At 43.4% G+C, this 72,089-nt stretch overlaps 1 protein-coding gene across 1 annotated transcript; it reads right to left on the reverse strand.

Moving 5' to 3' along the window:
* Window positions 1–1,923: 1,923 nt before the first annotated feature.
* Window positions 1,924–58,032, reverse strand: ELOVL6 (ELOVL fatty acid elongase 6). The gene is made up of 4 exons (XM_069976814.1): window positions 57,838–58,032; window positions 11,022–11,153; window positions 7,559–7,710; window positions 1,924–2,944 (listed from the first exon to the last, which is right to left on the reverse strand). The coding sequence occupies exons 1-4, from the start codon at window positions 57,924–57,926 to the stop codon at window positions 2,520–2,522; spliced, it is 798 nt and encodes a 265-aa protein (XP_069832915.1). The 5' UTR covers window positions 57,927–58,032; the 3' UTR covers window positions 1,924–2,519.
* Window positions 58,033–72,089: the final 14,057 nt, after the last annotated feature.

Genomic DNA, 72,089 nt, shown 5'->3' on the forward strand with positions numbered 1-72,089 from the left:
GGGGAACCGCAAGAAACTGAAATGTCAATGTAGTTTTCTGCGGCTGAATAGCGGCCACAGAAAACCCTGTCAGTTGACACAATGGAGCGTGCGGCTCCGGAAGCGCGCTCCATTGTGTGCAGTGGGGAATTCTGATGCGGGCGCGCACAGATGCAAAGATCACCCGGCCAGTACTGCAGCACCAACCGGGATGATGTTTTCTGACAACGGCCATTCTGTGACCCTGCCCGGGTCACGGAACGGCCGGTGTCATACAACGTGTGAACATAGATTAAAAGGAATCATGTCTTTAGAAAAAACACTACCAAAATCCTTTTAACATAAATGTAAACTTTATTGTTTGTTACAATAGTGAACTGCAAGTTCTCCTCTTCATTCTGAACGAGCATTCTGACAAAATGCATCATAACATTACGCCTTTTATTTTATTTTTTTTCCATTTCTTTCCCCTAAATGAGACACTATATCGCCTCTGCCATTTCTACCAGGAAACTAAAAAAAAAAAAAATAATAATAATAATAATTATAATAATAAAATAAAAAAATAAAATAAAATAAGCAGCATGGATGGCAGCACCATTAAAGCTAAATTAAAAAAAAAAAAATCCCTTGTGTTGCACTTCTGGAAATTAAAGACGCCGTTGAAGTAGCTAGGAAATGTGCTTCTATATACCACAGGGTAGTACTATGATGACTGCATGTTTCCTACAGGTTTGCACTTCCAGTATAGCTTACTCTACTGTGATGCATGACCGCAGCCTCTAATCCCCTCTTGACTAATTGGCTAATATATTAAACTATCTAATACAATTAAGACTACATTAAAACATTTAACATCAAGTTACATTAAGTGCTTCTTTGAAATACTAGGAAATCGTACACATATTTGGCTTCTCTGGACTTTGTTATAACAGACAGAACACTTTATGATCTGAATATTATGGCTTTACAACAACATGAGCCCTCGCTTCCATACCCGGGTATACTGGTACCCCTATGCATGTTGGCCTGCTTTCAATACAAGTGGACATAGAAAAATACAGGAGACTGAAGGTAAGACGAGTCCCTTGGATTACGGTGTGAGACTGTTAAAGGATTGTTAATCCCTTTATGGGTTGAGTTTTTTAAAAAAAAAAAACATTAGGTTGTAGCAAAGATCTTGTGTGTTGTATTCTCGATGTGTACCAGTAGAGGGCACTTTAATCGTTTCTGTACTGCTTGAGAAGCAAATACAAAAAGCACAGTGTTACCGAACTCACACACTCACACAGCCCTGCAGTAGTAATCTGACAGTTCAGAAAAAATAGAAAACACGACTGGATTTCGTCTTTTTTAGATAGACCTGCGTATAAACCAGGCATTTCTAAGCAGATTTTTCTCTCTACCCCTTCTAAGCAAACACTTGTGATGTAGTCCACACGTAGTTCCACAGAGACTGATGATGAGGCTTTGATATGTGTACTCTCCATGTCAGCCGTCCGTACCAAGCAGCTGTACGAGTCCGATGTCAGATCGGCGCCAGACCCCCAAGATCTGTGCGGCGGATATGTCCAACAATTGAAGTCTAGTATTAATCCTGTAGCAACCATCTTGGGCAAGTGGTTTGTTTGCATATTAATAAGAACTGCAGCTGCACACGATACACAACATTGGGCAGGCGTCCCAAAGGTTCAGTTTAGTTTGCTTTTTTAACTCGTCCACCAATATATTAAAAAGGATACTCTGGCAAAAATCAGAAAGTTGTATAGATTTGTAATTTACTTCTATTTAAAAATCTCAAATCGTCCTATACTAATCAGCTGCTGTATGTCCTGCAGGAAGTGGTATATTCTTACCAGTCTGACACAGAGCTCTCTGCTGACACCTATGTCTGAGACAGGAACTGTCCAGAGCTAGATTTTGTGAATTTGCTACTGGCTCTGGACAGTCCCTGACATGGACAGTGGTGGCAGCAGAGAGCACTGTGTCAGACTGCAAAGAAATCACCACTTCCTGCAGGACATACAGCAGCTGATAAGTATGGGAAGACATGAGATTTTACAAATCTCTATAACTTCCTGAAACCAGTTGATTTGAAAGAAAAAGATTTTCACTGGAGTACCCCTTTAATTCTAAAGCAAAAAATCATCTTCTATTCTACGTTACATAGGCTCTTTCTCACTCTCACATGGCGGTGCAAGAAATAACCACTCTATGCAGATAACTTGTTTAGGGCAGTAGTAAAAACAGAGGCTATAATGGAATAATCCATCCTATTTCTCCCATGTGACCTGTACTTCTGGGTTGATTTCCCATGGTTCCTTGGATTACCTGTAGTGCAGAATGCACAAATCAGCTTCATTATTAAATATATTCGAATAGATTTGTTTTTTGTCTCTAGGATCTAAGTGCTTGAGATATGGTTTTCTTTGTGCCTTTGAATTATTTGCTTACTCCCAATTCAGTTTTCTTTGTGTGTTGTTTTTTTTTCTAGAATTTTTTGATGACCCTGAGGTATGACTTGGCATTAGGTTCCACGGTTATTCAGCCTTGGCAGTTTTCCTGGTTTTGGTGATATAGGCTTCGAAGAAGAAGTGACAGAAGAGCACAAAGTAGCTGAGGTACATGATGGAGGACCACACAATGTTGTGTACGTGGGATGGACACTGTCCTTGCTGCATCCATGAGAAGACCAGATAATTCACCACACAGCCAATGACCATTTGGGTGATCTGCGATAACGTGATCAGCATGGCGAACTTACGCGATACCCTAAAGCCCGCTGCACGCAAGGCATAGTATGAATACATTACGGCGTGTACTCCGTAGTTCATGGTCATAAACCAACCTCCACCGGCCACCATGTCCTTGTACGAGTACCATGAATAAAGTAATACTGTTATATGGTGATACCAATGAAGAAAGATGAGCTTCTGTTTTCTAAGGATAATGAAAATTGTATCTCCTGGGAAGAAATAAAGCAGAAATACAAGAAATAGGGTGTTAGCATACGAACGTGAAGGTATGTAAACCTATTACAACCAAATTATTTATGTATATATATATATATATATATATATATATATATGAGTATGTCTAGTAGATAGGATTCTTTGGAATTCATAAAAATAGGCAAGAGCATATATATGGGGGAGATTTATCAAGTTGTGGTAAAGTGAAACTGGCTCAGTTGCCCCTAGCAACCAATCAGATTCCACTTTGCTTTCCTCACAGACTCTTTGGAAAATGAAAGGTGGAATCTGATTGGTTGCTAGGGGCAACTGAGCCAGTTTCACTTTACACCATGTTTGATAAATCTCCCCCTGTGTGTTTTGCGATTGATACCCAAACTTGTCAATACGTTTTCTGGAAGATGGTCTACAGCAGGGGTAGGAAACCTTGGCTCTCTGGCTGTTGGAAAACTACATCTCCCATCCACTCCTGTCCAGGCCTGATGGGAGTTGTAGTTTTGCAACAGCTGGAGAGCCAAGGTTCCCTACCCCTGGCCTAAGGTGTATCCTGGAGTCACAGTACTACAATCATTTACAGCTATTTCTATGAAATATTAAGCATTATTGACATATACACTAATGGTCAACGTCCAGGGAGTATTACGTTGCAGTATATAGATATCCTACATGTAGCTTCTATTTCTCTAATTGAACTTTCCAAAGGATGCCTTCAAATCTGGACGGACTATTATCTTATAGTGAAGTCCATCAGGTTTTCACCATGGTTTTGTTATTTTTTTGGACGTGAAGTATAAGGCTATGTTCACATTACGTAAGAGACCGGCCGTTCCGTGACCCGGCCGGGACACGGAACGGCCGGTCTCTGCAAAGATCATCATGGCCGGTAATGCAGTACCGGCTGAATGATCTTTTCGGCCGCAGGGTTCTGATGCGTTCATCAGAACTCTCATAGCACACAATGAAGCAAGCGGCTGGAGCCGCTCACTTCATTGTGTGAACTGACAGGGTTTCTACGGCTGCTATTCACTGAGTTGCGGCCGCAGAAAACTGACATGTCAGTTCTTTGCGGCACCGCATTGGATCCCGGCTGGAGAGTATACTATGAGTATACGCTCCGGCCGGGATCCCATAGAAGAATAGGCAGTGTTCGACACCGTACACAGTATGGCCGTTGTTGTCGATGGCAACAACGGCCGTACTTTTACGCTGTGTGAACATAGTCTAAAACTGCAGACTATCAAAGATATTGGAAGCTCCTGATGGAGAGAAGACAATGCACAATGGCATTTCTGGGATTCATAATGTTACACAGAAACCTTTTTTTTTAACCACCACCCGGTTCCCCCACACGGAGCTAGTCTATCCCCGAGCACTGGCCCGGCCTGAAGCACTGGATGTTGGCCTGCCGCCCACTAGCCCCCCCCGACAAAACCTCCTCCCCTCTCTGATACCGATCCATTGATTCTAATGGAGCCGCGTCACAAAGGGAAGGGGAGATCATCACACCAGGGGCCGGCGGGCCAACCTCCAGTGCTTCAGGCTGGGTTGGTGCTCGGGAATAGACCATCGCCGTGCACGGGAATTGGGCTGTGGTTTAAAAAGAAGGGTCACGCCATCGGCATCCCTGTGCCAGCGCCGATCTGTTAACATAAAAAAAACCAAAATCCCAGAAATCAATAGTACAGGCGATTTTAAGAAACTTTGTTATTGTGTTTATTAGCTGAAAAATGCATTTTTATGAAAAAGCAGTTTGAAGCTCTCCCCCCTGTCTTTATGGTCTTCTATGGATAGGGGAGGGGTGGAGGGAGATGAGGCACCAAAGCAGGACAACAAAGAGTTAATTTACAGCTATATCACCGAGCTATCTCCTCTGACAACAGCACTGACCTCTCTGACCTCTGAATACCGGCTTTCACACAGCTCCCACTGTGTAATCCTTTGTTCTCTGCTGGCAACTAATCTCCCTCCTCCCCTCTCCATAGATTACACAGGGCCCGACTGATGTAAAAGAGTTAAGATTTCCTGATAATGAGCAGTGGATGAGAGTGGGGGGAGGGGGGACCTGAGGAAAGTCTTTTTTGAATGCAGATATTGACATATTTGCCTAATAAACCCTATTACAAAGTTTTTTTTAAAAATTACCTCTACTACTGATTTCTGCCAAAAAACTACAGTGACACTTTAAAGTTGTGAAACTACTAAGATCATCAACATACTAATATCTGTATCTGGGACAGTAAAAGTATACAGGTATGGTAAAAGTATACAGGTATTATACAGGACCCCTATGAAGACTTATAACTGAAGCTAATAATGACATACACACTCAGTACATGAAGCCTTGTTTACATAGAACACTGTTCGCTATGAAGTGCTCCAAGGTAGATTCAAGTCAGCGGAAGGTTTAAGCGGAGATTAAGTCATTTACAGCTTATAAAAGAACAGAGAATGATTTGTCAGCATTATGACTGACATAATACAACCTCTAAGTGTTCTTGTGACAGTCTATGTACTTGTATACTACTCACTTCACTCACTATTACATATGCACAGGGTGAATAAGGAAAAACCTTACTGCTGTACTGATTTAAAGGCAGAAGATCAGGAGGACTTTTCATGTCAGGTCATATTATACACCTAATAGCCCGGTTACTGGAAGATGTGCAAGCTCTACCGGACATGCATGTCCTGCTTATTACATTTCCTGTCTATTAGAATGGTCTTTCTAAATATATAGAGTTTACTCATAGCCACAGACCTAGTGAATGTAATTATACAGCAATACAGTCTGCGGATTAAAGGGGTAGTTAACAAAAAAAAAAAAAAATCTTTCAAATCAACTGGTGACAGAAAGTGCCAGAGATGTATAACTTATGTATATTAAAAAATCCTAAGTCTTCCAGTACTTATTGGCTGCTGTATGTCCTGCAGGAAGTGTTATTCTTTACAGTCTGGAGAGAAAGAGAGGTTTTCTATGGAGATATGCTACTGCTCTGGACAGTTCCTGACACGGACAAAAGGTGGCAGCAGAGAGCGCTGTGTCAGATTGGAAACAATATACCACTTTCTGCAGGACATACAGCAGCTGATAAGTACTAAAACACTTGAATTTTTCTTTTATAGTAAATTACAAATCTCTGACACTTTCTGGCACTAGTCGATTTGAAAGATTTTTATTTATTTTTATTTTTTTGTGAACTACCCCTTTTAAGCATTTCATTACTGAAGGCCTTACATATTGCAATTTACTCACAATACATATAGAACAAACAACACTTTATACATTCCACCAACATGGTCAGTTGCTAAAGAAATCTGCTGTAAAGCAGTAGATAGGTCACACACAAATACTTCAGGGTATTTCTAAAAAAAAAAAAAATTACCACCTGGTGGTCGAGCTCCATATAATTTTGTTCTCCCAGTAGTCTGACCCCACTAAGGAGGATCCTAATTTTAGTGCTACCTTTCCTGATCCTGATAACATGCTGTTTGTCTAGATTTTGTTTAAACCATTTTCAAAGAGACATGAAAATGCTTGTTTTATTAATATGACTACCCTGTTTCCCCGAAAATAAGACATCCCCTGACAATAAGACCTAGTAGAGGTTTTGCTGAATTGCTAAATATAAGGCCTCCCCTGAAAGTAAAACCTAGCAAAGTTTTTATTTGGAAGCATGCCCGGCGAACAGAACACCAGGGCATGCAGCTGTGATTCTTTTTAGCCTGCCACCGTCTGTAGCAGAGCAGCTGCATGCAGGACATGAAGACTGCCACCTACTGCCAACCCCTGATGTTCCCTTCCGCAGATGTCACTTGTAAATATGCATGCAACGCATTAAGAGGCCTGTCGCCTGCCAACATCCCCGTTGTCCCCTACTGCCAAATGTAGAGCTGCACACAGTCTGCTGAATACTGTCGCCTGTTGCCTTACTGTACGCTGTCCCTGCTGTGCTGTACAAGTGTACTAGGGTGAGCATCCCCTGGTGGCTGAAAGCTGCCATACTGTAAGCTCTGTCCCTGCTGTGCTGTACGAGTGTGCAGTGGTGAGCCCGCCCCCCCCTTCTTTGTGGAAAAATAAGACATCCCTGAAAAAAAGACCTAGCGCATCTTTGGGAGCAAAAACTGATATAAGACACTGTCTTATTTTCGGGGAAACACGATAGTTGCATGGAGAAATAACACACCCACTTAAAGCGGGAACAGCTGTGCATTCTGGGAGAGACCTGCAAACACACAAAGCAAGCAGATTTCAGAGTTTTTAGACTTAGGACAGACAGTAAACAACGTTACATCCATCTGCAGTATTTTTTTAATTTTTTTGTTACCTGACATCAGCATACCTCTTAAATCTAATTTACCCATCAAACCTGATGGATCTTATGTATATCAGATCCATACCCAGAGACCAGCGGACTCCACCGACTTTTGCCAGCAAAAACGTTGCACTATTCCAGGTGTGAAGTGTGGCAGAAACGCAAATGCGGACAATGCTTTGGCCTCATTTGTTTTCCCAGAAAGCAGGCGATGATAGACAAAGGGAAATTTTTTAAAAAATTCCACAGAAAATTAGGCAAATTCCAAAGATAAAAATTCTGCCAGTTTCTTACCCAACTCAGGAGCTTTGCTGAGTACAAATGCGTAGGCCCAGAATTTGCTGACTGGTCCATAATAGAAACTCTGGTCACAAACTGACTGTTTAAGTCCTTTGGTCATCAAAATGTACAACATGTAAGCCCCTGTGCGGACAGCACCAAAAATACTGAAGAAAAAAAAAAAAGGATTAGCATCTATAGATTGAGTATACCTGTGATTATCAACAACCTTTACTCCTTAACTATCAGGGGAGAAATATCCTACTTGGCTATGTTCACACAACATTTTTTTGGGCCGTTTCATTGCTGTTTTTTTTGGACGGACGTCATTTTGTCACCAGAAAGACAGTCGTCCAAAAAACAGCAACGAAACAAAGAGGTTGTGTGAACATAGGGGGAGATTTATCAAACATGGTGTACAGTGAAACTGTCTGAGTTTCCCCTAGCAACCAATCAGATTCCACCTTTCATTTTCCAAAGAGTCTGTGGGGAATGAAAGGTGGAATCTGATTGGTTGCTAGGGGCAACTGAGCCTGTATCACTTTACAACATGTTTGATAAATCTCCCCCATAGCCCATGAGTGGAACAGAAATTCCTTGCCATATTTTAGAAAGTTAGAACCTAGTGCGCGAATACATGACATAAGGAGATCAAATGAACATGAAGCAAAAGATAAGACCGACATCTAACATGTCAGTCTTAAAGGGGTTTGCTACTTTATGGTAAAATTCTTTGAGTAAGTGTACACACTGCACTTACGGACAGCAGAGCCTCATAGAGCTAAAATCAGACTCCCCTCCTCCAGGCTGGGCTGTCCTGCTCTGTGGTGATTCTGTCCATAAGATGGCCGATATGGAGGAGCATGTGACTCTGCCCCGCCCCATGTGTCCTCCATAGGCATATACAGGCTCAGTGTTGGACACTTAGGGGCAGGGCAGAGTCACAAGCTCCTTCATGTCAGCCATCTTATGGACAGAATCAACACAAAGCAGGACAGCACAGCATGGAGGAGGGGGGTCTGATATTAGCTCTATGAGGTACACAGGGAGCTGCTGTCAGTATATACAGTGAGTACACTTACTAATACCGTACACTGACCTATTTTACTATAAAGTGGCCAACCCCTTTAAAAAATCCTCCAACAGCACAAGGGCACACTGCATTTATGTAGAGGTCAATGCCTTATTGCCTCTACATAAATGCCAGCACAACTGAGCTGCCCATGTGTCCTCAATGAAATCTATCACTCACTGTGATAAATGTGGCACATGCACACTGCTCGTACTACTACTTTGGGCTGCATGCAGCGTACCCTAATAATTTCAACAAGACAATTACATGTACTATTACACCTATTTTTATAGCTCAGTGTTATGCCGCTCCTCTGTTATTCTTTCTAGAAATGTATGACTCAATAACCAACTGGGTGTTACCAATTGGGGGGGCGTGTCTCTACACTGACTGACCTTATCCAATCAGACAGTGCCAGACACTCCCCCAACTGGTACCGCCCAGTTGGTTAATGAGTCATTTATTTCTAGAAAGAATAATAGGAACGGCGCATCATGGAACGGAGTAGTGACAGGTTCCTTTTAAAAGCCCCTACATAGGAGAGGCCAAGCACAAAGAAGTTGGCCAAATTGTAGTAGAACAAGCTAAGGCTGTGTTCACACACCGTCAAAATGACAGTTGTTTCTATTCAATGATTGTCATTCACCAACAAGTATTGTATTTTTTGTATACTAACAGTTGTTGTTATATAGCAGGGGGAATGGGGAACCTTGGCCCTCCAGCTGTAGCAAAACTACAACTCCCATCAAGCCTGGACAGCCAAAGCTTTAGTATGATAATAGTTGTAGTTTTGAAACAGCTGAGCTAAGTTTTCCTACAAAGTAAGATATTAGCGATATTTGTTGGTAAATGATGGCTGTCCAATAAAAATGGCCGACATTTTGACAGTGTGAATATAGCCTGAAAGTGCAAAAAATTTTAAGAAATTTAACTTACTAAATAACTTTTACTATCCACCTGCTGTTATCAGCTAGATAATAAAGTACTGTACTGTGTTATTAAAGCAGCCATGATCTATTCAGCACATCTCCTGTATGGGTGTATACATAGGATTTGCTGACCGATAGCACTGAAATGTCAGATGGATGAAGATACATGTTAAAGGGGTAGTTCACAATTTTTTTTCTTTTAAATCAACTGGTGTCATAGATTTGTAATTTACTTCTATTATACAAATCTCCAGTCTTCCAGTACTTATCAGTTACTGTATGTCCTGCAGGAAGTGGTGTATTCCCTCCAGTCTGCAGGGCAGTAGAGGTTTTCTATGGGGATTTGCTACTACTCTGGACAGTTCCTGACATGGACAGAGGTGGCAGCAGAGAGCACTGTGTCAGACTGATGACTGATATGTACTGGAAGACTTGAACATTTTTTATAGAAGTAAATTACAAATCTCTTGCACTTCCTGGTACCAGCTGATTTGAAAGAATTTTTTTTCGTGAACTACCCCTTTAATTGTTTACACATGGGGAGGCATGTTTGGTAGCTTCACACATACCGTATCGCAGCAGATTTAATCTAAATAACTGAACACAGCATCAAATCTGCTGCAGATCGTTTGAACACACCCTGAGGCTCTGTTCACACGGAGTAAAACTAGCAGAATGCTCCGCCGCGGAATCCCGCCAGCCTCGGTGTCATAATGACAGTCTATGGGAGGCGTGTGCGCCTCCTATCTCTGCGCCGAAGAATGAACAAGTCCATTCTTCAGCGCGGTGAGACGCGGAGAGAGGAGGCGCACAAGACTCCCATAGACTGTCATTATGACACCGAGGCTGGCGGGATTCCGCTGAGGAATACCACCACATTTACTCTGTGTGAACGGAGCCTTAGGGTGCTCCACATGTAAAGGATCCGCAGTAGATTTGATGCTGTGTTTATTTATTTAGATCAAATGCGGATCCGCACCATGAAATCCGCTGTGATACGGTATGTGTGAAGCTACCCTAAGGGTGTGTTCACACGTACAGGATCTGCAGCAGATTTGATGGCGCCGATTTGAAGCTCCAGATTCAAAGCAAATCAATTCTGGGCCATCAAATCTGCTGCGGATCTGCTGCATATTGTAATCTGCACCATCAAATCTGCTGCAGATCTGCTGCAGATCCTGTAGGTGTGAACGCACCATTAAAAAGTGTTTTCCAACCATATAACATTCTTCACCTATGTGATAGATGATAAATACTGCTGCTGGGTGCAGGGACTCAGATTTTGGATGGACTGGTCTGCTCCACCTCACTCGGTTTGTGCTCTGAGGAGGAAGGCAACAGATGGATAACACAGGCGACTTAAGTTACACTTCACTATACATTATGCACCTTCAGCACATTTTACTACAGCGCAGCCAAACGCTTTAATATTTAGAAAACTGAGCCAAATCTACAGTAGTTTATGTAAAAGTCCTACCTAAAAACTGCAAGGCTGAGAGACCACAAGACAAGGGGCTTCCGTAGCTCAAACTTTTCTCGTTGTTTCATCAGGTGCCGTCCACCAAATATAAAGGCAGCATACATAGCTGAAAATAGAAAGGACTTCTTCCTGAAATAGAAAATAAATAAAAAAATGTATAAAATTTTACCTGTCAGTTAGATAAAAAAAGAAGAAATACAAATATATATTTATATTGTATGGATAGTGACGCGCTAACAAGGGATCACACAGGACAATACTGCACACGACTGTCCCTTAGGATCCTATTAGACAAAGCGATTTTTAATGATTAGCGATTAAGGATAAATGATCGAGATTGCTTATCGTTAACCTGAAGTCGTTCAACATATTACACAGAACGATGGTTGTTAGTTACTACTATTGTTTACTCCATCTGATCACAGCAAAAGAAGGAACGATTTGGAATTACACTGAACAATTAGAGAACAAATTGTGGAATTACAGCGAACGACTAGTTAACGATTAACGATGATTTTAGGCTCAGATCTAAATGAACGATCAACGACACACAAACGATTTTTCGATTTTTGCCTGCAATAACATGGGCTGATTACTGTTTAAATTCGAACGATAATCGTCACGTGTGATAGGGCGCTAAAAGTGTCCCTGTTGTTGCAAAAAACTTTTAACATGTCATAGAGGTCTGTCAAAAGTTTGGATCGGTCCTGGTCTGGGTGTTCGGGAGAATGAACTGGGAGTTAGAAAAAACAGTCAGACTTATAATGGAGCCCTAATCTTTTTTCTAACTCACAGCGGAGAGTGGATGTGCTGCAGTGCGGTCCTCTCCCCGCTTTTTCTCCCGATTGGTAATAACGGAAGTCAATGGAAAATGGATCAAAACAGATGCACACAAATACATCAGTTTTTTTATGCATTTTTGCAAAACAGATGAAAAAAAACATAGTGTGAACTCAGCCTTAAACTCCCCCCAGCCTATAAAAATATATATAGTATATAGTATTTTACCCTAACATATACCAAATATTTGAGAATTCCCTTGCAATTATGAATTTAAATAATTGAATGTAGTCCTATAGAATATACAATTGGATTGTTATCTAGCTGGGTGAACAATGCTAATACAGGAGACTGCCTGACACAATCTCAAATTACAATCTAATCAGTAGGTAAAGGGATAACAAGGATCTGAACTGTAAAGATAAAACAAAGAAAGTACAAAATAATAAATAAAAAAAATTGTAGAATAAAAACTATAGAATACAATGGATAAGAAAAATTCCGAGCTGTAGCATAGGCCACTGGAAGGAAGCCGACATGACCCACATGTCAAGATGTGAAGTTTAAGCCTCTTTACTAAATATTCGCAGTGTCAGTTTCTTGGCAGTTCTCCTTGTGCAGCCGATTAGACACTTGGCAATAAGCGTGAGCCAAGTAGACTGCCAATAATGGCATTTGTAGAACTGATAACAGCTGTCTTCCCGGTTCATTAATAAAAGTGGAAAAGGAGCTACCAAGCCAGACAACACTTCAATGGTCACTGTCATTTCAAACAACTTTCCTTTGTTTCCTTTACCTATGTGATTCCTAACATTTTTTGTAACTCACTTCATTGCCCAAAAATGACTTCTTACACCAGAGAAACAGCTCTAAAGTCTTACGGCCCCTTCACTCGGCCACAGGCTGCTGCAAACAATCGCCAATCAGCGAGATCACCACTATTTGCAATGCCTTTACATGGCATGAGAGATCGAGCAGCCGGGCTGCACGAATGATCCATGTATCATTCGTGCAGTCATGGAAACTGACAGCGTGGATATACATTTATCCGTGGTGTCAGTTCCCAGATTATACAGCAGTACATACTTACCTAGTGTGCTGCTACTGTGATCCGGCATCCTCTTCTCCGGCTTTCATATCAAGCCGCAGTGTCTTCAGGCCCCGCCTCCTCCAGCTGTCAATCATTCTGGAGGAGGGGGCAGCCTGATGATGCAGCGGCTGGATGGGAGAGCTAAAGAAGAGGATGCCAGAGCACCATTTTATTTAGGTAACTTTGAGAAGGTTCATCATTACAGGACATAAGGCTACTCTGTAAATAACATAGTTCATTCTGTGCTGGCATGAGGCGGCATTAAAGCTACCCACACACAGGAGGTACACTGGCTAAACGCAATGATTTTGCAGGACCTTGCATATGGGGTTATCCTGTCAGCAAATTTAGGGACAGAACGGGCCTAATGGGCATAATGTTATTCAGACACTTCCTCCTCTTCTACTCCTGGACCAGTCAATCCTGTAAACGAGATCTGCCAGATTGGCGCTTGTTTATTGGGCCTATTACATGGCCCAATAATCGTTTAGCAAGGGCTGTGGGGACATCGTTAGCGATGTCCGTGCAGCCTTTGCCCAAACAATTTACATTACCTGTCAACATTCCTGGTCTCCTCTTGTCCTCTGCTTCTTCTCTGATCTTGCATACGGGAGCTTCAGAGCATACTTTCTGAGCTGACAGGCCGCTCAGTCAATCACTGGCTAGGACCAACATGGCCGGCGATTGACTGAGGTCACACAGGCTGCCCTGAAGTTGCAGCGCACAGGAACAGGAAGCAGGGGACAGGAGGAGACCGGGAACGTGGAGAGGTGATGTAAACTGTTAATTGAATCAGCAGCGGTCGGCTGTTTTGCTATTTCACGTAGCAATGTGCGGTCGGCGGCCGATGGTTTTAGATCTGGGCCTAAAAAAGATCAACTGCTGACAAACGTTTCATCGGTTGATTGTTGTCCCTATTACACAGAGCCGATCTGGCCGATTATCGCTCTGTGTAATAGGGCCCTTAGGCTCTGCTGGATCAGACTGCAGATCTCCTGTTCTGGGTTCATACTGGTGTAAGGCTGATAGGGCAACTGGTATACAAAAATAACATCAGGCATGGCAGCCCATTACAAAAACGAATCATCCTGCCATGCTTTGCTGGCTTAAACGGTGTATCCAGGATTAGCAAACTAGAACTTTCTTGCAAGAATAGCACCAGCCCTGTCCCCAGGCTGTGCGTGGTATTACAGTTCAGTGCCATTCACTTTAACGGAACTGAGCTGGAAAACAACACCCAAACTGAGGACAAGGGTGGTGCTGTTTCTGGAAGAAAGTGGCCAGGCTTTTGTCAGCCTGGAAAACCTCTTAAAGGGAACCTGTCCACCAGGGGTCAGCTGCAAAACCCACCCTTCCCCTGGATAAAGCGTCGGATACTTCCCTTTTCTGACGGTGATAATAATATATTATATTTTAGCGCTTTTTCAGCCATTTTTTACATCATCTGCAAAGGAGACTCCATACTAAGCCTCCTACACAGATGTCAGTATATCCTTGCTGGGTGAGAAGATACCTAATGTGAGTATCTGATTAATAATGGTGTGTCAGGGCATTTATATCAAAGGTAGTTTTCAAAAACTGGAGAACGGCCAATAGAAAAACCACAGTATTTAAATAATCAATCTTATTTACAAGCTGATCTGAGCGATGGAACAAACTCAAGAACCACAGATAAGGAATTAACCGAAGAAAAAGATTACTTCTCTGTTCTTAGAAAACTAAAAATATCCTACAACACAGGCCCAACTTCATCTTCATGGATGACAATGGTCCAGCTCACCGAGGTCACATCATCAGGCTATGTTCCCACTACGTAAGTTCCGTAGTAATCACGGCCATTATTGCTGATTTGCAACAACGGCCATGATTACTACAGAACTCATGTAGTGCTTCAGTTAAGGGAATCCTGGCACATAGGGGGAGATTTATCGAACATGGTGTAAAGTGAACCTGGCTCAGTTGCCCCTAGCAACCAATCAGATTCCACCTTTCATTTTCCAAAGAGTCTATGAGGAATGAAAGGTGGAATCTGATTGGTTGCTAGGGGCAACTGAGCCAGTTTCACTTTACACCATGTTTGATAAATCTCTCCCATAGTATATACTCCGGCTGGGATCCCTAGCGGCGCAGCAGAAAACTGACTGAAAAAAAAAAACAGTCAGTGCACACAATGGAGTGTGCGGCTCCGGCCGCACACTCCATTGTGTGCAGCGTGAAATTCGGATGCGGGCGCACACATTCAACAGCAGTGAAGATCATCCAGCCAGCACTGCAGTATTGGCCGGGATGATTTACGGATTTACGGAACGGCTGGTGTCAGAGAAGATCAACGGCCGGTGTCTTACTACGTGGAAACATGGCCTTAGGGAGCGGCTGCTGGGAACTGGGGCACCTCAAGTGAAATGGCCTGCACTTTCTCCAGACCAAACCTATGGGATCAGCTGAGTCCCTGTGTAGACCCTCATATCTCTGTACCTCAGAACCTCAATGACCCGAGGGCCACCCTTCAAGAAGTGTGGGATGCCATGCCTCAGCAGACAATAAGTCAACTTGAGAACAGCAGGAGACGTCGTTGTCAAGCTGTAATCGATGCTCAAGGGCACATGACAAGTTACTGGGACACTGACATTTTTGTTGGGGTATAATCAACAATGTTGTTGGCTTTTGTTTTAATAAATAGTTTGAGAGTCGGATACTATAACTTGTTATCTTGTAATTTTTTTTTAATTTTCTGACTTTTACTATTTTATTTCTAATTCCCAATGTTATGGGGGCTGCCATATTGCCTGGACTGTTCTTAACAGCATTTAGTGACATGCTTGACAGCAAGACCCATGGAAATAGACAACAATAGACAGACATTTTCCCCTTGAGATGAATGCAAAACATTACTAAGCGCACTCTGTGACCTTTGAAAAGTTAATTCCACAGTCTTGTATTGATGCTATCTACCTACTGGTGTCACATGATGCTGCAATGCTGTACAGTTTACTTTACAGTAGCCTCCTCTCATCACTACAGATGAAACAGAAAGTCTTAGCTTAGTTTCAGCCCTAGTGGTGAGAATGAAAACTGCAAGATCTCAGGATTATTTTATATTAAAGATAGAGAAACGAAAAATTAGAAAAAAAATGTCACCAAAAATTATTTAAAAATATGTTAAACATAAAAACATAAACTATAAGTTTTTCCGATTTTCTGATGGCACATTGTCTTTAAATGCCCTACTTTCATTTAAAGAGTCACTGTCCTATTTTTTTATTTTTGCAGAAATCAATAGTCCAGGCGATTTTAAGAAACTTTGTAATTGGGTTTATTAGGCAAATATGTCATTTTCTGAATTCAAAAAGACTTTTCCCAGGCCCCCCCCCCCTCTTTTCCATTCACTGAAAATTATTAGGGAGATTAGTCGGCAGCAGAGAGCAGAGAACAAAGGATTACACAGTGGGACCTGTGTGAAAGCCCCTATGAAGACGTCAGAGAGGTCAGTGCTGACTTAAGAGGAGATTTGTTGTCCTGTTTTGGTGTTTCATCTCCCTCCACCCCTCCCCTCTCCATAGAGAACAATGAAGACAGGGGGGAAAGCTTCGAACTGCTTTTTTATGGTAAAAACGCATTTTTCGGCTAATAAACCCAATTACAAAGTTTCTTAAAATCGCCTGTACTATTGATTTCTGAAAAAAAAAAATTAAACAACAGTGATACTTTAAATACTTTTACTTAAATGCCCTACTTTCAGGATATAAGATCACTGTAGCATGAACTTTTGACGTTTTCCATAAATTTCACCCGCAAACCAAACATCCCTAACTTTTTGTGAGTAGTGCATATCTAGATATACATAAATTAAGGTGCTTTTACTGCTCTCATAGCAGTATCTTATGTTTATAACACTTTATGTACGTTAAAGATGTGTAAATGTAATGCAGGAACATATATTCCTATAAAAAATTCAGCTGTGATACCTTGCACAGATAAGGCAGAGAACAAGATATGCCAGAATGTTAATGTATTTGTAGTTTATTTGTAATGTAAATGTGGTTCAGCTGGTGTATACAGGAGCCATGGAAGCTTCCAGTACACCTACTCAAAGGAAAATAAAATACAATTGTAGAAAACAAAGAAAAAAGGAAATGTAGCCTCAACCTCAATGCAATTTCACATAGACGTACACCTGGGATTGCTTCACCCTAGCGCTTTGACTTTTATTGTATTGTCCTTTCACATGGGAAGATTAGTGCTAGTTAGGGCCCTATTACACGGAGCGACAGTCTGCCAAATCAGGCCGATCTGGCCGTTTATCGTTTCGTGTAATAATGACAGCGATCAGCTGGTGACAACGATCAATAGCGAAGCACGGCTGGTAGATGCATAAAAAAAATTTAAACTTACCTGTCTACGTTCCTCGATGCTTCTACTTGCTTCCTGGTGTCTTCCTGGCTTCTCCTGCTCCACACACCTGCCGTGAGACCTGCAGACCCACTCTTTGAAGTGACAGGCTGCACAGTGATTGGCTGAGCGGCCTGTCACTTCACATACCAGCTCTGCAGTTCTCGCGGCAACAGCGAGGAGCGGGAGAAGCCAGGAAGACACCGGGGAGCGGGCAGAAGCAATGGGAAGCGTGGACAGGAAACATATTATTTTACACTAAAAGTAAGGGCTGCACGGACATCCCTTACGATGTCCGTGCAGCCCTTGCTGTTTGATAGTCGAGCTGTGCAGTAGGCTCAGTAATCGAACGCTGATCTAGCAGATCGGTGCTCATTTACTTCGATGATTGGGTCGTGTAATATGGCCGTTACACTCTTACTTAATACCTACAAGACAATTGACCATTCATGAAAGGACCATTTACACAGCCCAATGGTGGAGAAAGAAAAAGTCCTAAGGCCCAGTTCAAAATGAGCACAAAAAGGCAGAATTAAGCATGCTCAGTGTCCTTCAGTGAGTGAATCGGAGGGCGCGCACGTCCGCTTCCTCCCCTCTTCGCTCAAAGAAGTGACATGTCAATTCTTTGAGCGGAGAGTGGCGGGAGCGGACACACGTGCCTGCCCATTCACTCACTGCAGGATCCTGAGCGCGGCGGGATTCCGCGTCAGAGAGCTCCGCCGCGGAATTCCGCTGTTTTTGCTCAGTGTGAACTGGGCCTTAGGGCCCTATTCCACAGGACGATTATCGTTCAGATTATCGTTAAGTCGTTCGAATCTTAACAATAATCGTTCGGTTGAATAGCAGTTTACGATTTACGACCGAACGAGAAATCGTTGATCGTTTAATAAGACCTGGACCTATTTTTATCGTTGCTCGTTCGCAAATTGTTCGCATTGAATAAGACATCGTTCGGTCGTTTACAGCAGTGACGAACGCAATAGCGACGTCAAGACGACCGCAAGAACGATCATAAGTAACGATTATCGTTCCATGTAAATGCGTAAACGATTTCAGGTCGTTCGCAATAGCGGTCGTTTGGATCATTTATTGTTACGATTATGCGAACGATAATCGTCCCGCGGAATAAGGCCCTTAGCCTCATCCATCTAGTGTGTCTCAGTTGTGGTCCAAGGCGCTTTCATCAGTCTCTATCGATACCCTTTTTTATTTTTTCTCCCCACTCGTATTGTTAAGGGGAAAACACATTGGGAGAGTGACGAGGACTGCGGGCCCATTGTCACAAGCTTTTTTTTTTTTTTTTTTAATCGACTGGCCTTGTGTTACGGGATAAGGAGAGCCTAGGGCAAGATTAGTGTACAAAAAAACTAAAATTAGAAAGCCAAGAAAAGGAGAGGAACACAAAAAAAGCAGAAGTAAGAATTTCAGCTTTGACCTTTAACACTAGTAGCCTGAAGCTTCATCTCATGCAGCACAATATGGTAAACTATTATTATAGGTACTATATAATAGTATATAGGTCGATCGGTCAATGTAGGACAGGGGTGTCAAACTCAAATACACAGTGGGCCAAAATTAAAAAATTCGACAACCATGATATTTAATGAAGATTGCATGCAGCGTTCCTGGCACTGCCTATCCTAAAGTAATTTTCCCGATATGAAAGTTACCCATTATATCCCTCAAGCAGTAGGTAATCCCATAATTGTGTCCCATGTAGTAGCCACCCCAAATAGTGCCCCACTAGCCAGGCCTACTAATAGAGACCTACATAGTAGCCAGCCCTCCCAATAGTGTCTTATATAGTAACCAGCCCCCAATAGTGTCTTATATAGTAGCCAGCCCTCCTAAGTGCCCAATATAGTCGCCAGCCCTCCTAATAGTGTCTTATATAGTAGCCAGCCCTCCCAATAGTGTCTTATATAGTAGCCAGCCTCCCCCAATAGTCTCTTATGTAGAAGCCAGCCCTCCCCAATAGTCTCTCATATAGAAGCAAGCCCTCCCTTAGTCTCTTATATAGTAGCCAGCCCACCCCAATAGTGTCTTATATAGTAGCCAGCCCACCCCAATTGTGTCTTATATAGAAGTCAGCCCTCTCCAATTGTCTTATATAGTAGTCAGCCTTCCCCAATAGTCTCTTATATAGTAGCCAGCCCTGCCCATTTGTCTTATATATAAGCCAGTCCCTAAAATAGTCTCTTATATAGTAGCCAGCCCACTCGATAGTTTTTTTTATAGTAGTCAGCCCTCTCCAATAGTCTTATATAGTAGCCAGCTCTCTCCAATAGTCTCTAATGTAGAAGCCATTCTTCAAGAATAGTCTCTAAAATGGAAGCCAGCCCCCACTGTAGTTGTTCATGACTGCCCCCTTAGCTTGGACTCTTCCTGCGGCTCCAGAGGCTGCAGGAGACGCCCGTCGGAGGATGCGAACCTCACCACATTGCCAGTGTTGGGACACTACTGAGATACTTCTAGGCCACGGGCTAAAAACTGCCTGCGGCCTACGAGATTGTAATATGGGTGGTCCAAGCAGCTCTACGGACCACCCATATTATAATCTGCTGTAACGTCAGGTGGGCCAAATTTAACACAGCAATGGAAAACCATGGCGGGCCAAAAATAATGGCACTACAAGCCAGATTTGGCCCACGGGCCAGAGTTTGACATGACTGATGTAAGTTGTAAGAAAAATATAAGGTTGGCAGCGAGAGCGTTAAATGTCATGAAATCGGCTTCAGTCTATAAGATTATCTATAGGGGAGGCCGCTTATCAAGCCGTCAGGAATTGTTAGGTGTGTACTGTATGTTGGCATTACTTCACAACTTTCATCACTTTATTCACCGATAATAAGTTATAAACATGTTTTCTGACATTATTAAACTTAACATTCAAACTCTGACTCCGACTCCGGCCCATGAATTTTAATGCTGTGAGCTAATGGCTTTTCTACATGACAATCTTGATATTATTAAAGCTTGGTACTTTGTTTCCCATCTAGTATTCCATAATTCATGAGTTTCTTATCTCTTATATTACAGCTGCATGCTCCTAGGCCTTGGGATATCATAGCCCAGATCAGACATCCTTTTTAATTCACTGATTTGATCTTGTGTTGGGTGTCTCCCATCCTACACTCCAGCTACCTGTACGGCATTTTGTCGGGAGTATTTTCACACATTTGTTATCAGTGGGAAATAGGATTTCTATTTTGTTATGTCTACAGGACTTACCAAGATGGGCCTCCTTTTTTTTTTGTTTGCCCATTGTTGGAAAGTAGTTTTGTATTTCTTTTACTAAAGGACTGAACGAGTGGCAAAAGTATCTCTAGACTTTATAGCTCTATGTCTATGTTATAAAAAAAAAAAAAAGTCTATTATTAAAAAAAAAAAAAAATTAAAAAAATCACTTTTTAAGGATATGTTCATTCAGTCAGACTGATGGACGTTCTTATTGGATGTTATTATATTGTCCGTTATTATAGGAATAGAAATCATTTTGATAGTGTGTGAACCATGGCTGTGGAGTCGGAGCCTGGAGCTAGTTTTGGCTGCAGTCGGAAAAAAAAATGTTTTGACTCCGACTCCAGCTTTAAAATAATTTTTCTAAATTTTATAATTGAGTTTTTATATGAATTTTATGAATGTTCCTCAAAATAGTTTAGGCTCTATTAATCTAAGGAGCTTAGTTACTAAAACCAGAAAAACTCACATACATATAGTTAGAAAAGGTGAAGCATTTCCTCCATATATCAGTAATAAAGCATTTGCCCTATTACATAAGGGGGGTCGGGGAAAAGTTGTCGGTCACTATTTGGCAGTTTGTTTCTGAGCTGGAAGAGTCCATTGTGTGGGGGGAGATCTGTGCTGTTCTCTTCCTGGATGCTGGATGACTGTATATGAGCAGCAGTGTAATATGAAGATATCCTGTGTAATACAGAGGAGGAGGAGAAGACATAAGTAGTGTAGCAGTAACCTCTGCCCTCAATGTGGTGTTTTTCTTCAGTGTTCTATGGCTGCAGCTGTGTGTGTGTGTGTGTGTGTGTGTGCGCGCGCACACACAATGGCTGCAGCAGGCTGTGTGTGTATGTTATGGCTGCAGCAGGCTGTGTGTATGCTATAGCTGCAGAAGGTTGTGTGTGTGTGTGTGTTATGGCTGCAGCAGGCTGTGTGTGTGTGTGTGTGTGTACTATAGCTGCAGCAGGCTGTGTGTGTGTGCTATGGCTGCAGCTGTGTGTGTGTCCTATGGCTGCAGCAGGCTGTGTGTGTGTGCTATGGCTGCAGCAGGCTGTGTGTGTGCTATGGCTGCAGCAGGCTGTGTGTGTGCTATGGCTGCAGCAGGCTGTGTGTATGCTATGGCTGCAGCAGGCTGTGTGTGTGCTATGGCTGCAGCAGGCTGTGTGTGTGTGTGTGTGTGTGTGCTTTGGCTGCAGCAGGCTGTGTGTGTGTGTGTGTGTGCGCTATAGCTGCAGCAGGCTGTGTGTGTATACTATGGCTGCAGAAGACTGTGTGTCCTATGGCTGCAGCAGGCTGTGTGTGTATGCTATGGCTGCAGCAGGCTGTGTGTGTATGCTATGGCTGCAGAAGGCTGTGTGTGTGTGCTATGGCTGCAGCAGGCTGTGTGTGTGTGCTATGGCTGCAGCAGGCTATGTGAGTGTGAGAGAGCTATGGCTGCAGAATGCTGTGTGTGTGTGTGTGTGTGTGCTATGGCTGCAACAGGCTGTGTGTGTGTGCTATGGCTGCAGCAGGCTATGTGAGTGTGAGAGAGAGCTATGGCTGCAGAATGCTGTGTGTGTGTGTGTGTGAGAGAGAGAGAGAGAGAGAGAGAGAGAGAGAGAGAGCGCTATGGCTGCAGCATGCTGTTTGTGTTTGAGAAAGAGGCAGACATTAAAGCGACTCTGCACCCACAATCTGACCCCCCATAACCACTTGTACCTTCAGATAGCTGCTTTTAATCCGAGCTCTGTCCTGGGGTCCATTCGGCAGGTAATGTAGTTTGGGGGGGGGGGGGGGGTGGAATTGTGGGTACAGAGTCGCTTCTAGGCAATAGTGAAAAATCCAGTGGGGGCAGGGGTGGTGGGATCATAAAAAAGAAGTGCTATTTACCCCTCCCTGTGCCTCTGCAGTGCAGCATCACAGCTCAAGGACCCCCACCAGGCTTCCTGGTGATGTCACGGCCCCACTCAGTGAGTGAGATGGGGCACAGGTGTAGTCACTGACTGGCTGAGTGGGTAGTTCCTGTGGGGCCATGATAATTCAGGAACGTGGACGCTAACAGAAAGCTAATAAATCTGAGCCTATGTCTGCCCTCTATATCACAGGTAGATGGCATTGTCAGCATTTTATCTTTGTGTATAGTGAATATTTAGTTAGTAGTGAGTTGTTCAGGACATGGTGGCTAGACAGTTTCTTGGCATAAGTTTCTGTATTCTATGGAAAAACAACACAAAACCCCCACACCAGCACATCTTATACACATGAGAGGTTTGCAGCAGTGATGTTCCTGTTCTGTAATTCCGGGGTTCTCCTTTACTTCTGCTTTCTTGACTTATTTATCACCACTGCAGACCACAATTGATTGCCCCAATCTCTTCCACATGATTGAGGTGTCATCACCATTTAACTACATGCAAAAAGATGTTTATAGTGAAGCTAAAATAGATTATAGTCAGCTACAATGTACTGATGTAAATAAAAGAATGACGTCAAGACGAGGCACTGTAACTAACCAGCAATACTCAATGAACATCTCCAATAGATATCCTTTCCAGTCATTAGTAATCGATTTTAAGGTAGAACATTTCCTAAAACATTTAGTTCCAGTAAAATCCAATAAATCGACAGCAGCGGCTTTTTTACATTGTTAGCTAAAGGGCATATCAAATTTTTTATATGTTGCTCGAGTTGTTATATAAATGGGAAAAAAAAGCATACTTACCTATCCTGGTCCGGTGTGACATCATCAAAACCCTTGGTTGTCACTCTGCTTCCTACTATTCCAATAGACTTGTTGCAGCAGTGACAGCCTGCTCAGCCAACCAACAGGGCCCAGTATTTTAGAGTGATGAGAGGGGGAATGGTTGATGTCACATCAAAAGCTGTGGGGGAATGAGATAGGCGAGTATGTTTTTTTTTTATTTAAAGAAGCCTTTGCAAACTATAACAAAATGTATATGCCTGGAAGGCCACTCTGAAAAGTTAGCAATAAGCGACTTAAAAAGAATTTGTCATGTTGAAAAACGCAGTCCGATCTGCAGGTATTATGGTAAAGAATAGGAGGAGCTAAGTAGATTGATGAAGAGTTTTTCAGTGTTCCAGGATAACTTATTATCCTTATTTATTCATGTAAATCTCTGCTCACTGTAGGCTAAAGGCCGTGTTACACAACATGATTTTCCAGGGGAAGCAAGCACCATCTTGTCAGTTCGGCGCTCGCTTCCCCCTTGTTACATGCACAGACAGCGAGCGGGGAGGATCCTGAGATATTCGGGTGACCCACTTAAATCGGTGGCGGTCTGCTGCCGCCACTCCAATTGGTCAAAGCAACGAGCAGCAGACCATCACTGACCTGATCGGTATATTTCACCATGTTGAAGACCGCGATAGGCCAGCATTGTGCATGTAGGCTGATCCCCTATTACACAAAACGATTATCAGCCTGAACCGTGTAATAGGGCCTTAAGTAGTCAAGTGGGCGTTCCTTGATAGCTCTTTACATGCACACATACACAGATTTTATATATTTAATGGCAGCAATGGTATCACAAGACATGATATGAATACTTTAGTCTCTGGATACCATTAGAAAATACTATTGAAACAATACTAATGTAAGGTTTAGTCACGGTAGTTAGGTTTCTCAGATCAGAGTGTGCTATATAACGCATAAAGGGCCTCATACTAAAAAATTTGTATCGGTTGATGTCCCACATCTTAGACCCCTACTTACGGACGGGTGAATTGCACGATAACACCCTTCACACCCTGGCAACCAGCCTAACCCAAATAACCAGATTGGGTAATCACCCAGGGAGGGAAGCGTGCTCCCGACTGCTTCACCTGATTATAACTAACAATTGGTGGGGGTCAGCACTCATCCCTGATACCCCAACCAATCTTAAAGGGGTACTTTTCCGCTATCCACAGGATAGGGAAAAAGTAGGAGATCGCAGGGGTCTGACCTCTGTACCACCTGGCAATCTCCCTATCGGGCCCCGATGGCTTATGTGTAATGAATAGAGCCGTATGTGTGCATAGTTGCCAATATTTGAAATTTTTTTCCAGGGACACTTTAGCGTTACAGTCAGAACAACACAAAAGGAGCATTACACACTCCGGTATCAGGTCCCCAGTATGTTACACACCCCAGTATTAGGTCCCCAGTATATTACACACCCCAGTATTAGGTCCCCAGTATCTTACACACCCCACTCAGAGCAGGCTGAGACTCAGAGATAGCATTCTATCTATTCTATCACACTACATACTGGTAGTTTGTACCCATATGATGCAGCTGCACCCCACATCATCATACTACTACCCCCTTCATCCTACTGTTCCTCCATCATACTACTACCTCCTTCATCCTCCTGCCCCTCCATCATCATATTACTACCCCTTCCTCATCCTCCTGCCCCTCCATCATCGTACTACTTCCCCCTTCTTCCTCCTCCTGTCCCTTCATCATCATACCAGTACCCCCTTCAGCATCCTCTTGTCCCTTCATCTGTATTCAAAACAAAAAAAAAGCTATACTTACCTCACCAGCATGGTTCCTCTAGTCCCCCAGGGACTTCTCTCCCTGCTCTGCATGAGTGGCATCACTCGTGCTGGAAGGGGGTGGGGCTTCCCATGGTGGGGGGCGGTGCTTCTCAGGACATGGTTTTGCCGGGACTGTCTCTTCAGAATCGGGGCGGTCCCAGCAAAACCAGGACTGTTGGCAACTATGTGTATGGCACGTGACCCCCAGCTCTATTCATTTCTATGGAGCGACGAAAAGAGCCACGGAAGACGATGTACTCCATAGGAATAAATAGAGCCACAGATCATGTGCCTTACCCATGACTCTATTCATTACAGAAGCCAGGACTAATACGGAGGTCGGCAGGGGATACTTTTCCCCTAGCCTGTCGATAAATGTGGGTCCCACCTCGAGGACCTGCACCTTTCAGATCGAGGGCTCCCTGGCCAACTACGGCCTGTTTGTTGCCATTGAAGGTAATTGGTAAGACGACAACTACAGCTGGTTTATTGCTTTACAGCTGGTCTCAGTGTACTACAAAGATACACCCTGGAAGAGAGCGAGGTGGCAGTGCGATTCACTCCCTGGCCACTCACTAAGGCTGTAATAGGGTAAACTGTTGGAATAAGCAAGCGGCCAGGGAGTCAAGCGCATTGCCGCCACACTCTCTCCCCAGCTGTATCTTCAATTTACAGGCGGGTCTCAGCAGTGAGACCCACTGCGATCAATAACTTTTGACATGTTTGATGATGTGCCAAAAGTTTTTCATAATGACAGGTACTCTCCAGTCTAATACAGTGTTTTCTGCTGCCACCTCTGTCCATGTCAGGAATTGTCCAGAGCAGGCGCAAATCCCTCTAAAAAAAAACTTCTCATTCTCTCTAGACTGAAAAGAATACACCACTTCCTGCAGGACATACAGCAGGTGATAAGTACTGGACGACTTGAGATATTTCAATAGTAAATTACAAATCTCTGGCACTTTCTGGCACCAGTTGATTTGAAAGAAAAAAAAAATTGAACAATCCCTTTAAAGCTTTAACCATGTCTCAACAGACACTCCATTTATGCTGTGACTTTAAATATTGGACAACAGAAAAATCTCTTTCATCTATTTTTTTTTTCTCTTAACAAGATTGTATCCCACATAGCCGATATATACATCTGCAACACAGTCATGCTGGCCGTAATTGTCTATCCTGCAAACCTCTATTCTCAGCAGTGGTTAACAATTATAGGAAACTTGCAAAGTGAAAAACATAAAAAAAAAAAAAAAGGTAATGTGGTTAGGGAAAACAGAGCGCAGGCATATGGACATCGCCTTGCTCCATGTGTTCACAGGGAAAAGTAACATTACTAATGGATGATTTTATCGTCTTGTCTTGTAAACAATGGAATGAATATCAAACGTCCACGGACATGCACAGCAAATGAGCCTTGTCGGTTTACATGTCAGGATGCTGCAATGGTAATAAGACTCCGCAATAAGTGTTATGCATACAGTGTACTCCCAAGCAGACAAAATACAAGGCAGCATGCTGTCATATAGGGAACAAAGGGAATATATTGCCCATACATTCTGCATAATAAAGGGAAATTTATTATATGTAACTTGCCAACAAAGAAATTCACTCCTTACGTCTTATAAATTGTGTAAGTGTCACTGTCAATAGTCCAGGCGATTTTAAGAAACTTTGTAATTGGGTTTATTAGGCAAATATGCCATTATCTGCATTCAAAAAGACTTTTTCCAGGTCCCCCCCCCTCCCTCCTCTCTCTCATTCACTGCTCATTATCAGGAAATCTCGACTCTTTTACATCAGTCATGCCCTGTGTAACCTATGGAGAGGGGAGGGGGAGGAGGGAGGTAAGTCGCCAGCAGAGACCAAAGATTACACATTGAGAGCTGTATGAAAGCCGGTATTCAGAGGTCAGAGAGGTCAGTGCTGACTTCTGAGGAGATAGCCCGGTGATGTAGCTGTAAATTAACTCTTTGTTTTCCTGTTTTGGTGCCTCATCTCCCTCCACCCTTCCCCTTTCCATAAGAGAACCATGAAGACAGGGGGGGGGGGGGGGGACTTCAAACTGCTTTTTCATGATCAAAATTAATTTTTCGGCTAATAAACCCAATTACAAAGTTTCTTAAAATCGCCTGTACTATTGATTTCTGCAAAAAAAAATAAAAAAAAATTAAACGACAGTGTCAATCTGTCAATTCACATTCCAAACTACACTGTAAGGACAAGTACTACAAGTACTTCCATTACATAGTCAAATGTTTTAATTCTCCTGAGCAAAGTAAGAGGCTTTCCCAAGCTCCTGAAGGCTGGAACATCTTTTCCACCCCACCTTTTCCTGCTTGGTTAATTAAAGGAGGAGTCTGGCCAGATTACTTTCAGGAGGCAGCACGGTGTACATGCAGCAGTAGATATTCTGGTATTTACAGGAACAGCTGCTCAGAACTTTATGGGTAATCAGTGATAATTTACCTTTCATTACTAGTGTGGATCCTCCGGAGGAGGCAGATAGACTCACAAATTGCAGGTACACAGCCACAGCTGTCTTTTGCACATAACATTAGCTAAACCCTGTTCCAACTTCCTGTGTTTCTGATTGGTCTGTTTGTTACTACAAACTGTCTGAGATTAAAGTGTTACTCTGGGTATTTCTATAAAAAAAAAATATCAAGCCTTCCAGTACTTATCAGCTGCTGTATGCCCCGAAGGAAATGGTGTATTCTTTTCAGTCACTCTGTCAGTGATAAGAACTGTCCAGAACAGGAGGGAATTTGCTACTGCTCTGAACAGTTCTTGTCAAGGAAGGAGGTGGTAGCAGAAAGTAGTGTCAGATAGGAGAGAATGCTTCACTTCCTGCCGGACATACAGCAGCTGATAATTATGGGAATACTTGAAATTTTTAAGGAGAAGTAATTTACAAATCTATATAACTTTCCTACACCAGTTTTTTTTTTTTCAGTTGTGGCCATTTTCCATAGGAAGTGGAGCAGAAGTTTAATTAAATCAGCGTGTCAGATATTCAGGTGTTAGTTCTGTCAGTGCGTTGAATCAATGATAAAGTGACCGGCTTTGTCATAAACTTCAGGAGACAACACAAATGCGAAAACCAATATGACGGCGCTGCCATTTGTCTCTCCTTGTTACAGCAGTCAATAATTCTGTAAGCCAATTAAATATAATTGCAAAACTGTGACTACTGCTCTAACGTCTGATTTAGGTTGAGTTCACACTGCATTTTCGCAGGCAGTTTAACGTATGTTTTTAAATTGTTACTTTTAATGTACAGAAAAACGCAGCCAACCATGTTTTTGTGTATGCTAAAAAATTTTTTTTTTTAAAACGCATCCGTTTTGACCTGTTCTTTTTTATAATGGAAGTCAATGGAAAAAAAGATCCCAATGGATTTACGCAATTACATCTGTTTTCTTTTTTTTTTCCCTGTAAAGCATATACGTTAAACAGACTTAAAAAACACAGGGGGAGATTTATCAAACATGGTTTTAAGTAAAACTGGCTCAGTTGCCCCTAGCAACCAATCAGATTCCACCTTTCATTTTCCAAAGAGTCTGTGAGGAATGAGAGGTGGAATCTGATTGGTTGCTAGGGGCAACTGAGCCAGTTTCACTTTACACCATGTTTAATAAATCTCCTCCATAGTCCGAACCCAGCCTTGCTAATATATGACCATCCACTTTAAGGACTTATTCAGATAACTCTTACGTGGCACCAGTTTGGGATCTGTATTATAGTTGCAGCCCAACTCCAGGTATAATGACCCAAACTAACTGTAACATAGATGGTTTAATATCCTTGAGCTCCCATCAACTGGCACAGAGTTGAGTACTCTTGTCTAGCACTAATGTATGATCAAACATTTGGACCATGGACCCCAAAATTGTAGGGTGCTCAGTCTAATGACATGAAAGTGGGAGAGGATTCCTTATTACAACTAAGGCTGGGTTCACACTAGGTTTTTTTTTCTTCCAAAAAACGGATGAAAAACTGATGGAAAAAAGGATGCATGTGTGTGCATCCGTTTTGATCTGTTTTACCATTAAATTCCATTTAAAAAAAAAAACAGATCCGTTTTTTTTTAACGTACACAAAAACGTAGTCAACCTCACTTTTGTATGCATTAAAAAAACAATCCGTTTTCATACGTTTTTTAAAATAATGGAATCAATGGAAAAACGGATCAAAATGGATGCACACACATGCATCCGTTTTTCCACCGTTTTTTTGCAAAAAACGAATAAAAAAAAAAAAAAAGATTGCAAAAACGTAGTGTGAACCCAGCCTAATTATGACTTAGTTTGCAATCCCTTCGGCTGTCCAGGCATGATGGGAATTGTAGTTTCGCAATGAAAGTTCCCCATCTCTGGTTTTAAACTTGCTAAGAGTGGGCCTTCCGGGCTCGCTTTTTCCCTCCTGGCACCCTTAAAGGGGTTATCCAGTGAAAATCTTTTTCTTTCAGATCAACTGGTTGCAGAAAGTTTACTTCTATTTAATAATCTCAAGTTTTCCAGTACTTATCAACTGCTGTATGTCCTGCAGGAAATATTGTTTTCTTTTCAGTCTGACACAGTGCTCTCTGCTGCCACCTCTGTCAGAAACAGGAACTGTCCAGAGCAGCAATAAATCCTATGGAAAACCTCTCCTGCTCTGGACAGTTCCTGACATGGACAGAGGTGGCAGCAGAGAGCACTGTGTCAGACTGGAGAGAATACACCACTTCCTGCAGGACATACAAATTAGCATTCTTAAAATTTTTAGATGGTTAAAATGAAAAACATATGTTTGAAAGGCCTCAGTTCCGCACACATAGTGTGAGCCACAGATCAAACTTAATGTCACCTAGGGTCATCGAAATATTAAAAGTTAGAAAAGAAAAAGGAACAGATCAGCAGCACGAGTGAAGCGGACACTTCTGTTCTTTTTTCAGCTGTACTGCAGTTTTTAAATTGCTCAGGCACTGACATCCTCTAACAGCATGTCCGTTCTTATAGCCGTTCCCATCCTCGGCACAGCAGCCTATAACAAGAACACCTATTCATCATACCTGGGCCTGAATTACAGCAATGTCCACAGGGACTAATTAGTGAACCAAAAGGGGTTATAAAAATCCGAGGGAAAAAAAAGTTTTAACTCGTAGGATATTAAAGGGGACAGATATCAAGTATATAAATGTGATATCAGTTTCTAACCATGTTGTTTATGCCTGGATATACTTCCTGTCAAATGCTACATTGCATCTAAGTAGGAAATATTACATTGGTATAGCAATCATGATTTTGTTAAAGGGGTATTCTGGCAAATAAAAATTTCATTTTTTTTTTTACATATAGATTTACATAACTCTGTAATAAAACTAAATTATAAAAACAAAAATATACATACATACAGTGGTGCCTTGGATTATGAGCATAATTCGTTATGGCTGAGTGTGAGTGGAGGCACATTATAGCAGCAGTGTGTATAGCTGAGCGTAAGTGCAGGCACATTATAGCAGCAGTGTGTATAGCTGAGCGTAAGTGCAGGCACATTATAGCAGCAGTGTGTATAGCTGAGTGTGAGTGCAGGCACATTATAGCAGCAGTTTGTATAGCTGAGTGTAAGTGCAGGCAGATTATAGCAGTAATGGAGAGGATGGGAAACACAAGGGCTGACAGAGACTGCAGGGAGCATGAAGGAATGAACAGGACATATGTAAGTACATAAATGCAGCACTCTATGTCCGGGGAGAGAGGGGTTACAGCTATGGAGAGATTACCTCCACAGTCCTGTCCCCTGATGCAAGCCCTAGCCTGAAGTGGATCTGCTATGATTTGAAAAGTGAGGGAGACTTCCTGGGTCAGAGTACAGGGCTGTAGACCCCGCTATGCAGACCATACCGCTCCCATATTCCCCCTCCTACCCTGTACAGGGAGCTCTTACACCAAAGCAATGCTCTTAAACCGAGTTACAATTTTGAAAAACCGTGAGCTCTTCTTGCAAAACGCTCTCAACCCAAGTTACTCTTAAACCAAGGTACCACTGTATATACTCTTTTTTACATTTATACATTGACTGGCAGCAGTAAGGTGCTACACATGTTCAGTGATACTGAGCCTCCCCTAATGTCTGTATTAGTATATTATCATTATTATCAGGACATTGACGACACATTCCCTTTAAGGAAGCAGCCTGTGTCATTAGCGCTGAAGCCACAGCATAGTGAATGGGGTAACTGTCAATAACTGCTCTGTGGCTGCTGTGCTGGTGATGTCTGTGCAGGTCTTGCTAAATGATTATCGAGCCACGTAATAGGCTCAGTAAACGAGCGCCGATCGAGCAGATCAGTGGTCATTTACATTATTGATCGGACCATATACTAAGACCCTTAAGGCCCTATTACGCTAAACAATCATCGGCCGTATTTGGCCGATAATCGTCTGGTGTAATAGAAGACAATGATCAGCCAACATGCTCTATGGGCTGCCCCGACAATCTAGCACATACCATCCGCGGCTGCAGCAGGAGCTGTATACCCGAAAAAAAGGACTTTAATCCCCCGGGCACGTGACAGACAGTGACGGGGAAGTAGTCATATGGGAGGCTCCCAGCCCGTATCTAGTCACCGCTCTCTGCCTGTCAATCATCCCTCCGTGCACACTGACAGGCAAAGAGCGGTGACTAGATACGGCCGGGAAGCCGCCCAGATGACTACTTCCCCACCACTGCCTGTCACGCACCCGGGGGATTAAAGTCCTTTTTTCCGGGTATACAGCTCCTGTTGCAGCCATGACCGGTACGTGCTGCGGCTGCTGCAGGAGCTGTATACAGCGGTTCAGGGAACCATATCAACCCGATTGGGCTGTTGCTGAGGGGGGCTCTCATTAGCCTTCCTTTTACCAAATAACTCTACGTGCCCTTCTGTCCTAGAAATGACAAGAATAAATGCTGACTTTTTCATCTTTTGGAAAGTACATCATGCCCCAGTAATGTCAGAGGCGGCCTCTGGTCACCTACTGGTAGGAAGAGAGATTTCTGCACCGTAATGAGACACGGTTCTCGTGGCTGTATATTCAGCAAGCAGTACAGAAAAGGCTTAAACCAACCCGTCGGAGAATACAATGCTCCTACATTCCCATTCCTGCAAGCACAGCACAAGTTTTTCTTCTGCTGTGTTCATTCTCGTTTTGCTATTGTTGCCATAATTTTCAGGAGGAGAATTTTTTTTCATGCTGTGATGCTCAATTTTCCTGTCCCCCTGGACCCACATGGTGAGCAACTGCACACTCCAAAAGTTTTATTTATATACGTTTTAAGCCCAATAACGAAGATTAGAGAAAACCTCACAGTAAACATTTATATAAAAGGTATCCGCTTATTGCTACATGCCTGGTAACACCCGTCCCTCCCAGCAATAGCAGTAATAGCAATCGATAGCACTGCAATGGCAATCGATAGGAATCCATGTTCCCAGTATGAATTTTCCGGCTGTTATTTTGCAATTGATTATGAAATTACAGTTGTTATTTGAAGTGAAAATGATGGCCATCCTAAAAAAAAAAAACGGCCATTTATGTGGTGGGAACATAGCCTGATAGTCCAATGGATATGAGTAATCCCTTCAGTTATCCCCTTCACATCAGCCATACAGCTATATATGTTCCTATTGTAAATGCCCCATACAGTAGGAATGTATACATACATACCTGGTGTGAAGGGGTTTTAATGGAGAAGTTCGGTGAAAATTTTTATTTAAGTATTGTATTGCCCCCCAAAAGTTCTATAAATCCCCAATATACACTTATTACGGGAAATGCTTCTAAAGTGCTTTTTCCCCTGCACTTACTACTACATCAAGGCTTCACTGCCTGGATAACATGGTGATGTCACTTCCTGGATAACATGGTGATGTCACTTCCTGGATAACATGGTGATGTCACTTCCTGGATAACATGGTAATGTCATGCCCGACTCCCAGAGCTGTGCGGGCTGTGGCTGCTGGAGAGGATGATGGCAGGGGGATGCTCAGTGTCCCTCCAGTGCCCTGTGTCCCCCTGCCATCATCCTCTTCAGCAGTCACAGCTCTGGGAGTCGGCTCATGACATTACCATGTTATCCAGGAAGTGACATCACCATGTTATCCAGGAAGTTACATCACCATGTTATCCAGGAAGTGACATCACCATTTTTATTGAGGAAGTGACATCACCATGTTATCCAGGAAGTGACATCACTATGTTATCCAGGAAGTGACATCACCATGTTATCCAGGAAGTGAAGCCTTGATGCAGTAGTAAGTGCAGGGAGAAAGCACTTTATAAGCATTTCCTGTAATAAGTGTATATTGGGGATTTGTATAACTTTTGGGGGGCAATAAAATACTTTAATAAAACTTTTCACCGGATTTCTCCTTTAACTATATTCATTGAGATGGGACTACCCCTTAAAAATTAAACAGTGTCTATTCAAATTTACGTATTCTTAGTGTAATACAAGACAGGACAGGTCTCCTAGAGCAAGAGATGTTCTTTGTAGTTGCAATCCATTCTGGCTAATGGTTATTGAACAAGGGACTCATTCCTGAATAGGGGGCGTGGAAATGAGTAACGTAAAATGGACCATCCCTTGTGCTATATATTTGCAGCATGGCAAGTTAAGATATTTATGACTATGCTATACAACTGTCAGTAAAAAATTGAATCCAGCAGATTCATCCCTTTCATAAAAGTAAAGCAATTAAAACGGCATTTTGTTAAAAAAAATCTAAAAACAAAAAAATCTAGAATGAATAGCCACTCAATAATAACAACCAGCATCATTTGCAACTTCTGCATACCCAGACTACAAAGATTCCCAAAGCTCTCATTAGAAATTCCTTCGGAAAACGACTAGAACAGAGTAATGAGATACGCAGCCATCCCTGCCAAGTCGCACTCACGTTGTTGTACTTTGTTTTTGCTCGCTTAAAAATGTCCAATCAATAATGTAAACTAGCGTCTTGGTGAGCAAATCTGCCATGTTCACTCTATGTACTGTGTACATCTGCTGAAACCTAATCTACACTGGAACACGCACAGCTCTCACCCATGGTTACGCTACACTTTAGAATTGCCATATTTAAAGGGGTATTCCACTCAAACATAACTTTTCATATGTTACTGGTGAGACTAATAAATCATTCCATTCTTGTTATTATCTATTCCGTCTCCTTCCCCCAGTTCTGAGCTCCTGCTTTCTGCTAAAGACACAAAAATCTGTTTGTGAGCTTTTCTCTGTCTACCCCTCTTCCCCCCTCCCTTCTGAGACAGCTGATGTAAACAAGCCCCTGGCAGGCTTTATCTGCAACATTGTAGCTTCTTTGTGATGCTGGGAGGGTTAATCACAGTGAGTTCATTAGCAACTTGACCACAGAATAACCCTCCCAGCATTACAAAGAATCTACAAAGTTGCAGATACAGCCAGGACTTGTTTACTTCAGCTGTCTCAAAAGGGAGGGGAGAGGAGGGGGAGACTGAGAGAAAGGCTTAGACACAAAAATAAAATCACTACATAAGCAAGCTGTATAGTTAACACATCTGGTGCCCTCTTTTTTATGTTAGTGCTGGTCCATTTGAGATCAAGTGGTGTCTGAGTATTCATCTAACATACCTGGTGAGGGGATTGGAATAAACCATGACAGCAGAATTAAAAAGGACACCAGGGGGGGAGATTTATCAAACATGGTGTAAAGTGAGACTGGCTCAGTTTCCCCTAGCAACCAATCAGATTCCACATTTCATTCCTCACAGGCTCTTTGAAAAATGAAAGTTGGAATCTGATTGGTTGCTAGGGGCAACTGAGCCAGTCTCACTTTACACCATGGTTGATAAATCTCCCCTTGAGAGTTCAGTCGTGTTTTATGACTCCATTAGTAATCTGCCCGAATAATGCAGTGAGGGCCAACATATACAGGTGTCTACAGGTTATTCCACTTGCAAAAAAAAAAATTTCTCAGTTTAGAAAATAAAACAGATGTTAAAGATCCCAGCAATAGCTAGTGATTAGCACTGTGTAGGAATTCTGCTGAGGTGGATAAACTCCGTCCACCGCTGGTAGAATTCCACTGCAGGCCGGATAGTACAACGTGTAGCGTTTCTTCTTGTGATTAATGAATCCTAATCATTCACGTTTAATGCGAAACCTGAGAAAATGGGGGTCTTTATGGGATGAGAGGTGCAAACATAAAAACGCTGCTAAACAACAGGTCATTTTCTGATGACACATTGCCTTTACCATCAAGTACATTCACTTTAAAGTGTCACTGTCGGTTGTTTTTTTGTTGTTGTCTTTTTGCAGAAATCAATAGTACAGGTGATTTTAAGAAACTTTGTAATTGGGTTTATTAGGCAAATATGCATTATCTGTATTCAAAAAGACTTTCCCCAGGCCCCCCCCTCCTCTCTCTCATCCACTGCTCATTATCAGGAAATCTCGACTCTTTTACATCAGTCGAGCCCTGTGTAATCTATGGAGAGAGGAGGGGGGAGAAGGGAGATTAGTCACCAGCAGAGAGCAGAGAACAAAGGATTACACAGCGGGAACTGCATGAAAGCCGGTATTCAGAGTAGTCAGGGTAGTCAGAGAGGTCAGTGCTGACTGTCAGAGGAGATAGCATGGTGATGTAGCTGTAAATGAACTCTTTGTTGTCCTGTTTTGGTGCCTCATCTCCCTCCACCCCACCCCTCTGCATAGAAAACCATGAAGACAGGGGGGAGAGCTTCTAACTGCTTTTTCATGATAAAAATGCATTTTTTGGCTAATAAACCCAATTACAAAGTTTCTTAAAATCGCCTGTACTATTGAATTCAGCAAAAAAAGGAAACAACAGTGACACTTTAAGTGCATATGTATAGAACGGCGCCGGCGTGGGAAGCCGATGACAAGGTCCTTTTTGTGAACTGCAACCCGATTCCTAGCCTGGACTGAAGCGCTTGAGGCGAGCGGCCTGCCCCAAGTGGAAGGAAACCCCTTCCCATCTGTGATGCAGCGAATCAATGGAGCCACGTCATAGAGGGGCGGGCGATTCCCTTTCACTTGGGGCGGGCCAGCCCTCCTTCAGTGCTTAAGCCCGGGGCCGATGCTCAGTAATAGACCGGCGCTGTGCATGAGAATCGGGCCGTGGTTCAAAAAAAAAAAAAAAAAACACGGCAAAGTGGATGGGGCAGATTTATCAAACATGGTGTAAAGCGAAACTGTCTCAGTTGCCCCTAGCAACCAATCAGATTCCACCTTTCATTCCTCACAGACTCTTGAAAATGAAAATGAAAGGTGAAATCTGATTGGTTGCTGGGGGCAACTGAGCCAGTTTCACTTTACACCATGTTTGATAAATCTCCCCCAATGTCCCTGATGGTAAATTCGCTTTAAGGCCTCACAATTGTAATAACGGCGGCAGCGAGCAGGGAACGAGGAGCAAACCCTGTGTAATAGGGACGTAAGTCAAATGCTGAGCGAAAACTTTAATCTTGAAACAAACTTTGCAAACTTTTAATTAGCAAGAATCACATTCTTCTCCGGATAGAAAGCGGCAATTAGAAAATAAAAAGGTGTTAATTCACGCAGGTTCAGTGGTGACGGAAAAGTATCATGTAAGGCGAGAAATTAATTGCTAGGACAATGAACTGTTAGGAATATAACTGGTGGAAGCAGGGGACAAAAATACTTCATGGCTGGGAGCAGAGTAAGAACCAGTCGCATAATAAAGAGCGGCCATGAAGGCAAGCAAGGAGATCCACAGGCCAAGAACCCGGACAAGAGAGGGGCCCACACTCCTAATAGGACAAGGGCCATTTATTCTAATGAACAGATCGGCCTCTTACTTAGAAATACATAAGTTGTATATTCATACATGCTAGATTTCTGTTCTGAATACTTCAGCCACAGAGAACAATACCATACATAAAAATCCCATGCACATAACCCAAAAATAACTGCATATAAAAGTTTAAAAGTACTGCATAGGCACCCTGAACAATCCTTAACCTGTTAAAGGCGAAAATCTTTTCCCTTCAAATCAACTGGTTTCAGAAACTTATATAGATTTGTAATTTACTTCTATTTTAAATTCTCCAGTCTTCTCATACTTATCAGCTGTTGTACGTCCTGCAGGAAATGTTGTTTTCTTTTCAGTCTGACACAGTGCTCTCTGCTGCCACCTCTGTCCGAGACAGGAAATGTTCAGACAGAGCAGCAGCAAATCCCCAAAGAAAACCTCTCCTGTTCTGGACAGTTCCTGTCTCGGCCAGATATGGCAGCAGAGAGCACTGTGTCAGACTGAAAAGAAAATACCACTTTCTATAGGACATACAGCAGCTTATAAGTACTGGAAGACTGGAGATTTTTAAATAGAGGTGAATTACAAATCTATATAACTTTCTGAAACCAGTTTATTTGAAAGAAAAATATTTTTGCTGGACAACCCCTTAAGCTTCTAAGAAACAATGAGTTCTTTGTTCGGTGCAGAGAAAACTGCTCATCGGTTAATACAGTGTATGTGACAGGCATCATTCATCAGAACAGATGGTCAATAGTCCTCACTGGAGCACTATGGCCCCTTCACTGTACTTAGTACCTAGCACAGTGCCATACTGATGAGTGTGATTGTACCTGGTACTACAACTCAACCATACTCAATCATATTCAGGTTAAAGATGCAAGGTGGAATCTAAAACGCAAATAGGTGGCTGATACAGGAACCACAAGAAAGTAAAGCACTATACACAGGAGGGAACTTATAATAAAGGGGGTGCTGTCATGGCAGTAATAATAAAGTATACTTTACTTTTCATTCTAAACACACACAGTGGTGCCTTGGATTAGGAGCATAATTTGTTCCGGGACCGCGCTTGTAATCCAAATCCACTCTTACACCAAAGCAAATTTTCCCATAAGAAATCACTGATATGCAGACAATTGGTTCCACCCCCCCAAAATAATGATTTTTTATTCTGAATAACATGTAAAACAAATAAAACAAACAATGAGAAACAGCAGAATATGTGATATTATAAGTTACTGTACAGTATAGCAATCAGCATGTGGTGTATAATGTATAGTAAGTGCATAACCCTGATAACACAGCAGCAGGTTGTAGATACAGGATGGAACTGCAGATCTCCATAATGCAGTAGCGTAGTACAACAGGCTAGAATAGAGAAGCAGGGCTGCTGTCAGAGGTCTGTGTGGTCACATGACAGCAAAGGGGAAGGGGTGTGTTCAGGATGGACCAATCAGGAAGTGAGAATCACAGAGCTGTGCAGGAGGACAGTGACAGAAACTTCTCTATGCTGCAGTTTGTTTGGCAGGCACATTATAGCGGCAGTGTGTATAACTGAGAGTGCAGGCACATTACAGCAGCAGTGTGTATAACTGAGCGTAAGTGCAGGCACATTATAGCAGCAGTGTGTATAGCTTAGTGTAAGTGTAGAAACATTATAGCAGCAGTGTGTATAGCTGAGTGTTAGTGCAGGCACATTATAGCAGCAGTGTGTATAGCTGAGTGTAAGTGCAGGCACATTATAGCAGGAGTGTGTCTAACACGCATACTCTCCACTATATACAGCTCAGTAGTATACAGCACATATACTCTCCACTATATACAGCTCAGTAGTATAAAGCACATATACTCTCCACTATATACAGCACATATACTCCCCACTATATACAGCTCAGTAGTATACAGCAGCTATACTCTCCACTATATACAGCTCAGTAGTATACAGCAGCTATACTCTCCACTATATACAGCTCAGTAGTATATAGCAGCTATACTTCCCACCCTATACATCTCAGTGGTATACAGCAGTTATACTCTCCACTATATATGGCCCAGTAGTAGAGATGAGTGAGTAGTGAAATATTTGACTTTCCAGAATTCGAATCGAATAGGCACCGATATTCGAGTATTCGATCCCATTATAGTCTATGGGAAAAAGATTTGCGGCACTTGGAAATCAAAATTCCACCACCTGGAGGTCACCAAGTCCCTCATGAAACCTCCCTAAACGATGCAAACACCCCTGGAATGACACTGGGACATTAGGGGGAGCATGCCTGGGTGCACCCAACACCCCAAAATCACAGTATAATGCCACTCTGCAGTTGCGAAAAAAAAATATTTGCGAACGCTTTAAGAACATTTATGGCAATGTTCACACATTTTGTTCGTATTTCTTGCGCAGTGTTACATACATGATTCCAATGTGCGTCCGCAGAGCGTCATTTTATTCACACATATCATGCGTAATGCTGTACGAACGTTACTGGAACAGTATGTATGACGTGCTTTTTACTGGGCTACTGGAACAGTATGTATGACGTGCCTTTTACTGGGCTACTGGAACAGTATATATCAGGTGCCCTTAGTGGTGTTAAACAGGGACACTATAAGTCACTTGTACACACAGGGTACTGGAATGAATACACCAGCTGATGCTGCTGTTATATCATCTATTTCTTAGCACTGAGAAGTGCTTTTGATTCAGAGATGACTTTTTCGCTTGATATTAGCCCTGAAAAGTATACAGCACATATACTCTCCACTATTTACTGCTCAGTAGTATACAGTATATATACTCTCCACTATATACAGCTCAGTAGTATACAGCACATATACTCTCCATTATATACAGCTCAGTAGTATACAGCACATATACTCTCCAATATATACAGCTAAGTAGTATACAGCACATATACTCTCCACTATATACACTATATATACTCTCCATTATATACAGCTCAGTAGTATACAGCACATATACTCTCCACTATATACACTATATATACTCTCCATTATATACAGCTCAGTAGTATACAGCACATATACTCTCCACTATATACAGCACATATACTCTCCATTATATACAGCTCAGTAGTATACAGCACATATACTCTCCACTATATACAGCACATATACTCTCCATTATATACAGCACATATACTCTCCATTATATATAGCACATATACTCTCCATTATATACACCATATATACTCTCCACTATATACACCATATATACTCTCCACTATATACAGCTCAGTAGTATACACCATATATACTCTCCATTATATATAGCACATATACTCTCCATTATATATAGCACATATACTCTCCATTATATACACCATATATACTCTCCATTATATACAGCTCAGTAGTATACACCATATATACTCTCCATTATATACAGCTCAGTAGTATACAGCACATATACTCTCCATTATATACAGCTCAGTAGTATACAGCACATATACTCTCCATTATATACAGCTCAGTAGTATACAGCACATATACTCTCCATTATACAAGCTGTCCATTCAGTACCTTGCACCTACCGCGTGACATTACTAACCAGCCCCGCCCCCGTGACGTCATCGTGCATGGTCTGTATGCCTGCGGTCAGCACAGAGCAGCCGCGTTATGATTGGCGGGCTGCGTGTCAGCAGACATCACAAGATGACGCTGATTGGTCAGTCAGTGAGGGACTCGCTGTCGCTGTCATTCAGCGCTGAGCCGCCACTATGCAGAGAAAACTCCCATTCAAATTCCAGGATTCGCTCCACGCGCGTAACAATGTGTAACAATGCGCCTCTCCAGCATTCCGCCAAGTAATAACGGGTCAAACCTTGTCAGCAGTCACAGTAATGTCACATAGCGGCGTATACGGCTGCACTGCTGACTACCACACCAGTCAGAGGTACCACAGCTACCTGCCTCACAGACAGCAATAGCCATAGAGCTGCCCTCAGAGACAGAGCGTTAGCCATAGAGCTCCCCCCTCACAGACAGCCATAGCCATAGAGCTCCCCCCTCACAGACAGCCATAGCCATAGAGCTCCCCCCTCACAGACAGCCATAGCCATAGAGCTCCACTCACAGACAGCCATAGCCATAGAGCTCCACTCACAGACAGCCATAGCCATAGAGCTCCACTCACAGACAGCCATAGCCATAGAGCTCCACTCACAGACAGCCATAGCCATAGAGCTCCCCCCTCACAGACAGCCATAGCCATAGAGCTCCCCCCTCACAGACAGCCATAGCCATAGAGCTCCACTCACAGACAGCCATAGCCATAGAGCTCCACTCACAGACAGCCATAGCCATAGAGCTCCACTCACAGACAGCCATAGCCATAGAGCTCCACTCACAGACAGCCATAGCCATAGAGCTCCCCCCTCACAGACAGCCATAGCCATAGAGCTCCCCCCTCACAGACAGCCATAGCCATAGAGCTCCCCCCTCACAGACAGCCATAGCCATAGAGCTCCACTCAGAGCAGAGCGTCAGCCATAGAGCTCCCCTCAGAGCAGAGCATCAGCAATAGAGTGCCCCTCAAAGACAGCCATAGCCATAAAGTGCCCCTCAAAGACAGAGAGTATCAGCCATAGAGCTCCCCCTCACAGACAGCCATAAAGTGCCCCTCAAAGACAGAGCTTCAGCCATAGAGCGTCCCTCAAAGACAGAGAACGTCAGCCATAAAGTGCCCCTGAAAGACAGTCATAGCCATGGAGTGCCCCTCAAAGACAGAGAGTATCAGCCATAGAGCTCCCCCCTCAAAGACAGCCATAGCCATAGAGTGCCCCTCAAAGACAGAGCTTCAGCCATAGAGTGCCCCTCAAAGACAGAGCTTCAGCCATAGAGTGCCCCTCAAAAACAGAGAGCCTCAGCCATAGAGCGCCCCTCAAAGACAGAGAATGTCAGCCATAGAGTGCCCCTGAAAGACAGTCATAGCCATGGAGTGCCCCTCAAAGACAGAGAGTATCAGCCATAGAGTGTCCCTCAAAGACAGAGAGCGTTAGCCATAGCGCCCCTCAAAGAGAGACAGCGTCAGCCATAGAGTGTCCCTCAGAGACAGAGAGCGTCAGCCATAGAGTGTCCCTCAGAGACAGAGAGAGCATGAGCCATAGAGTGTCCCTCAGAGACAGAGAGAGCATGAGCCATAGAGTGTCCCTCGAAGACAAAGCATATTAGCCATACAGTGGCCCTCAAAGATAGAGCTTCAGTTACCCAGCTGCTCTGTGTTACAGTTACAAAGCCAGTGTCAGCCATAACCCCAGCCATACAGTGCCCCTCACAGCTTCCCTCAAAGATAGAGCCACAGCCATAGAGCACCCCTCAAAGAGAGAGAGCCTCATTCAGATACAGAAGCTTTATGTCATGCACATACAGAGACCCCTTAGGGTGCGTTCACACAACAGAATGCTCGCAGATAACATCCCGTGGATTCTGCCGCTCGCTCCCGCTTGACTCTCACCCATAGACTCCATTCTATGCTCGGGCAGATTCTGCCGTCTGCCCAAAGAATTGACATGTCAATTCCTTGGGGGGGTGGACGGAATCTGTCCAAGCATAGAATGGAGTCTATGGCACAGACAGAGGGTCAAGCGGGAGTGAGCGGTGGAATCTGCGGGATGTTATCCACGAGAATTCTGTAGCGTGTACGCGCCCATATTTGCAAAACTCATTCCTTTACTGTAAATTGTTTTGGATTTCGAGTGGAAAATCTGCACTAGAAATCTGTAACACTACCGCCATGTCATTTTTAAAGGCTTATTCTTACAGCTAAAAAGGATCATTAAAAAAAAATGACTGTATGTTCAGCCCTTTGCTCGGTATTACTGCATTCTGGGCGCAGTGGCTTTAATGGCTGCCAATTCCCTCAGTTGCAATATTGGGGAAGAGATACTCCTTCACACCTGTGTCAGAGGTTACGCTAAGAACGACCCTTACAGATTATTTAAAAAATGATGGACAAAATAATCTGGCTTGTAGAGATGAGTAATTCTCGAGCATGCTCAGGTTGATCCGAACCCAAATGCCTGCAGAAGTTGGATGCAGCCCTAGGGAGGCCTAGAGAGTAAAACTGGTAAGGCTGGGTTCACACTGCGTTTTTACTGTCCTTTAAAGGATCTGTTTAAAGGGGTTATCCAGCGCTACAAAAACATGGCCACTTTTCCCCCTTTCTTGTCTCCAGTTCAGGTGCGGTTTGCAATTAAGCTCTATTTACTTTAATGGAGCTGAGTTTCAAACCACACCCAATCTAGTGGCCATGTTTTTGTAGCACTGGATAACCCCTTTAAAGAAGACATCCCGCCATGTTTAAAATCTGGCAGCTGGCAATTTGATCAGGAGTGGGCCTTACCTCTGCCATGTCGCGGTGATGGCCAGACCGGCGCTGACACCTCACAACCCGGCTGATGGACTAGCCGTTCAGCCAGTGACTAGTGCGGGACCCTGCTCCAGTCACTGATTGGTTGAGTGGCCAGTCCATCAGCCGGGACAGGCATTGCCCCCACCCGAGTCGATAACAACTCATCGCGGGTACGAGGAGAGGTAAGTTCCTGCTCCTGATCAAATTCCCCACTGCCGGCAGCCGGATGTTAAAAATGGCAGTACTACAGAAAAAAACTAATGCATTTGTGTGTATCTATTTTGTTCCACTCTTCCATTGACTTCCATTATATATATATATATATATATATATAAAAATACACGCCGCATTTACTCACATGTTGTGAACTTATTGTTTTGATGGAATAAACCACTTTTTGCACGTACCATTGGGAGTGCTGCAGACTATTTCACACTATATATATAAAAAAAAAAATATATATATATATATGGATCATTACCCATCTGTTTTTTAGCGTACACAAAAAAAGGTGGTTGACCGTGTTTTTGTGTACGCTGAAAGGATGCATTTTGTTCTGTTTTTTTTTATTTTTTTTTTTATTAGAAGTTGCACACAAATGCATCCGATTTTCCATTAAACAGACAGCAAAAACGCAGTGTGATCCCAGCCTAAGTTCAACCTATTCTAATTTTATTTTTGTCTTTTTTCTCATTACTCGCCAGCCATTAATATAACCCCTCAGACCTGCTTTCTCTGAATGTGGAAACGTAAGAAGGTGGGCAAATTTAGTTTCAGGCGACTAGGATCACCCAGCTTCTTGACATGTGAGAAATGCACACAGAGGTTCTAGGAGTAGAAACTGTAAGAAAAACTTGAAGAATGGAGTGTCAACCTTTTGCTTTTAATGAGTTTCTGGATCGGGTATTTCCATTGAACAGCCTTGTAAGAAGACGGATAAATCTCAACTCTTCTATACTTCTGTATCCCTTACAAGTACAACCTGTGGGTTTAAAGTGCGTTGTATTATCAAAGAGCAATGGGATTGAGCTAGAAAACGGCTAAAGCAAGTGTGAACTGTGTTTAATCTTTTTATCAGGTATTTCTATTAAAAATAATAATACAAATGATATATAACTTCATGGGTAGGACGCCCGTCGGGCATCGATATCTCCTGAGCTGACACATCACGACCCGGCTAATGGACTAGCCACTCAGCCGGTCAGTAACTGGGGGCGGGATGCCACTCCAGTCACTGATTGGCTGAGAGGCCAGTCCATCAGCTGGGAAGTATGCACCTAAATGTGCTATATATGTGCATACCTTTTTTTATCTTTCCATTTTTTGCAACAATTGTATGACGAAAACAAGCTGTGATTAGAGATGAGCGAACCTGGAGCATGCTTGAGTCAATCCGAACCCGAACTTTCGGCATTTGATTAGCGGTGGCTGCTGAAGTTGGATAAAGCCCTAAGGCTATGTGGAAAACATGGATATAGTCACTGGCTGTATCCATGTTTTCCAGACAACCTTAGAGCTTTATCCAAGTTCAGCAGCCCCAGCTAATCAAATGCCGATCGTTCGGGTTCGGATCGACTCGAACCCGAACCCGGTTCGCTCATCTCTAGCTGTGAACCTTTCAATGTCACTATGACTGCAGGATCAGACTACACAAATTGTATGTAGTCTGTTGCCATGGAGACACACTCCATAAGAGCAGGAGAAACATGTCTGACATTTGTATAAGACTAATAGATTTTACAAAAAACGCAGCATCCAGTAGAGCATGTATGAGGATTATATTTCTTTTTAATTAGTAAAGACTGTTTACTAAGGAACATACGCAATGCCCAGGAGAGTTCACTACCCACAGGAATACAGCATTAAAAGACTACAAGCTAATTAATTATTAAAGTGAGGCAAAAAAATAAATTAAGATAACAGGCAATACTATTTTCCATGGCAAAGTTACTTTTAGTGAATACTGGAACGTGCATGTATATGTGTATTTATGGATGAACATGTATATGTATATTTTATATTAATTGAAGCGATCACTATAAAAACCATCAACTAATGGCCATGATAAAACGATAGGTGTCGCAGATAAACTTCCCCAACATAAAGGTCTCTAGGTCTCTGTGCTGCTGCAAATGGGACGAACTTTAAGGGTACAAACCCACTTGCCGAATCCGCAGCGAGTCTCTTTGCTCGAGCAAACCTCGAGCATGCGCGAGTCGATCCGAACCCGAACTTTCGGCATTTGATTAGCGGTGGCTGCTGAACTTGGATAAAGCCCTAAGGCTATGTGGAAATCATGGATATAGTCATTGGCTGTGTCCATGTTTTCCAGACAACCTTAGAGCTTTATATGCCTGTATATGCCTGAGCCTGTATATGCCTTTGGTGGACACTGGGGGCGGGGCATGGTCACATGTTCTTCCATGTCAGCCATCTTATGGACAGAAACACAACAGAGCAGGGCAACGCAGCCTGGATGAGGGGAGTCTGATTTTAGCTCTATGAGGTTCACAGGGAGCTACTGTCAGTACATACAGTGATTACACTAACTAACACTGTACACTGAACAATTTTACTACAAAGTGGCCAACCCCTTTAGGGTGCGTTCACACCTACAGGATCTGCAGCAGATCTGCAGCAGATTTGATGCTGTGTTCAGTTATTTAAATCAAATCTGCTGCAGAAAATCAGCTGCAGATCCTGTAGGTGTGAACGCACCATTAAAGGAGAAGTCCGGCCAAAATTAATTTTTGATATGTTGTTACTTATGAAAAGTTATACAAATTTCTAATGTACATTAATTATGGGAAATGCACATATACTGCTATTTCCCTTAATTTAGTAGATCAGGAAGTGTTAGAAATATCTCTGAAGAAGTGACGTCACGACCCAGGGTGTAATTCCTATGGAGTGTCCAGCAGGGGGTGCTCTCTATATAGAAGTCTATGGGACTTTATTGTTTCTATGGATTTCTATGTAATGTAATGTAATGTAGTGTACAGTGCTTTATTGAATGAATACATCTATGGAATACTTTGGGGAGCAAGTGTCCTTGCTCCCCAAAGTATTGCATAAATGTATTCATTCAATACATAGTAAGCCCGCCGATCCGCCGCATTCCCGCTGATCCGCCGCATTCCCGCCGATCCGGACCATATACATTGAACTACAGCTCCCATCATCTGCTTCTAGTATGAACAGGTGATGGGAGCTGTAGTTGGGTAATGGATATGACATGCCGCCGGGCGCAGGGGGGAGCCGCTCAGTACACAGGAGCGCTCCCCCCTCCTCCTCCTCCTTCCGTGATAACTTCCGCCTATACCAATGCTGACTCCCTGCCTGGCCGCCGCTCTCCGCTCACATATACCGGCTCCCGGCATCAGCGCGGACACCAGGATGCATCGGGAGCCGGTATGTATGGGGGGGAGAGCGGAGAGCGGCGGCCAGGCAGGGAGTCAGCATTGGTATAGGCGGAAGTTATCCCGGAAGGAGGAGGAGGGGGGGGAGCGCTGCTGTGTACTGAGCGGCTCCCCCCTGCGCCCGGCGGCATGTCATATCCATTACCCAACTACAGCTCCCATCACCTGTTCATACTAGAAGCAGATGATGGGAGCTGTAGTTCAATGTATATGGTCCGGATCGGCGGGAATGCGGCGGATCAGCGTGTGGCGGATCGGCGGGAATGCGGCGGAAATTCGGCGGAAATGCGGCGGATCGGCGGGCTTACTGTGTATTGAATGTATTGAATGAATACATTTATGCAATACTTTGGGGAGCAAGGACACTTGCTCCCCAAAGTATTCCATAGATGTATTCATTCAATAAAGCACTGTACACTACATTACATTACATTACATAGAAACCCATAGAAACAATAAAGTCCCATAGACTTCTATATAGAGAGCGCCCCCTGCTGGACACTCCATAGGAATTACACCCTGGGTCGTGACGTCACTTCTTCAGAGATATTTCTAACACTTCCTGATCTACTAAATTAAGGGAAATAGCTCTATATGTGCATTTCCCATAATTAATGTACATTAGAAATTTGTATAACTTTTCATAAGTAACAACATATCAAAAATTAATTTTGGCCGGACTTCTCCTTTAATGATATTTTAGGTTCAGATCTAAATCAACGATCAATGACATACGAACGATTTTTCGATCGTTGCCTGCAATTACACATAATGATTATCATTTAAATTCGAACAATATAATAATTTTTTTGCACGATAATCGTCCCGTGTAATAGGGCCCTTAAGGCCCTATTACACCAAGTAATTATTGGCCATACTTGGTGTAATAGCTAGTGTTAAAAGGCATCGATCAGCTGGCACGCACAATGTCCGCCTATCCTTGTCTTTCAACATGTTAAAAAAAATACCAGCGATACTGCCACTATTATGGGCTCCCTGAACGATCCCCTCTCGCAGCTCTCCGCCCCCCCCCCCTCCCCCCAACACACACTCACACACACTTACCCGCTTGGGGGAACAAGGAGAAAGCGAACGCTGATCCGACAGGTCGGTGCTCACTTGCTCCTCCAGATCGGCCCGTGTAATAGGGTCTTTGTTGCCATTTTTGTTGATATGAGGCAGAAAGAAACATATATGTTCGTAAGCTTTATACAAGGGTTAGGAAATCTAAGAATTAAAGGGGTGCTCCAGCGTGGGGGCACTTTTTTGGGGGGACCGGGGAGGAGGTGGCTGAAATAAAAGACGTCCACTTACCTCCCCGGTTCCAGCGGCGGGTCCCGCATCACGGCGCTCCGGTCCCCGTTTCCGTCCGCTTCCGGGTGTCTGACGCAGGCCCGAGACGTGAGGTCCGCTCAGCCACTCAGTGAAGGAGGCGGGATCAGTTTGAAGTCCGCTCGGATCCCGCCTCCTTCACTGAGTGGCTGAGCGGCCCTGAGACGTAGCGTCTCGGGCGGCGTCAGACACCCGGAAGCGACCGGGGACCGGAGTGCCATGATGCGGGACCCGCTGCTGGAACCGTGGAGGTAAGTGGACGTCTTTTATTTCAGCCACCTCCTCCCCAGTCCCCCCAAAAAAGTGCCCCCACGCTGGAGCACCCCTTTAAATATTCAAAGGGAACCAGGGCACGATTGTTCTGATTAGTTCCCTGCTGGACAGTATAGCTTTGCAGTGCAGCTCCCCGAAGCTACCAGCCACGGCAACTACCAGATAACTGGTTGCCGCCCCTCTCCCATCCTCAAACGATGGAATAAAATAACTTTTTCCCCCGTTGTAAAGCTACTGCTGCAGCCGCGGCTGGTGTCTTCGGGGAGTTGCACAGCAGAGCTACGCTGTGCAGCAGGGAACCATATCAGCACAATTGTGCTGAATGGTTCCCTTTAAAGCCATGCTTACTGAAAGTGAACAAGCTGGGGGTTCAGGGACTTATGCGAAGAGCTAAGCTGGATTTAAAGCCCCACTGACAACTGGATGCAGGTGGAAGTGTTATTATATATAGACTGGAGCAGTTGCAATTGCATAGAAATACATTACAGAAAAAAATATAAACAGAAATAACCTATAAATTTGACCCTTTTAAGGGATTACAATGCCAGTAACAGGAGGGTTTTTGGATTTTTTTAAATTTTTGTCATGAAGACAAAAAAAAAATCCCTTTCATTTCTACATGAGCTTGGGATTATGGCTACGTTGTGCTTTAAAGATGAATAACCAGGCACTGTGCTGTCACTTGTTCATGATGTTTAGTCAGCAGGCACCCGGTCAACAATGCACACTGTCCCATGGTAAGCCCAGCACTACTGTGCTGTATTTGTGAGTGGTTGTATCTGCTCACTCCAGGCTTCCGCTTTTAGTAAGTTGGGGCCTATACTGCTTTTCCACCAGATCAATAGATTTTATGGGAATTTATTTTATATAAAAAAAAAAACAACAACAATAAACCAAAAATAAATTATGGTATGTTTTTGAGCTACTGGGATAATGTAATGTACTGCATAGAATAATATAACCCAGCGCTTCTCAAACTTTTTCTACTGGAGCCTCACCAAACAGATCAAGGCAATGCCTGGGCCTCACCAGACTGACCAAGAGGGTGCCTAGGCCTCACCATGGTGAAAGTCCATTTAAAAGCTGAAAATAATACTAGGGATACCTTTCACCCATCTCCCAAGCTTTCTATAATAATAAAGCAAGTACAAAATAAATTAATAATGTTGCTAAAATGGAGATTTTTGCAAACAGCAAAAGGACTGTGCAGATCATAGTTGTCTTGTGAAAACTGGCTCCTCAGCTGGGCTCCAGCGACATCACAAATCGAATGATGGATTGCCTGCTCAGCCAATCAGTGACTGGGATGGGCTGCCGCTCCAGTCACTGATTGGCTGAGTGTGCGATCCATCAGTTGGGCCGGGTCATGGCAACATCAGGAAAATTAGTTACGGCAGGGATCCTAGAGACTGTGATGTGTCGCTTTGGGGGCACAGCGAGAGGTAAGTAGCGCTTGTTTATTATGTCCCCCTATGCCCCTGCCTGCTGGAGATTCTTATTGTCTCCGGACTTCTCTTTTAGGGTGCCTTCACACCTACCGACTCGCAGCGTTAATAACGCTGCAAGTCGGCTAGGTCCTGGCAGATCACTGTCAGTAAATACACGCAGCGGTCTGAATGACTGCTGCGTGTATGTAAATCTGCCGGCTGCTTAACCCCTTCTGATGCCGGCCGGCCGCCTCCCGCTCAGCTCTGTATACATTACCTCCTCGCTCCACGGGGTCCCGGCGTCCTGCTCTCCCGCCCAGCCAATCAGTGGCTGCGGCAGGGCAACACACTGATTGGCCGGGCGGGAGAGCAGGACGCCGGGACCCCGTGGAGCGAGGAGGTAATGCATACAGAGCTGAGCGGGAGGCGGCCGGCCGGCATCAGAAGGGGTTAAGTGGCCGGCAGATTTACATACACGCAGCGGTCGTTCAGACCTCTGCGTGTATGTACTGACAGTGATCTGCCAGGACCTAGCCGACTTGCAGCGTTATTAACGCTGCGAGTCGGTAGGTGTGAAGGCACCCTTAAATTATATAAAATAATAGACAGCTTTAAGGAGTCAAACTGATCCCCAAGGAGACTTCTATTCTTTAAAGCAGGGATGGGGAACCTTTGGCCCTCCAGCTGTTGTAAAACTACAATTCCTATCATGCCTGGACAGCCAAAGCGAAGCTTTGGCTGTCCAGGCATGATGGGAATTGTAGTTTTGCATCAGCTGGAGGGCCGAAGGTTCCCCATCCCTGCTTTAAAGGTTTTTATGGCCCCTATGACAAACTAACCCAATGAAAACAAAACTCACACTCACCCCTTGCTCCTGTTCCAGCACCACCACTACCCATAGGAAGTACCCCCTGTACAATCAGCACAGGATGCAGCAACCAATCATATGCCAGCAAACACAAGAAAACACAAAAAATCATGGCAGCAGCTTACCTTCACTTGCTCTCCATTCAGAACACACTGGATGGAGGGTCCATGTGTTTGGGGTGAACAGGAGAAAGAGTTATTGAAGGTGTATGGACACCCTAAGACATATGTGACCAGTGTATGCACTAAATCCGTATACTTACCAATGATTTCAATGTTCTGTGTGACCAGAGCTGTGGGGAAGGGGGTCATGTAGACCTGTACTAATAATAGATGCTTAGACAAATATCACTTTAGTGGTGGTGGACTAAACGACATGGTCTCCAAGGAAACAGTTCTTTCACTTTCCGAGGTTTAATCACATCATTACCAAAAAAAACACCTCCCAGGTAACACCGGACACTTCTTTCAGTTCTGATACATGTAGGAGAAGAGGTACCCATACTGTTCTAGACTACCACTAGGTCCTGACATAGGTGCAAGCTCTGTACCACCATGCATATCACTGTATTGTATGACACTGTGCCATGGTGCGGGAGTCCTTTTCTATGCTTCCATAAGCCTCTGATGTTATGCTAAGGCATATGGAGGTTGTTGTTTTTTTTTTTTTTTTTTTTTACAGACTGGGTCAAAAACTAAACCAAGGCATGCTCCACAGGACTCCATACACGTGGAGTGTGAGGGCACCTGTACACTAGCTGTTGTTATTAGCATTGATTGTCACATAACACGCCTGGCCTCTATAACACCTCTTTTGACAGACAAAGTTCTATCACCTCCTCCACCTGTGGTTACATGTGCCTGAATGTCCTAGTTTGACAATGGGTCTATAGCGGAATCTATGATGCTGTTAGTTTAAGTCAGGGATAGGGATCATGTAGACCTACTATGTACTTTTAATAGATGCATAGACAAATATCGTTTTAGTGGTGGTGGACTAAACAGCCCTCCAGCTGTTGCGAAACTACAATTCCCATCATGAATGGACAGTCAAAGCATGATGGAATTTGTTGTTTTGCAACAGCTGGAGGCAGGGCTGTATTAACAGCTGCTGCTGCCCTAGGCACTAAACCTGAAGACGCCCCATCTTCATGCACCTATTGGCGATACCAGACCTGACCAATACCACCATACCCCCCACCCCCCTGGAAACAACTCCAGATTTACTGGCGAGTCTGAACGAGAGGAGGGAAACTAAAAAAATAAAAACTAAAAAATTTGTTTTTTTCTGTCCCCCTGCTCCCTGGTGCTGCTCCCCTGCAAGGTGCTGCCCTAGGCACCGGACCACGGGTGCCTAGTGGTAAATACGGCCTTGGCTGGAGGGCCTCTGAATACCGGCTTTCACACAGCTCCCACTGGGTAATCCTTTGTTCTCTGCTGGCAACTAATCTACCTCCTTCTCCCTCCCCTCTCCATAGGTTACACAGGGCCCGACTGATGTAAAAGAGTTGAGATTTCCTGATAATGAGCAGTGGATGAGAGAGAGGGGGGGACCTGGGGAAAGTCTTTTTGAATGCAGATAATGGCATATTTGCCTAATGAACCCAATTACAAAGTTTCTTAAAATCGCCTGGACTATTGATTTCTGCAAAAAAAAAAAAAAAAAGAAACAACAGTGACACAGTCATAAGATAGGCCTTGGGAATCTGCCCCTATGTGAATATAAACATAGGTGTATTTGGTAGAAATATGGTTGACACCACTATCAAAAGTTTTAAGAATGCTTTTAGGGCTTATCCCCACATTCCGTCGGTAAATGTGGTGAATGTTCTATGGAACAGATTTCCAGAGTTGCAGGCATCATGTATCATTATGATGCCGGAAGCTTCTAAACTGTTTAAATGTTCACGCTAATGTACTTGAAAATGCAAAGAAGACCTGGCACTCACCAATACGTTATGTTCTTTACTAGAGATGAGCGAACCGGGTTTGGGTTCGAGTCAATCCGAACCCGATTGTTCGGTATTTGATTAGCCGGGGCTGCTGAACTTGGATAAAGCCCTAAGGTTGTCTGGAAAACATGGATACAGCCAATGACTATATCCATGATTTCCACATAGCCTTAAAGCTTTATCCAAGTTCAGCAGCCACCGCTAATCAAATGCCGAAAGTTCGGGTTCGGATTGACTCGAGCATGCTCCAGGTTCGCTCATCTCTACTCTTTACTTATAGTGCAGTATGCATCAGGTTACAGTAAGGACGTGTTTCGGCCAAGCATGGCCTTCACCAGCAAAGCTGATCTTTGCTGATGAAAGCCATGCTTGTCCGAAACCTGTCCTTACTGTAACCTGACGCATACTGCACTATAAGTAAAGAGCATAACGTTTTGGTGAGTGTCGGGTCTTCTCTGCGGAACATATTGGTCTTCCCTACAATTTCCTCGATATTATTACCTTGCGTACCACCGAAACCTTGGCTCTCTAGCTGTTGCAAAACTACAACTCCCATCATTCCTCGAGTGCCGTCCCTCCTACATCTATCATGCTACTGTACTGACACACTGTGCTAACAGTGAAACCATCTCATTCAATGGTTTCAAATCTGTTTGCCATGGAAGCCTATGCTGGGTAGCAGATACCAGCCACTCTGCCCCAATCAATCTTCGGGGGAAAAAATCAATAGGGGAGATTTATCAAACATGGTGTAAAGTGAAACTGGCTCAGTTGCCCCTAGCAACCAATCAGATTCCACCTTTCATTCCTCACAGACTCTTTGGAAAATGAAAGGTGGAATCTGATTGGTTGCTAGGGGTAACTGAGCCAGTCTCACTTTACACCATGTATGATAAATCTCCCCCAATATTTCTACCTTCCCCGCTACCATGCCCCATCATGGGCTAAATAAAAACAATTGTTAAGGTATGTACAAAAAACAAGTGCTTTGCCACAAAATCATGCAGCTATTGGCCACGATATGCTGCTGTGGTTGCATGAACCATCAGGTTCATTCTTTCGACGGACGGAAGAATCCGCCCGTGAATAGAATGGAGTCTATGGCAAGGGCGGAGACGCGTGTGGCCACCAGAGTCCACGGGCGGGTGCGAGCTGCGGAATCCGGGGCAGGTTTTGCGTCGCAATTCCGTAGTGTGCACGTACCCTCAGGAATTTCCGTGGAGACGTCCAGCGAATTCTGCCGGGCTGCCTCCTATACACACTGGTAAGATCTGAAGCTACAGACAATGAGATATTTTGGATATATTCACACAAAGTATGTTTGTTAGGCTAGGGTCACACCATGTAAAAATGATGGCCGTTGTTATGAAAGTCGGACGTCATTTTTACTTCGTGTGAACCTAGCCTTTACAGATGCTTGTATTAGATTATTGGGACAGTGGCAGAAAGTTCTGCTAAATAAAAAAAAAACAATGCAACAGATCAGCCAACAAAGGTATAGTAGCGGAAGGTTCATATGTACAGACCTGCTGTTAGTTTCCCTTTAAAGTCACTCCCATAATCTATGGACTCATACTATGCTAAAGCCCTTACTGTTCCTAGTGTGGTACATTTTGTCTATGTATATATCCCCAGAATTGTAAAGTGCTGCAGAATCTGTTGGCACTATATAAATAAAAATTATTATTATTACTACAAAGAAGATACAAAGTTGCAGAGAAAGCCTGCCAGGGACATGTTTACATCAGCTATCTCAGAAGGGAGGAGGGGGAGACAGAGAGAAAAGCTAACACAGATTTTTGTGTTTTCAGCAGAAAGCAGCAGCTGAGAACAGGGGGAAGGAGACTGAATAGATAATAACAAGTATGGAAGGAATTGTTAGTCTCACCATGGGCAGTAACATATCAAAAGTTATGTTTGAGTGGAATACTCCTTTAAGACATCTATAGACTGGGGCCACATGCAGTAGAAATATTCTGCTGTGGATTCACCAAAGTGAGACCATGCTGTGGATTTTAAATCCTGCGGGATGCTTAGTTTTTCATGCAGTTTTTTTCTGGTGAAACAACTCCCATCCACTTGTACTGTACTGTAAATTACTGTGGAAATCTGGACAATCTGCAGCACCTGGTCATACATAGTGATATATAAGTAACTCCTAATCTGTGGAATTGCCCAACAGTGTTGCCTTTATGGCTGAAAGTTGTGAACTATGAACTGATACTTGATACAAAGAACAGAACTGTGGGGACCTCAGCCCACCTCCTGCCCAGGCTGCATACTATGTGCACAGACTTCTCCTATCTACAAGCCATGTTTGTGTCGATCAGAATTAACTTAAAGGGCAACTCCAGCAAAAAAAATTCTTTCAAATCAACTGGTGTCATAAAGTGCCACAGATTTGTGATTTACTTCTATCTCAAGTCTTCCAGTACTTATCATCCGCTGTATGTCGTAGATATACAACAGTTGATACAGGACATACAGCAGTTGATAAGTACTGGAAGACCAGAGATTTTTTAATAGAAGTAAATTACAAATCTCTTTGAAATTTGAAAGATTTTTTTTCCCCTTTAAATGCACTTTTTTGATAAAGCCTTGACTCTTCAGCTGTTGTAAAACTACAACTCCCATCATGCCTGGACAGCCTAAGCTTTAGCTCCCAAGCATGATGGGAGTTGTAGTTTGGCAACAGCTGGAGAGCCCCTGTGATAAAGGGAATTTCTCGCTTACAATGCCGAAAAGTTTTCTGCAAGAAAAAAATCTCCCCACAGAAAGGAAGATGAACTTAGAATAAAGTCACACATGATTCATATATAGAGATGTACACGGTGAGTTGAATTTTTTTTTTTTTTTTTGCTTTTCTCCAATCATTGACTAGAGACCCGCTGACTAAAAACATGCAATAGTCAGGTCTACGGGGACTTTAAGCTCAGCCCAGAATGTACTGTACAAATCTGAGCATCCTATTCTCCCACCCATTAGATTAACCGTAACACGTGTTACATATGTCTACAAGCAGAGCAAGAGGAAGGACAGGTCAATGACTATATCAGGGGAAGGGAACATTGGCTCTCTAGCTGTTTAAAAACCACAACTCCCTTCGGCTGTCCAGGCATGATGGGAATTGTAGTTTTGCAACAGCTGGAGGGCCAAGGTTCCCTATCCCTGAGGAGCTCACAACTGATCCACGTTGTTTCCTAAGAGAAGCGAATTTACAAAAAAACAAAAACAAAATAAAATGATACAATACATACGAATATAAAGCAACCAGCATTACATATGTATAGTGCGATGACAGCAATTACTGTAGTAGCACCAACATATATCATATCACTGTACCTAGAAAGCCTGTGCCCTGGGGGGCTCACACACACCTGACACTATACAGTTCTCTATATATCACACACACCAGACTATATACAGTTCTCTATATATCATACACACCAGACTATATACAGTTCTCTCTCTATATATCACACACACCAGACTATATACATTTCTCTCTATATATCACACACACCAGACTATATACAGTTCTCTATATATCACACACACCAGACACTATACAGTTCTCTCTATATATCACACACACCAGACTATATACAGTTCTCTATATATATCACACACACCAGATACTATACAGTCCTCTCTATATATCACACACACCAGACTATATACAGTTCTCTATATATCACACACCAGACTATATACAGTTCTCTCTCTATATATCACACACCAGACACTATACAGTTCTCTATATATCACACACACCAGACTATATACATTTCTCTCTATATATCACACACACCAGACTATATACAGTTCTCTATATATCACACACACCAGACACTATACAGTTCTCTATATATATCACACACACCAGACTATATACAGTTCTCTATATATCACACACACCAGACACTATACAGTTCTCTATATATCACACACACCAGACTATATACAGTTCTCTCTATATATCACACACACCAGACTATATACAGTTCTCTCTATATATCACACACACCAGACTATATACAGTTCTCTATATATCACACACCAGACTATATACAGTTCTCTCTCTATATATCACACACCAGACACTATACAGTTCTCTATATATCACACACACCAGACTATATACATTTCTCTCTATATATCACACACACCAGACTATATACAGTTCTCTATATATCACACACACCAGACACTATACAGTTCTCTATATATCACACACACCAGACTATATACAGTTCTCTATATATCACACACACCAGACACTATACAGTTCTCTATATATCACACACACCAGACTATATACAGTTCTCTCTATATATCACACACACCAGACTATATACAGTTCTCTATATATCACACACCAGACTATATACAGTTCTCTCTCTATATATCACACACACCAGACTATATACAGTTCTCTATATATCACACACCAGACTATATACAGTTCTCTCTATATATCACACACACCAGACTATATACAGTTCTCTATATATCACACACACCAGACTATATACAGTTCTCTATATATCACACACACCAGACTATATACAGTTCTCTATATATATCACACACACCAGACTATATACAGTTCTCTCTATATATCACACACACCAGACACTATACAGTTCTCTATATATCACACACACCAGACACTATACAGTTCTCTATATATCACACACACCAGACTATATACAGTTCTCTCTCTATATATCACACACACCAGACACTATACAGTTCTCTATATATCACACACACCAGACTATATACAGTTCTCTATATATCACACACACCAGACTATATACAGTTCTCTATATATCACACACACCAGACTATATACAGTTCTCTCTATATATCACACACACCAGACACTATACAGTTCTCTCTATATATCACACACACCAGACTATATACAGTCCTCTCTATATATCACACACACCAGACACTATACAGTCCTCTCTATATATCACACACCAGACACTATACAGTCCTCTCTATATATCACACACACCAGACACTATACAGTCCTCTCTATATACCCTCTATAAGGGATGCTGCAGGGCTTAGTGGCCATTAGCTTATTACAGCTTAGGCCGCTCAGTATACAGCATCCCATTCATTGTATAGGCAGCCGGGCCCCGCACCCCCGTACTGGCAGCAGGCAGCGGGCCTTCCCTCCTGGCATCACCCCCATTCTCTGCAGCACCGATCGCCATGTGATGCGGGTGTGCGGGGAGGGGACTCCATCGCATCCCACTCGTGTCTCTATGAACGTGCGTGGGAGAGGCTCCCATCATGCCACCACCACCCCCGACCACCCCCGACCACCTACCAGTTCTCCTGCATCCACTGGATCGCCTCATTCTCATTGAACTGCTTCTCGAATTCATATTCCTGCAAAGTCAACACTGACATGTTCATCGCTGGCTGCTACCTGTGGGGAGAGTGCGGCTGAGGCTTCCTGAGAGTCTCTTATAGACACACAGCACCACCTCCTCCTCCCAATCCCCTTCCTTAGGTGTCTGTGTGCCTACTGTACCCTTGATTTAGCATTGCTCTCTCCTCGCCCTATCCTCCTCCCGGGTCACAGGCTCTCCTCCTCCTTTCTTCTGCATCCACCCTGACAGCACTGCAGCGCCGCGGTCCTAAAGCCGCCTCTTATCTCTGCTGGAGGCACCTGACACCCACACATCCCTGAGCACAGGGCTCACCACCTACACTATTCCCTCCAACACACAAGGGATAGCTTATTCTATTAGCAAAAATTATCATCAAATACTAGTTGCACCAAAAAAAAAAAAAAGTATTATTATTATTGTTATTATTATTATTATTATTATTATTATTATTATTATTGTTGTTGTTGTTGTTGTTGTTGTTGTTGTTGTTGTTATTATTATTATTATTATTATTATTAGTAGTAGTAGTAGTAGTAGTAGTAGTAGTATAATCTTCATTGTTATTATTAATTAGTATTATCTCCATTATTATTATTAGTAGTATCATTAATATTAGTATTAGTATTATCTCCATTGTTATTATTATTATCATCAGTATTATCTCCATTGTTATTAGTAGTAGTAGTAGTAGTAGTAGTATGATCTTCATTGTTATTATTAGTAGTAGTAGTAGTATCATTAACCTCTTAAAGGGGTTGTTCACCAATTTTTTTTTTCTTTCAAATCAACTGGTGCCATAAAGTGCCAGAGATTTGTAATTCACTTCTATTAAAAAATCATAAGTCTTCCAGTACTTATCAGCTGTTGTGTGTCCTGCAGAAAGTGGTGTTTTCTTTCCTGTCTGACACAGTGCTCTCTGTTGCCTCCTCTGTCCATGTCAGGAACTGTCCAGAGCAGCAGCAAATCCTCATAGAAAACCTCTCCTGCTCTCCAGACTGGAAATAATACAACTTCCTGTTGCATACAGCAGCTGATAAGTACTGGAAGGCTTGAGATTTTTTAATAGAAGTAAATTACAAATCTCTGGCACTTTATGGCAGCAGTTGATTTGAAAGAAAAAAAAAATTGGTGTACAACCCCTTTAAGGACGGAGCCAATTTTCGTTTTTGCGTTTTCGTTTTTTCCTCCTCGTGTTTAAAAGGCCATAGCACTTGCATTTTTCCACCTAGAGACCCACATGAGCCCTTATTTTTTGCATCACTAATTGTACTTTGCAATGTCAGGCTGAATTTTTGCATAAAGTACACTGCGAAGCCAGAAAAAAATTAAATGTGTGGTGAAATTGAACAAAAAAAACAATTTTTCTTATTTGAGGGGTATTTTTTTTACACCATTCTCCCTGGGGTAAAACTGACTTGTTATGCATGTTCCTCAAGCCGTTACAATTACAACGATATATAACATGTATAACTTTTATTGTATCTGATGGCCTGTAAAAAATTCAAACCATTGATAACAAATATATGTTCCTAAAAATCTCTCCATTCCCAGGCTTATAGCGCTTTTATCCTTTGGTCTATGGGGCTCTGTGAGATGTCATTTTTTGCGCCATGATGGTTACTTTCTATCGGTACCTTGATTGCGCATATATGACTTTTTGATCGCTTTTTATTACATTTTTTCTGGATTTGATGCGACCAAAAATGTGCAATTTTGCACTTTGGGATTTTTTTGCGCTTACGCCATTTACCGTGCGAGATCAGGAATGTGATTAATTAATAGTTCGGGCGATTACGCACGCGGCGATACCAAACATGTTTTTTTATTTAATCCGCAAAAAAGATAAAGTAGTCGGCACTACCTGATGTGTGGCCGGGCCTCAATGGCGTGCTTCTCATATGGGAGATATATGGGGTCCGTATACGGGGTGCTGCTTCACAGCCAAAGATACTTCAGATACATACAAATCATCCACCAAGAAGAAAGGAGCTGTGGGCACTCACCGTTCAGTAGACCAACTTTATTCACGTAAACTGCATACAAAGTTCATCGTGGCAGGTAAAATGTGGAGAGACGCCAACCCCCCCTGCTATGACAGCTGTTTCAAGCGACTCTTCCGCGCTTCATCAGATGACGCCCCTTCTCTTCCGTCAGCATTATGAGCCCTCCTAGTGTGACGTATCGAGAGGGAGGTGTCTGCAGTGACTTAAAAACATAATTAAAAACATACACAGTGCTACAATGTGACATCATAGGAACATGCTGAGATCTATACGCTCATTTAATCCCATTATTCCTTGGGCATCTGTCTCTAGTATTACTCTGGCTTCATGCCTTAATAGAGTTACGTTTGTAGTCAGAAGTGCTTACGACAGTAGAACAACTAAAAACCAACATTGGCTAAAAAGTTCCCTAAATGATAATCATAAATGCAGAAACTGTAATTGGTGTCCCTATTTCCAACAAGGAAAAGAGGTAAACTTAGGAGGACACAGATACAGAGTGAATGACTTGATATGCTGTGGAACATAAAAAGTGGTATATGCTCTAACATGTACATGTAAAAAATATTATACAGGGAAAACTATTCGTCCACTTAAAACACAATTTAGTGAGCATATAAGATCTATATGGACAGAAGTAGGGGCACCATGTTTAATAGAGCATATAGAGCAATATACGTACACAACTGTAACACAAATGAATTAAAATTGATGGGTATTAAAAGAATATATAGTGAAAGCGGAAAAGATACAAACGAAACTCTATTAAGGCATGAAGCCAGAGTAATACTAGAGACAGATGCCCAAGGAATAATGGGATTAAATGAGCGTATAGATCTCAGCATGTTCCTATGATGTCACATTGTAGCACTGTGTATGTTTTTAATTATGTTTTAAAGTCACTGCAGACGCCTCCCTCTCAATACGTCACACTAGGAGAGCTCATAATGCTGATGGAAGAGAAGGGGCGTCATCTGATGAAGCGCGGAAGAGTCGCGTGAAACAGCTGTAATAGCAGGGGGGGTTGGCGTCTCTCCGCATTTTACCTGCCACGATGAACGTTGTATGCAGTTTACGTGAATAAAGTTGGTCTACTGAACGGTGAGTGCCCACAGCTCCTTTCTTCTTGGTGGATGATGTTTATTTATTTACGTTTATTTAAAACATGGGAAAAGGGGGGTGATTCAGACTTTTATTAGGGAAGGGGGCTTTTTACTAATAACAACACTTTTATTTTTTTTTACACTTATATTGGAGGTTAGGGTTATTCCCCCTGGGGTTAGGGTTATTCCCCCCCTGGGGTTAGGGTTATTCCCCCCCTGGGGTTAGGTTTATTCCCCCTGGGGTTAGGGTTATTCCCCCTGGGGGACTTCTAGTATAAGTACACTGGTCTCTCATTGAGATCTATGCTGCATAGATATGCAGCATAGATCAATGAGATCGGCACTCGTTTGCTTTCAGCTGCTGCAGCTGAAAGCATCCGAGTGCCGAGTCGGAATCAGCGTCATCTTGGCGCAGACACCGGTGGGAGCAGGATGTGTGGATCGTTCCTCCGGGACAACCTGGGCAGGAGCAGCAGGAAGCGGAGCAATTTTCAAAGCCCTGCAGCTCGATGAGCTGAATACAGATAGGAACGCAGCGATTCGCTTTGTTCCTACTGTAAATTCGCTCATCACTAGTTATTATAGTTAGTAGTATTATCTTCATTGTTAATATTATTATTATTATTATCTTCATTGTTATTATTAATATAATTATCATTATTTTCATTGTTATTAATAATAATTATAATATACATAGTAAGGCCATGTTCACACAACGTATGTTTAGCATAAATCACAGCCGTTGTTGCAATTTGTAACGGCCGTGCTTAACATACGTTGCATTGGAATTAATAGAATCCCAGCCGGAGCGTATACACGTAGTGCACAAATAGATTCCATCTGGCCGCACAAAAAACTGACATGTCAGTTTTCTGCGGCCACTATTAATTGAATAGTGGCCGCACAGAATGAATGAACGGGTCACAGAACGGCCGGTGTTATACACCATGTGAACATAGCCTAACATAGTTAATAAGGTTGTTAGAAGACACGAGTCCATCAGGTGTAACTTAGAGAAACCCTGCTGTGCTGATCCAGGGGAAGGCAAAACTCCCATGAGGCAGATGACAATTTCCCCGTCACAGGGAGAACATTCCTTCCCGACTCCAATGGCAATCAGAATAATCCATGGATCAGTGTATCACCGGAAATCTAATGCCCATAACTTGTAATATTATATTTTTCAAGAGGATGCCCCTTGTCATGGTTACAGACCTAGGAGTAAAAAGACCACTACAAAGATCTCTGTACTGTCCATTCATATATTTGTACATTGTGATCAGATCGCCCCTAAGACGTCTTTTTTGTAAAGAAAATAACCCCAAGCTTGATAATCTGTCCTGGTCCTGTAACCCACCCATTCCCTTAATGACCTTGGTCGCACTCCAGTCCAGCTGTGTCCTTCTTATATACAGGTATCAATATCAATAAATCTCTTACTAAACCCAATAATAATAAACCCCCGCCATTCTGGACTTGAAGACCTTGCCTTTCTTTTCATCTTTTCATCTTGAATAACGTTTTGTTTTTGAAGCATGTGGGGTTTTTTTTTTCAAATTTTCTGAAAAAGTTTTTGTCTTTTTACACAAATTTGCCATATTTTTTGGCAAATCCCTGATGTCTACAGCAAAGAGACTCCAGTTGTCCGATAGAGACCAGAGAAGATTCACTTTGTTCTCTGTTGAGTGGTTTCCAGTAGGTTATGGGCCACATGTATCATCCGGCGAACGGATGATTTTTGGCGGAAAGTGCCGATTTGCGTATTTTTTTATACGCAAATGGCCGATTTGCGAATAAAATATTCGCAAATCGGCACTTTCCGCCGAGTACGCCAGGGGGCGGAAAGGGGGCGGAAAGTAGGCGGGAAGTGGGCGGAGTCTGCGCGATTTATCATCCGTTCCGCCCAAATGTACGCCGAAAACCTACTCCAGTCCTCAGCTGGCGTAGGTTTTCGGCGGTGCGCACCGGCGCGCACAGGATTTATGTACAGGCAGTCCGCCTCTACATAAATCCCCGTACCGCCGGAGCTGCGGGGGCATTTTTAAGTCCGGCGTAAAAAACGCCGGACTTAATAAATGCCTCCCTATGTGTTTCTCTGCTGGATGGAATAGGGCAGACCTTTGTGCTATTCCAGACAGCAGATACAACAAGTTTTGATTTAGATTTTTTTTTCTTTCCTATTTTGTTTTTTTTTTTTTTTTTTTACAGGGGTTATCCGGGCTTTTAAAAACATGCCAGCTTTCTTCCAGAAACAGCACCACTCTTATCCTCAGTTTGGATGTTGTTTTGCAGCCCAGTTCTATTGAGTGAATGGGTTTTAATTGTAATACCAACCATGATTTCCCAGAGTCCAGAGGGCTGCATCTATCTTCTTCAACCACTAGTATTCCAATACCGAACGTTTTGACTCGAGCACGCTCCAGTTGCGATCATCTCTACTTGCTGCACTTCAGGAGCTCGGGAAAGCCTTATTGACTCTTTGTACCAGAGAATTAAAGGAGAAGTCCAGTGAAGATTTTTATTAAAGTATTGCATTGCCCCCCAAAAGTTATACAAATCACCAATATACACTTATTACAGGGAATGCACAAGTGCTTTTTTCCCTGCACTTACTACTGCATCAAGGCTTCACTTCCTGGATAACATGGTGATGTCACTTCCTGGATAACATGGTGATGTCACTTCCTGGATAACATGGTGATGTCACTTCCTGGATAAAATGGTGATGTCACAACCCGACTCCCAGAGCTGTGCGGGCTGTGGCTGCTGGAGAGGATGATGGCAGGGGGACACTGAGGGACACAGGGCACTGGAGGGGCACTGAGCATCCCTCTGCCATCATCCTCTCCAGCAGCCACAGCCCAAACAGCTCTGGGAGTCGGGTTGTGACATCACCATTTTATCCAGGAAGTGACATCACCATGTTATCCAGGAAGTGACATCACCATGTTATCCAGGAAGTGACATCACCATGTTATCCAGGAAGTGAAGCCTTGATGCAGTAGTAAGTGCAGGGAAAAAAGCACTTTATAAGCATTTCCCATAATAAGTGTATATTGGGGATTTGTATAAATTTTGGGGGGCAATACAATACTTTGATTAAAGATTTCACTGGACTTCTTTAAATTATTTTTTTACATTCTGGAAGCACATATGAATATATGAAACGTACCATGTGTCTCTTTAACATCTATCCAGCAGTGTCAGCGGACAGGAATTACAGCTAACAGATTCACCTTAAAAGAAATGGTAAAAAAATGTAATTTAAAACTTTGTTGCTATGGGAAGAAGCAGACAATGTGGGTTTCCAGCAGCTAGAGAAATCTCAGCCAATATGTCAATATGTTATGACAGTGTTTGACGGGTAACACTGATAGTGGAATACAAATTTTGGAGTAAAACGTTGGAACAAATTGATTTAAATCCATGCTCACTCTAAGATTAATAAGTGTCCATACAAAGCTGTCAGCCATGGTAAAGGACCACTACCTGGGCTCCAAAACACTAAACTGAATACTATGGAGGGAATTTGTTAAAGGGGTTATTTGGGGTTAGAAAAACATGGCTGCTTTCTTCCAGAGACAGTACTGCTCTTGTCTCCAGTTTGGATGCAGGTTTTGTAACTCAGTTCTATTGAAGTGTACCATTTGCTTTAAGTTTTGGCCATGGGTAGAAGTGCGCCGGCGGGATGCAGCCGGTGCCACAGTCCGGTTCCCGTGTACGGCGCCATCCTATTCCTGGGCACCAGCCAGGGCTGAAGCACTGGAGGTGGTCCGGCCCTCCTAAAGTGGGAGGAAACCCCTGTCCCTCTATGATGCGGTTCCATTGATTCTAATGGAGCCACATCATAGAGGGGTGGGGGTTTCCTGTCACTGGGGGCAGGCGGCCCCGGGAATAGAACAGCGCTTTGCACAGGAACCAGACCGCAGTTCAAAAAAAGGACCGCGGCACTGGTGCATTTCTATGGTACTGATGGTACATTCACTTTAATTGCAAACCACACCTCAACGAGAGACAAGAGAGGTGCTGTCGCCATGTTTTTGTAGTGCTGGATTACCCCTTTAAGACCAACATTTCATATGCCTGTCTTAGGTATAATGCAGATGATTTTTGAAGAGACATAAGCCCTTTAATGTGTTTGGTCCATCTCCTCCACACCCAATGTCCAATAATGTCTGCCATGCCATGGAATGCCTTAAAGGGGTATTCCACGCAAATATAACTTTTGATATGTTGCTGCCCATGGTGAGACTAACAATTCCTTTCATACGTGTTATTATCTATTCAGTCTCCTTCCCCCAGTTCTCAGCTGCTGCTTCCTGCTGAAGACACAAAAATCCCCTTAGCTTGAAGCCCCGTTCAGACTACCGTACATGTTATGGGGCCGTGATACGTGGCACAAAAAATACTGACAGGTCCTAGTATAATAGGTGAATAGGTATAGGAATAGGTCAGTGCATTGCAGACAGCTACGGATTCACATTCCGCAGTGCTGTCCGTAGCTATAGGTCCGCCACCATGGACAGCACTACAGAATGTGTGAATGTAGCCTTAAAGAGGTATTCCAGGAAACATTATCTCTGTATTGAGCCCCTGCTTTATTCATTCCTATGAAGCGACGGAAAGAGCGGAGTACATCGCCCTTCCAGCGTACCAAAGTGCTTCAAAATGTGACAGAAGCATACAGTAATAACAAGTGTGTTAGGCAACCGTCAAGCATGTTGTGCCAATGTTGTGAAAAAATTAAACATATGTGCCACTTCAGAAATGGGGCGCCACTTTTAACTAAACTATACTATGAAGAATTCATGCTGCTTTGAGAGAAAATACAAAGGTGTAGAATATCCCAAGGGTTGCTTTGTATATGCAAACTGAGCTACACTTGATACAATTGCAGTAACGTGGGGTTGCTCGGTGTAATGGTGTACCGACTAGGTGGCCAGGAGTGGTATGCTTACCCCTGGATATACTGACACACAACTTTGAGGTATAGGTAGGACAGGTGTAGGTGTATAGCTGAGTAACCACAGGGTCCAAGTTCTTAAACAGGTTGAACAGTTTACTGACCAAATCTTCAGTGCAATACAAAAAATAGTGTTTTGGCACTGATGGACAGCACAGAATACTTAGGCTGAGTACTTGAGGTATATAGGTGTATATGAGACAGATTTTGTGTACTTGTGGCTTGACTTCAGTGTCGGGCTGGGCTACCTTGGGCCCACCAGAGAATTTAATTCTAGGGGCCTGCCCTACATATACCAGAAATAACCAGTGTCAAACCTTTCACATTACTATAGTGACTTTGCACATCGCTGTGTATGTGACCAGCAATGCTAGCTCACTGCTCACTAAAACTAACAAATCTCAGACAGCCAGGTGGGTGCGGGAACATAGTAACAAAAGTATACTTACCTGTCCCTGTGGCTTCGTATCGCTTCCTTAAAGCGACTCTGTACCCACAATATGGCCCCCCAAACCACTTGTACCTTCTGATAGCTGCTTTTAATTTAAGATCTGTCCTGGGGGTCCGTTCGGAAGGTGATGCAAACTTGCAGCCCCGTGCCCAACGGGCGTGGCCTAGAGTGTCTGTGCATTAGGCTGGCACACCCTCTCTGCCCCTCCTCCCCACCCTCTTCATCATTAGGAATGCTCCAGGCAGATTGTCTCCTATTCCCCACCTGTGTCAGCCCGGCACATGGGCTGGATCGTTAAGGCACCTGTGCAATGTTCAGCATGGAGAAAATGTTCCAGTGGCATGATACATACATCGAATCTTTAGGGATTTAATGAAATCCCTGATTTTATCATTTCCCTACAACATATATATGATGTATATTCATGGAGATGTCCATGTTGCTATGATATGCTATGATTGGTGTGACCCTGTCACTTGAAGAAAACTTTTAGACAAGCCTTGCAGATGTAGGTATAAACCTTGAGATGCATGTTTTTTCTTCAAGATTTGAGTGTCCCTTTAATCCAGGGGTACACACATACATGCAGGAGTTCTACTATCCACTGCTCCATCCTACATGCGCTCATTGTGCAGGTGATGGGTCTGTGTAGCAGGCAGATGTCCAGCTTTATGACTCTGCAATATGTGACGGATCCCCAACTCTCAAGCATAATAAGTTAAACCAAAGAACGCAAAATAAAGACACAACACATTGTAATCAGGTCAAAGCGTCCCAATTTTATTTAATATTACATGACACTGAAAATGGCAGACCCCCGACTCACGAAGAGTCACCCTCCAGCACTCAGGTGAGGAAAAAACCCCTGTGGGGGAAACCTCGAGGGAGCCATGGCTGGAGAGTTGCCCCTCCCCTGGCCTTAGAGGGTAGTACCATTCTATAAATATAATAAACTGGAGGTGAGAGAGATCTGGCTGCAATATCTGTCTGTCATATATATCTGTCAATATCTGTCACCTTATTGATGGCTAGGCAGGCGATGTATCTTTTCTCCCTCACTGATCTAGGTCCACTGGAAGGTGGGGACTCGATGAAGGGGTAGTCTAAAGCAAACCACCCCTTTTCCTCTGCTAGAACCTCCAAATTACATCACGGGTAGGGCGCAGTAAAGTAGTCAAGCTCAAGGTCCTCTGGCGCATCCAAGATGGCACTGATCAGGACGCGGTGCATTGCTTTATGGAACCTTCTTTATGACATAAGCGCTTGTCATCATGGTGCTCGGTTGCCATGGTTACTGCAGGTAAACACATCTAAAGCATTAACCCAATAATGACTGGCAATGCGCTTTACTGCAGAGGTCACTAAACACACTTGTGACCAAGCAAACAGCTTATGGTTAGTCCACACTAAGAACACTAAATAATATGATTGATGTGGCCCATAGCAACCAATCACAGCTCAGCTTTCCTTTCTCAAACTACTCTGATAAAATAAAAACTGAACTGTGATTGGTTGCCATGCGCAACTCAGACAGTCTAACTTTCCCATAGCAACCAATCACAGCTCAGCTTTATTTTTATAGGAGCTTGTTAAGATATGAAAGGTGAGCTGTGATTGGTTGTTATTGGCAAATCAGATCGTGTTTTGTCTCTGGCAGATTGATAAAGCTGCTCCATTGCTGTAAAGCTTATGATGATGGCTGAAAACACATGACATCAAGCTTACCCATAATGCTTTGCAGTCAGCCCTTCCCCCATACCTCCCAACTTTTTGGAGGGACACTTGTGGTTCAGAGACATTTCTATACACTACAATTCCCAGCATTTCCGGTCACTCAGTTTAGAATTCACTGGTATGGTGAAATCCCAGGTTACTAGATGCCATTTTCTGTTCACTTACTGTGCTGTACAGACTGCTCTCTGTCTGCTTGCATGCTGCTATTTAGCTTAGTTAGGTAGGTAGGTAGTTAGTTAGGTGTTTAGCAAGCTTAGAGACTTAGGGACAAGCTTAGACTTGGTTAGGTAGCATTTTCCTCTCCATACTTAGGGTCGGTATTGCTCAGTGGCATAGCTACCATGAAGGCAGGGAAGGCGACTGCTATGGGGCCTCTGCAGGAAGGGGGCCCGAAAAAGCCTGCCCTGCCTTCATGGTAGGTACTGACACTGACATCGACCACTGTACCCCCAGGGGTCCAGTGGAAGAGGGACCCGCCACTGCACTGTTCAGCCCCCTCACAGTAGTGCCGGGTGAGCGGGCTGAACAGAGGAGCAGGACCTGCCAGGTCCTGAACGGCACAGGAGAGGGATGAAGGACCTTATGGTCACATGACCCAAAGGTCCTGAATACTTCTATGTGAAGATCAGCCCGGACTACAGGAGGAGGAGGGGGGAAGCCTGGGAGCTGTAAGTGCTGTGTATTTGTGTCAGTGACTGTATATATGTGTCTGTGGGTATATGTATATGTCAGTGTGTGTATATATGTATCTGTGTATATATTTATATGTCAGTATGTGTATGTATCTGTGGCTACATGTGTGTGTGTATGTCAGTAGTGTCTGTAACACTGATGTATATGTGTGTGTTTGTGTCTGTCAGTAGTGTCTCAAGTGATTGACAGGTTTGCTCCCAAAGATGTTCTGCAGCAGCTTCTATTAATGCTGGGTTCTAATAAAAGAACCCACCACTAGTATCTGCTGCATTTTCTTTTATTTCTGGTTGAGTATTTCTTATTACACTGAGATGATTTCCCTGTGTACAGTCTATTCATGGTGTATACATCAGCCCTAGTGTAATCACATTCTAGTGTGAATCTGTGTATGTCAGTGGCGTATCTGTATATATGTTAATGGTGCCTCTGTGTGTGTATATGTGCGTCATTGTCTGTGTTTGGCAGTGGGGGGGGGGGGGGGGCAGGGGGTAGGGGAGCGTACAGGATTCATGGGGCCCCATACAATTTTTTGCTATGGGGCCCCATGAATCCTAGCTATGCCCCTGGTATTGCTGGCTGCATCTTGGATTTGCTTATAAACTTAGTGCCCAAAAGTGTATTCTTGTCAGTTTACATTGCTGAATAATAGTTCAAAAAAACCTCTCCACATCTGTTATACGAATAATTCAATTGAACATAGGAGTTGCTTAGTTACATTTATCTTGAGTCGGTAAAAGTTCACTTTGCTGGGCCCCATATCGAAATTTTGATGGGGCCCCCCCTTCCCGACCGACCACTAAGCCTTCAAGTCTAGTCAGAACTGCAATTGGTTGTTAGGATTACTTGCAGTTAAAGGGATATTTGAAGAACCAGGCAGGCTCGCTTGGACACCGGGTGCTGCAAATGATGACAGCTCAGGGGGCCCAGTGTATTACAGTAGGGACAATGGGGCCCCCTGAAGCAGCGGGCCCCATAGCAGCCACTATGGCTGCTACAGTGGTAGTTACGACCCTGCGTGTGTTATTGTCATACAGATATATATCCAGGAATAGTGTTCTGCGATGCCCTGACCCGTGAGGGCCACCCCGCAGTGCAGGTGTTACTAGCAGGCAGGAAGCGGGGCAGCTGCAGGGTATAGAGTTGTCACGGTACTGGCATGAGGGTGGCACAGCTGTAGGCCTGTCTGCTGTACTATGTGGGATACTGGGCATGCGATTCTTCGCTGTACCTAGTCAGGGCACCAGATAAGGGACACCAATGCCAGGGTTCAGTAACAGCGGTGGTTACAAGTTTATTGTAACTGAGGTAACTGGTAGCAACAGTCTCTTCCGGATGCAACCGGGTATATATAGCAGGTTTAAACAGACAGAGCAAAGGTGGTGCTGCATAGGCTGAGGTGAAGCGTGCCGGATGATGGGAGTAGTAGTGATAGAGGAATAGAGAGGCTGGGTGGATTAGAGTACTTGCGGTGAATATCTTGAGGTTATGACGAGATAGAGAGCAGGAACGACACCCAGATGAGAGGATACTCCAGCGGGTGGACAGCCAGGAACTGCAACAACAGAGCACCGAGTCCACTCTTCTGAAGGTGAAGAAGGACACACACACACGACCTCCTTGCTTGGGAGCAGGGGCCGAAACTGCGCAGCAAGGGGAAGTCACATGGTACCCCTGGCCAAAGCTAGACGGCCATTGGAGGAACCATGGTTACGGGGCACAGTCACGTGATCACCAGCCTTTGCATACCACTGCACATAGTTATGCACACAAGATACACATGAACCTGAGAGTAATAGGGACTACACAGTAAACAGTTGCAGTGCATATAGTTTTCAGGACAGGCATGGCCATAGTAATAAAAGTAAACTTAAAGTGAGAAACAAACAGCCTGTTCTGGGACACTGCAGTTCTCTCTGTTGCTAAATCTTTCAGCAAAAAGTATAATTTTCACAGCTTTTAAAGTGGTATCCTACCAAAAATCATTTTTGCATAAAAAAAATAGCCAACCCATAGCTTTCGATCTTTCTAATATCAAAGCTGGGTGACCTCCATTATACTGACTACTATACAAGATGCCAGGGAAGCTGGGTGACCGCCATCATACTGACTACTATACAAGATGCTAATAAAGCTGGGTGACCTCCATCATACTGACTACTATACAAGATGCTGGGAAAGCTGGGTGACCTCCATTATACTGACTACTATACAAGATGCTAGAAAGCTGGGTGACCTCCATTATACTGACTACTATACAAAATGCTAGGAAAGCTGAGTGACCTCCATTATACTGACTACTATACAAGATGCTGGGAAAGCTGGGTGACCTCCATTATACTGACTACTATACAAGATGCTAGGAAAGCTGAGCAGCTGATGATGCGGCCGAGGGGGGCCGGCATGAGGGACGGCTGGAACGGTCCAGCCTCCCGAAGATGACGTTGTTCGACCCAAGATGGCGGCTGAGGTCGACAGTAATCTGGTGAGTATACTGCCCCACCCTTCCGGGGGTGGGGGGACACGAGGAAGGGGGCCATTCACTTACATAACACACATTACAGTTGTATAACTTTGTAATGTGTGTTATTTAGTGAATAATTTTTAAATGCCGCACTACCCCTTTAAGCGATCTTAAAGGGGTAGTGCGGTGTAAAGCATTATTTCACTAGCTAGCACACATTACAAAGTTATACAACATTGTAATGTGTGTTATTTAGGTGAATGGCCCCCTTCCCCATGTTCCCCCCCCCCCCCCCACGCTAGACCCGGCAGTGTGGTGCATTATACTTACGACATCACTGTCGACCCCGGCCGCCATCTTGGGACGATCACATCATCTTCAGGAGGCCGGCCAGACCACTCCAGCCCTCCCTCATGCCTGCCCCCCTCCAGCACGTCATCAGCTGCTCAGCCGCGTGGAAGAGGGGGGAACACGGGAAAGGGGTCCATTTGCTTAAATAACACATTACAATGTTGTATAACATTGTAATGTGTGTTATTTAGTGAAATAATGCTTTACACTGCGCTACCCCTTTAAAAGCGATCGCAATAACAATGTTTCTAACGATTTAATAGTCTAAATCAGCGCTTCCCAACCAGGGTGCCGCAGCACACTGGGGTGCCGGGAGAACCCGCCAGGGGTGCCCCGGGATCCCGGTTGGAATTGTGACACTGTCACTTTAATATCCCTAAAAGCTGCGGCCGTGCAGCTTCTAGGAATATACCGATCAGTTTGATG

Source organism: Dendropsophus ebraccatus, chromosome 7 (genome assembly GCF_027789765.1).
Source record: "Dendropsophus ebraccatus isolate aDenEbr1 chromosome 7, aDenEbr1.pat, whole genome shotgun sequence".
Taxonomy (NCBI): Eukaryota; Metazoa; Chordata; class Amphibia; order Anura; family Hylidae; genus Dendropsophus; species Dendropsophus ebraccatus.

Coding starts and splice junctions, on each gene's coding strand:
- ELOVL6 (XM_069976814.1), bottom strand. CDS start 57,926: ATGAACATGTCAGTGTTGACTTTGCAGGAATATGAATTCGAGAAGCAG. Junction 7,711..11,021: donor CTCAGCCTTGCAGTTTTTAG/GTAGGACTTTTA, acceptor TTTTTTCTTCAG/TATTTTTGGTGCTGTCCGCA. Junction 2,945..7,558: donor CAGCAAAGCTCCTGAGTTGG/GTAAGAAACTGG, acceptor ATTTCTTCCCAG/GAGATACAATTTTCATTATC.